At 41.2% G+C, this 62,778-nt stretch overlaps 5 protein-coding genes and 2 pseudogenes across 6 annotated transcripts; all 7 read left to right on the top strand.

Moving 5' to 3' along the window:
- The first annotated feature begins 8,368 nt into the window (after positions 1–8,368).
- Positions 8,369–12,218, top strand: LOC118893977 (gamma-crystallin A-like). The gene is made up of 3 exons (XM_036849658.1): positions 8,369–8,377; positions 9,436–9,678; positions 11,925–12,218. Exons 1-3 carry the CDS (start codon positions 8,369–8,371, stop codon positions 12,216–12,218), a joined length of 546 nt encoding a protein of 181 aa, XP_036705553.1.
- Positions 11,056–11,518, top strand: LOC118894603 (annotated as a pseudogene).
- Positions 12,219–23,205: 10,987 nt separating the features above from the next.
- LOC118894601 (gamma-crystallin B) lies at positions 23,206–25,301 on the top strand. The gene is made up of 3 exons (XM_036850952.1): positions 23,206–23,214; positions 23,312–23,554; positions 25,026–25,301. The coding sequence occupies exons 1-3, from the start codon at positions 23,206–23,208 to the stop codon at positions 25,299–25,301; spliced, it is 528 nt and encodes a 175-aa protein (XP_036706847.1).
- A 7,394-nt stretch (positions 25,302–32,695) lies between these two features.
- On the top strand, positions 32,696–34,867 carry LOC118894597 (gamma-crystallin B). The gene is made up of 3 exons (XM_036850947.1): positions 32,696–32,718; positions 32,825–33,067; positions 34,527–34,867. The coding sequence occupies exons 1-3, from the start codon at positions 32,710–32,712 to the stop codon at positions 34,800–34,802; spliced, it is 528 nt and encodes a 175-aa protein (XP_036706842.1). The 5' UTR covers positions 32,696–32,709; the 3' UTR covers positions 34,803–34,867.
- A 4,566-nt stretch (positions 34,868–39,433) lies between these two features.
- LOC118894599 (gamma-crystallin C) lies at positions 39,434–41,078 on the top strand. 2 transcript variants are annotated; one of them, XM_036850949.1, is made up of 3 exons: positions 39,434–39,456; positions 39,563–39,805; positions 40,737–41,078. In XM_036850949.1, the coding sequence occupies exons 1-3, from the start codon at positions 39,448–39,450 to the stop codon at positions 41,007–41,009; spliced, it is 525 nt and encodes a 174-aa protein (XP_036706844.1). In that variant the 5' UTR covers positions 39,434–39,447; the 3' UTR covers positions 41,010–41,078. The 2 variants fall into 2 exon arrangements, with proteins under 2 accessions (XP_036706844.1, XP_036706845.1); XM_036850950.1 differs by having other exon boundaries at positions 39,448–39,456; positions 40,734–41,009.
- Positions 41,079–47,478: 6,400 nt separating this feature from the next.
- LOC118894598 (gamma-crystallin D) lies at positions 47,479–49,273 on the top strand. The gene is made up of 3 exons (XM_036850948.1): positions 47,479–47,506; positions 47,587–47,829; positions 48,943–49,273. The coding sequence occupies exons 1-3, from the start codon at positions 47,498–47,500 to the stop codon at positions 49,213–49,215; spliced, it is 525 nt and encodes a 174-aa protein (XP_036706843.1). The 5' UTR covers positions 47,479–47,497; the 3' UTR covers positions 49,216–49,273.
- Positions 49,274–56,221: 6,948 nt separating this feature from the next.
- Positions 56,222–58,614, top strand: LOC118894602 (annotated as a pseudogene).
- The last annotated feature ends 4,164 nt before the right edge of the window (positions 58,615–62,778 follow it).

The following is a 62,778-nucleotide window of genomic DNA, read 5'->3' as shown; positions in this document are numbered from 1 at the left end:
GGTTCTCTTTCTTACACGCGGCATGTATCATCCTGCAGGGCTGTTATCACAGCCACCCTTGCTCCACACAGATACAAAGCCTCCTTTTAATTACTTTCTGTGTTTTAGGGTCATCTTTCTGAATAGATTACGTGCTCCTTGAGGTCAGAAGCCATCATTCATGCTTATGTTTAATTCTTTACAATGCTGGATATGACACAAACTCTCAGTAAATATGTTTGCCATTTGAATAAAAGGCTGAGGTCAAATCTAGACGTGCCCGGCTGAGGTGGCTATAAGCTGTCCTGTCTATAAAGACAGCACGACCTCATTTATTGTTTAATCCAAATTTTCTGTCCTTTCTGTGTGAGGTGGTGGTTGCCCAGTAACTTGCTAGCACGTTCTCTGGTTTAGTTGATTAAACTTATCACAATGTGTAGTTACCCTGGTTGTCTAATAGTTTATTGGTTTTTTCTCCTCACTCAGCCCTGGAAAGGCAGGAACCTTGTCTGTCTTACCAACCACAGCTCCTAAAACAGGGCCTGACCCACAGTAGTGCTCACTGGAAACTTGTTGAATGAATGAAAGATTGAAGAGACAGTCCTAACCTTGAGGAAGTTTCCGGTGCAATGCAACAGACAGCAGGTTATAACTACTGCACACTGGGGGTGTTCTATGTGACGACGTGTTTTGAGTTCACAGATGAGTGAGTCAATAATTTGGCCTTGGGCTTCCCTGGTGGCGCAGTGGTTGAGAATCTGCCTGCTAATGCAGGGGACACGGGTTCGAGCCCTGGTCTGGGAAGATCCCACATGCCGCGGAGCAACTGGGCCCGTGAGCCACAATTACTGAGCCTGCGCGTCTGGAGCCTGTGCTCCACAACTAGAGGGGCCGCGATAGTGAGAGGCCCGCGCACCGCGATGAAGAGTGGCCTCCGCTTGCCACAACTAGAGAAAGCCCTCGCACAGAAACGAAGACCCAACACAGCCATAAATTAATTAATTAATTAAAATAATAATAAAAATAATTTGGCCTTAGGATGGGATGGGGGGGTGGGGTGCCAGCACCGGAGAGGGGAGGTGGGAAGACATCGGGGCCAGTTTCCCAGAAAAGGTGATGAATGAGCCACATCTCAAAGGAAAAGTAGGAGCCTCTAGGCAGAAGAGGAGGAAAAAGCTATTCCAGGTAAAGGGAACCATGTGAAGAGCATCATTGTGTGAAAGAACATTCTAGGCAAAGAACGGCAACAAAAGGCAGCGTGGGAAAGTGCATGACCCATGAAACATGATCCTCAACTGTTAGTAACGTGTCAGGACGGTGGGTTGGGGAAACAGGCCGAGTCCTGAAACAAGTGCTATAACCAGCAGCTGCTGACAGCACGAAGTGGGTGCAGTTTTTAAAAGTAGAACTGTTTTTTTTTTTCAGGTTCCCAGAGCTCCACCCTTCCACCTCTCCTTGCACCCTTTTGCCATGTTAACAGCACCCAAAGCAGCAGAATATGCCCGCAAACAGAGTAAGCCTGTTTACTTCCATGGCTTAGAAAAATTTAAGTAAAACTAGGAGATGTACTTACAAAGTAAGGTCAAAGTTGTTATGGTAAAAACATCTTTCTGTCTGGTGGAATTTAAAAGAATCAGGAGCATTTATGACTTGATTTCCCTCCATCATTGAAATCAGGGAAGTCATTTCTCAGAAATTTTGGTGATGGAAGCAAAGCACCCTAGAAGGGAAGGATCTAAAACTGAGGTGGACTCATTTTTAAAAATGTTTTTATATAGACATGATTACTACATGTGTCTCTAGGTGTCAAGTTAAGAAGGGGAGCAACGAATCAAAATGCCACCAGCAGCTCTACAAAGGAAGCAAATGTCACAGAATGGAAACCATAAAATAATTTATCTTTGGACACACAGCCAAAGAACAAAGTAGGTCTAAAAATGCAAACTGAACCAAACTGATACCAGGTGTTTGGGGAGTACTTTACTTATATTGTGGCTAAAAGTCTGGCCTTTGGGAGTTAGATGCTCTGGGTTTGAAACTAAAACCCGCTATATAATATACCAGCTGTATGACTTTGGGCAAGTTGCTTAACTTCTCCTCCTCTGCAAAATGGGAAGAATAATGGTACTTACCTCTTAAGGTCGTTGAAATGATTAACTGATATTATGCATGTTAAGAGATTAGAACAAAAAAAGGAGAGAGATTAGAACAGAGTAAATCCTAAATAAATATTGACCATTATAATCTTTTTAGCATTTGAGAAATACTATCCACAGTTAATCAGCTATTATTCTGTTGATTCAAATAAGTGTGTTGAGGAGAGGATTTGTATTAATATCTATGTCAAATGTTCCTATTCTTGGTCCCTTTCTCACTAATGAAAATTTTATCTTTGCCTGCTTTGCATCTCTGCTGCTTCTGCCCTGCCCATCTAATTCATTGGGCGTTTATGCTTCAGAATTCAGAGAATGGTCAGAGATGGACAGGGCTGGAAAGTAAGGAGAAAGAAAGTAGGGTTCTTTGCCGTTCCAGCTCTGTGTTCTCAATTGCAATGTGCAAAGTGAAAAGGAAATTTTAAAAGTCAGAGAGACCAAAGCTGAGCAGGGAAAGGATCAGAAAAGTGGTACAGACTGGCTGGCTGGGATGTTTTAGGGTTTTGTTGAATGAGAGACTCTGGGTCAGCTGGAGGGTTGTAAGGCAGGAAAGGGAAAGGGGAATTTTGAAAACAGAATCACTGGGATATGAATTGGGTTTGCTTCAAGAAACACAAGTGAAGATTGAAATTCCTTTTTATGTAGTTTGCTTGCTATACTATGCATTTTTAAAATGTGAATCTCTGAATAGACTGGGTCACACAGGGCTCAGGATTTATTCAGATTTTCTGAGGCAAACTATTGACTGATTAGAAATGTAACCTTGTCATAGCAAATGCTTTAAGAACTGCCTGAAATCTTTGGTCACATCAGGGCTTTAATACGTGTTATTCTAGTAACAAAAATTCTGCTATTAGGAAATATTTATGATACTGAGTTTTCTTTTAAAGGCCTTTGTTATAATGAGATTTGAAGGTATAGCTTTTCTAGAACCATATCTTTGTTACTTAAGATCTTTTTGAGTAAGATGATGTTAATTTTTAAGATGTCAGTTTGGGGATAGCAAGCTTTAGAAAGTAAAACAGAACAACAGAAAATCAAAAAACAGTAATAACTCCAGAAATAACAACTCCAGAAATAACATACACGTACATGCACACACATACACACATATACTGATAATCTAGACCTTAAACTTAACCATGAAAAAATAGATCTCTGAGACAGGGGTTCATAGCCCCCTGAGGCTCATCTATACACCTAGGTACTGAAAATCTGGCTCTCAAGATTACTCATTGGTATGTTATTTTGAACGTATAATTTCATTCCTTGTATGTTCTTTTCCATAACCGTTGAAGACTGTTGGCTTCTTGATGGAAGCAGATCTTTTATTTCCTTATTATTTCCTACATGTATATAAAGTGCTTTGCAGGCAGTAATATTCAGTAATTATTACTGATTAGTGAATTGGCAGTAAGTGAATGGTCCTTAGGTGAGTGCTTTCAAACCGCTGTGCCCTACCCATACTGACTGAGAGGCTCATTTTAGGGACCAGCCATTTCTATAGGCTAATCGATGCTTGTGAGCCCAGGAGTGTCAAAAGAATAAGTGCCATTTTGCAGTAGGATCAGATCCTGACATGAATCCCTCTCCTAATGCCCCTTTTTGACAATCAAACAGCAGAAACCACATTCGTGAGGGTTTTTCATGCTTTATTATTTGCACTTTAGGCATCTCTTCCAACTCTTGGGTTATGTACTTTCTAAAGTAGTTTTTCTTTTTCTTTTTTTAAAATTTTTATTGTGGTATAGTTGTTTTACAATGTTGTGTTAGTTTCTATTGTACAGCGAAGTGAATCAGCCATATGTACACATATATCCCCTCTTTTTTGGATTTCCTTCCCATTTAGGTCACCAAAGGGCACTAAATAGAGTTCCCTGTGCTACACAGCAGGTTCTCATTAATTATCTATTATATACATATTAGTATGTATATGTCAATCCCAATCTCCCAGTTCATCCCATACCTCCTTTCCCCACTTGGTGTCCATACGTTTGTTCTCTATGTCTGTGTCTCTATTTCTGCCTTGCAAACCGGTTCATCTGTACCATTTTTCTAGATTCCACATATATGTGTTAATATACGATATTTGTCTTTCTCTTTCTGACTTACTTCACTCTGTATGACAGTCTCTAGGTCCATCCACATCTCTATAAATGACCCAATTTCATTCCTTTTTGTGGCTGAGTAATATGCCATTGTATATATGGACCACATCTTCTTTATCCATTCATCAGTCTATGGACACTTAGGTTGCTTGCATGAGCTGGCTATTGTAAACAGTGCTGCAATGAACATTGGGGTGCATGTGTCTTTTTGAATTATGGTTTTCTCTGGGTATATGCCCAGTAGTGGGATTGCTGGGTTATTTGGTAATTCTATTTTTAGTTTTTTTAAGGAACCTCCATACTGTTCTCCATAGTGGCTGTATCAATTTACATTCCTATCAAGAGTGCAGGAGGGTTCCCTTTTCTCTGCACCCTCTCCAGCATTTATTGTTTGTAGATTTTTTGATGATGGCCATTCTGACCGGTGTGAGGTGATACCTCGTTGTAGTTTTGATTTGCATTTCTCTAATAATTAGTCATGTTGAGCATCTTTTCATGTGCCTCTTGGCCATCTGTATGATGTCTTCTTTGGAGAAATGTCTATTTAGTTCTTCCGCCCATTTTTTGATCGAGTTGTAAAGTAGTTTTTCAACTATAATAGTAATACATGCTTACAGTAAAAATTTCAAAAGTACAAAAAATAGATAATGAAAAGTAAAAGAATCCTCACTTTCCCACATCCTTGTCCTACTCCTCAGAAATAACAACTGTTAATAATTTTCAATTCAAATATTTGCCATACATGTACATATACATATACATACACGCACACCTATCTGGTTTGTTAGAAATAACAAATAAATAAATTAAAAAAATAGTTTATTAAATGTATGAAAAATACGCTTTCACAGTTTATTGTTTGAAGAAATTTTTCATTTATATGTTTAAGCTTCTTAGTCTTTTCATTCGTGGCTTATGGATACTGTATTGTGTCTTTTAGCTGATGAACATTTTTTTAACTGCAAGATATCAATGCCTTATTCAGAATTTTTGATTCATTTCCAGTCACTGAATTTCTTCAATAAGGGAAAAAGAGAAATTATTTTTTAAAAATCCAGGTATTCTGGAAAACAGTTTTCAAGATTTCTTTTGTACTGTATTGGTATTAGTAGCTCATTTATTAGTCAAAATGGGTATGAGTAATACCATATCCTTGGAAAGGCAGAAAAAGAGTGAAAGACAAATAAGAACAAAGAACAAGGGCAACAAATGGAAAACATTAACAAATAAGATAGATATTAATTCAACTATATCAATAATCATTTTGATCATCAAAGGTCTAAATACAAAAATTAAAAGACAGAACTCAATAGCCACAGACTACTGTATCTGGACAGCACAGAGCATTCCCCTCACTGCAGATGTGTTAAAGATGTATGTTAAGGAAAATATAGCAAATACGGCAAACTCTTTTTTTTTTTTAATTGAAGTGCAGCTGATTTACAATGTTGCGTTAGTTTTAGGTGTACAGCAAAGAGATTCAGTTACACATATATGTAGCAAACTCTTAACTGCAGAATCCAGGTGGTGGGCATATGTATCTTCATTGTACAATTCTTTCACGTTTCTGTATGAAAATCTTCATAATACAATTATGAAGAAGAAAAAAAAGACAGAAATTGTCAGAGTGGATCAAAAAACAAGACCCAATTATATGGTGCCTATAAGACACCCTCTTAACATAAAGACAAATATAGATTAAAAGTAAATGGATGTAGGGAATTCCCTGGCAGTCCAGTGGTTAGGATTTGGTGCTTTGACTGCGGTGGCCTGGGTTCAATCCCTGGTCAGGGAACTAAGATCTTGCAAGCTGCACAGCACAGCCAAAAAAAAAAAAAAAAAAAGTAAATGGATGGAGAACAATAAATCATGCTAGAACTAATAAAAAAAAAAAAGAAAAGTAGCTATATTAATTTCAGACAAAGCTGACTTAGAAGCAAGGAAAGTTATTAGGGATAAAGAAGGGCATTACATAATGATAAAGGGGTCAATTCTCCAAGAATACATAACAATCCTTAACATGTGTGCATCAAACAACAGAACATCCAACTATGTGAGGTAAAAACTATTAGAATTGCAGAGAGAAATCAATGATTCCATTTTCATAGTTGGAGACTAACACTTCTCTATCAGAAATGGAAAGAGGGCAATATAAGTTTAAATTCAAAGCAATATATAAGAAATTCAAAATAGTATGGTGCAGGCACAATACACAACTGCTAAGGGGCAAAGAAATGATTTGCTTTGGTCATGGTTAGTGAAAAGAAGTATTATTTTTATTATTTTTTTAAATTTGGAAATAATTTTGAGCTTAGAGAAAAGTTGCAAAAATAGTACAAAGAGCTCTCATATACATTTTACTCAGATTTGCTCATTGTTAACATAACATTTTGCTTCATTATCTTTACCATTTTTCTCTCTCTGTCTCTGTCCCACTCTTTTATTCTCTTCTTCTCTGTTTCTCTTTCTCTCAGTATATAGATATATAACTTTTTCTAAGCCATCTGAAGTTATATACACCATATCACTTTACCCCTATATACTTCAGAGTGTATTTCCTAAGAATAAAGTTACTCTCTTAAATAACCACAGGATGGTTATCAACTTCAGAAAGTTTAACATTGATACTTTACCATCTATGTATCAATTTTGTCAATTGATTCAGCGTCAATTGTTTTGTCAATTTTGTCAATTGACCAATACTGTCCTTTTTTATATATTTTTCCCGTGTGGGATCATATATTGTATTTAATTGAGAAATATAACTCAATTTCCAAATGTCTAAGAAAAATTCCATGTAAATTATTTTGCACCCACTTTTATTTTAATTCATCTTTGTCAGTAATTTGGTATCTGATATTTGACCTTAACTCCCTATAGATTGAAAGCTAATATCTGTGTCCATGTTAAATTGATGTGCTTGATACAAAAATTATCTTTTTATTCTACAGGTCACTTAGAAACTTGGAATTGCACCATGGGAGTTCATAATAAAGTCTCTGGGAGAAGAAAAGTCTCTGCATCATCTTAAAATTTCAACTCTTGCTGGCATACTTTTCTTTGCATTTAGCTTTTGATACAAAGTGCATTGAAGTGTTATTTCGGGTGTTGAGCTTTCTTAGAATCACATTGTTTGGCCATATTGTGGTTAAAAAAACAAGTATGTATCTTATGCTACTTCATTATGACTAGAAGATTGTTGGTTGGAGGATTTGGAGAATATATACTATTTCTGTGTCAGAGCAGACTGGCTTTGTAGGACATTTTACAAATGTTTAGCACTGAACATTTCAGAATGGTGGAGTAGGAGGCAGTTTTCCAAGTTTCAATCCAAAGTAAAATTAAGCTGTCATCGATTGCCCTTACTATGTTCTCACATGGAAATATTTAAACTCATTTCAATAAAGCCTTAAAAGAAAAACAGGTCCAGGCTTTCTTTCAGTAAAATATAAGGACTACTAGGAAATGAAAATGGTCTGGTCTTTCAACACATTTCCAAAATTCTGATTAGGCGCATAGTTGAGCTTATAAATACATGTAGTAACAATTTGACCAAATGAATGTAAGTATAAATTATACCACCTTAAGGTTTTGATGTGTCACCTTTCTGCAGAACAGTTTTCTTTAACATGTGCCAAAACTGGTGTGTGATTTGTTGACTTTTGCTGAAAATGGTGGTGTATTCCGATGTGGTTTTGTAGCTGGGGAGACCAATGCAGCCTTTTCCACACTGGTTCAATTACAGCTGTAACTGAAGTTTACCAGTACACCCGCCACATTAGGTATATCCTCTGGTCTCCGGGTATACTGTCTAACTTCATAGGACTCTGCCCAGTTTTCTTTTGTCTAGCTCTGCTACTTGCAAGGGAACACTTTTTCTTTGTGGCTATTAATGTCTCTCCTCTTAGCATCTGCACATTTTCTTTACATGCTGCCTGAGGACTTTCACAAATGCATCGTGGACATATTGCCAGCTGTAGGTGGCTGTCCCTCCATGGGTCGTGAACCGTGAAGGTGTTTGATTTCAGCTTTCTACATACACACGGGACGACAGAAGAGCTGGGGATTGGGGTCATCCTCTACCCCTGAATATCTGAAGAGCGCTTCTAAACCAATAGGTTGGCAGCGATGGGAAAAGCTTTCAAGCAGTCACCTGGGTCCTATGAAACCGTGTTGCTTCAGGGAGGGAAAACTCAGGCAAATCACCATGCTAGTTTTTGGGTTTTTTTAACATCTTTATTGAAGCATAATTGCTTTACAATGGTGTGTTAGTTTCTGCTGTATAACAAAGTGAATCAGCTATACATATACATATATCCCCATATCCCCTCCCTCTTGTGTCTCCCTCCCACCCTCCCTACCCCACCCCTCTAGGTGGTCACAAAGCACCGAGCTGATCTCCCTGTGCTATGAGGCTGCTTCCCACTAGCTATCTGTTTTACATTTGGTAGTGTATATATGTCCATGCCACTCTCTCACTTTGTCCCAGCTTCCCCTTCCCCCTCCCCGTGTCCTCAAGTCCATTCTCTACGTCTGCGTCTTTATTCCTGTCCTGTCCCTAGGTTCTTCAGAACCATTTTTTTCTTTTCTTTTTTTTTTTTTAGATTCCATATATATGTATTAGCATATGGTATTTGTTTTTCTCTTTCTGACTTACTTCACTCTGTATGACAGACTCTAGGTCCACATGATGCTAGTTTTGAAAACAAAAAGCAACCCTAGAAGCTGGGTTGAGGGGAGAGGGGAATGGGAGGATTCTGTATATTCTCCTACTCCTGGAGCATCTCAGAGAGTCTTGGGAGACCTCTTTCTTTTTAGCCCAAGGAGAAGTGTTTAATCTCAAGACAAAATGTGGCTATTTACAAAATTTGCTGCTTTTCACCAGTAACTCAAAGTTATACATTTACAAATTGATTTTATTTTTTCATCTCATGAAAGTAATATATATTTATATAACAAAAAATTAAAGCAATTGAAAACAACAAAAAGGAGAAATAAAGACATAAAATTAAGACCTATAATCTTGCCATTCATTGATAACCATGATTGACATTTGGGCTTATACATTCACTGTTATAATCTTTTTTTTCCTGCATAAACATACGCCACAGCGTGCCTGCTGAGTGTCTACTGTGGGTGGGGGGGGATGTACCTCCCAGCTGACTCCCTGCTGTCACCTTGCTTTCCACCTGCAGATCACCATCTACGAGGACCGGGGCTTCCAGGGCCGCCGCTACGAGTGCAGCAGCGACTGCCCCAACCTGCAGCCCTGCTTCAGCCGCTGCAACTCCATCCGGGTGGACAGCGGCTGCTGGATGCTCTACGAGTGCCCCAACTACCAGGGCCACCAGTACTTCCTGCGGCGCGGCGACTACCCCGACTACCAGCACTGGATGGGCCTCAACGACTCTGTCCGCCCCTGCCACACAATTCCTTACGTGATTCTTAGTTCAACACAACTCATGTGAAAGCATCACTGATCCATGGCCATAAATTCCTGTTTATAAAAGTCAGTTTGTTTCAACTCAGGACTAGTGTTCACAGTGAAATAGCAAAGCCCAACTCTCAAGCATTTAAAAAAAAAATTGATTGCCTTTACTATGCTCTCATATGGAAACATTTAAACTCATTTCAATAAAGCATTAAAAATGGGCAGATTGTTTTTAGGCACAAGAAATCACAACAATATAGCTTCTAAAGTTGAATTTGGAAGTATCTAGCTGATCCCTAATTTCTAAATAAAAACTACCTTGTTCAGTAAAGAAAAAAATCTATCTAGATCATTATTTCTTAATGAACACTGACAGACTATGGGAGAACAACATAAGTATAATGTATTCTGACTGTATTGGCGATTATTTTCAATACCTTCTTTACGACCTACGGATCTAGAAGCTAGAACAATATGTTTCTGCTTGCAAGTGGCTCCTTGTATTCAGCAGTCATTATCAACTAGTTTTTTACAAGGGTCAGAAAAAGATTATTAATTTTTTAGGATTTCATGGGACATGGTCCTCACCAAAATGCTGTTTAATGTTTTTTAATCACATGGAATTTGTATTTCTACTTTCTGATGACACCAAATTATGTGTCGTGACAAGCAGATTCAAGAAGTGAAACCAAAATTCGGTTACAGAAATTTGCAGATGCAAAAAGAGGTACAAGTAAGATAGAAACTTCTTTGAGGCGAGAAACTCAACTTACAAGTGACTTGGCAAAATGTTGGACATGTGGACTCAGAGTAAATATGAATTGTTGTAAGTGATGGGTGCAAAAGTGACTTAAAAACAAGCTTGAGGGGCTTCCCTGGTGGAGCAGTGTTTGCGAATCTGCCTGCCAATGCAGGGGACACGGGTTCGAGCCCTGGTCCGGGAAGATCCCACATGCCGCAGAGCAACTAAGCCCGTGCGCCACAACTACTGAGCCCGTGTGCCTAGAGCCCATGCTCCGCAACAAGAGAAGCCACTGCAATGAGAAGTCTGCGCACCAAAACGAAGAGTAGCCCCTGCTCACCACAACTAGAGAAAGCCCTCGTGCAGCAATGAAGACCCAACACAGCCAAAAATAAATAAATTAAATAAATAAATTCCAAAATAAAAATATTTAAAAACAAGCTTGAGGAGCTCAGCTCAGTGCTTTGTGATGACCTAGAGGGGTGGGATGGTAGGGGGAGAGAGGCTCAAGAGGGAGGGGATATATGTATATGTATAGCTGATTCACTTTTTTCTACAGCAGAAACTAACACAACGTTGTAAAGCAATTATACTCCAATTAAAAAAAAAATACATCTTTCGCTTAGGCCCGTGGCGCTGGCAGGATGGGCAAGTGTCGCGGTCTTCGTACTGCCAGGAAGCTCCGTAGCCACCGACGAGACCAGAGTGGCATGATAAACAGTACAAGAAAGCCCATTTGGGCACAGCCCTGAAGGCCAACCCTTTTGGAGGTGCTTCTCATGCTAAGGGAATTGTGCTTGAAAAAGTAGGGGTTGAAGCCAAACAGCCAAATTCTGCCATCAGGAAGTGTGTCAGGGTTCAACTAATCAAGAATGGCAAAAAAAATCACCGCCTTTGTACCCAGTGATGGTTGTTTGAATTTTATTGAGGAAAATGATGAAGTTCTGGTTGCTGGATTTGGTCGCAAAGGTCATGCTGTTGGTGACATTCCTGGAGTCCGCTTTAAGGTTGTCAAAATAGCCAATGTCTCTCTTTTGGCCTTATACAAAGGCAAGAAGGAAAGACCAAGATCATAAGTTTTGATAATGAAAGCAGGATAGTAATAAATTTCCATATGCCAAAAAAAAAAAAAACAAAAAAACGAAAACCAAGCTTGATAGGATTCAGTGATACACAGTCATAATGGTAAAGGGAGTTAAAATCCTCTCGGCAGACTCAACTAAATACGGTTGTGACAGTTGTTTTTTTTTTTTTTTACAAAGGAATCCCTTTTATTGACTTTATTTCAATTTCAATTATTGTTTCTTCCACAGGATAGACCACTGGTCAGGTCAGATTTATTTTAAATACTCTCCTTAATTTGTTAGACCAACCATGTAAGGAAAGGATACATATATGACAGGATAGTTTGAAAACCATGCTTCATGAAGCTGCAGGCTGATTGAGTCACTTTTACTGACATCAAGGATGCCCACAACTTATTTTTCATCTTTGGTTTATTGTCACAACAGACTAGCTCTCACAGGATAAAGCTGTATGAGAGACATGGCTATGGAGGCCTGGTGTCCAAGCTCATGGGGGACTGCTCCTGCCTGCAGGACCGCTTCCAGCTCAATGAGCTCCACTCCCTCCACATGCTGGAGGGCTGGTGGGTCCTCTACGAGATGCCCAACTACCAGGGGTGGCAGTACCTGCTGAGGCCAGTGGACTACAGGAGCTACCACGACCGGGGAGGCCTGGATGTCAAAGTCGGCTCTCTGAGATGCGTCATCGATTTGTACTGGGCTGTGTTTTTCTTATTATAATCTACATAGAGTTGCACTAAATATACAGATTGTGTTCCTGGCATTAAGTGATTCTTGTTCATCTTAAATGATAACTGAATTTTAATAAATGGTGACCCTTGGCAACTTATCTGACCCTGAAGGTCAAGTGTCTTGAATGTCTACTTACTTCCTGCTGGTCAGGCAGCAGTAATTATGAAGTCCCCACTCATGTCACGGGAAGGAGGGAGAAACACTGTCTGCCTCTATGACCCACGATCTGAGGGAGAGAGGAAAGAAACATAATGAAAAACTATGAAACCCATATACAGGAGAAAATATAGAACCAATTGTGGCTGGGACACCAAAGACAAAGGATTGCTGGAGAGGTTAGGGCAGCTGAAGTTTCAGGTAAGATTAGTCAAGAAAAGTTGAGTGAAAAGAGAAGTTTTAAGCAGAATTCCCAAAGTAGAGAAGGTCAAGTACGCATGATGAGGTCATCTGGGAGGAGAAGTGTTAAAAAGAGTTAAAGGGCCTGGGGCTCACCGCTACCAGAGAAAGCCCACACGCAGCAACGAAGACCCAACTCAGCCAAAAATTAATTAATTAATTAATTTTTTAAAAAAAGAGTTAAAGGGCCTGAGTTGTTATCCTGCCTCTGCTACTTACTAATAAAATGCCCCTCAGTCTCAGGTAAACTAGGATGGTTGGTTACTCCACTGCCTAGCTTATCTCTTCGAGCAAGTCATTTCTTATTCTCTCTGTGCCTAAATTGCCTTATTGAAAACTACAGGTGATAATAAATTCCTGTCTCACTAATTTCCAGGATAATTATGATGAAAAGCTGGGGAAAGATTGTGAACATACTTTGTTATCTTTAAATGTTTGTACAAATATAAATGTAAGAAATTAATGTATTCTCAGGGTTTCCTCAAATTCAACAGTACAGTATAGTCATCTTTATCTTGGACTCCAATATGAACTTTTATCAAGATTCAATTATGGAAGACTCAACTCTGCAGAGTGAAGTAAGAATATTTGTTATCCTGCATACGTCTGGAATTTCTTTCCACTAGAGTAGAGCTGCTCTCTCAGAATGCTAATTCTTTTTACAAATTTACATAAGCAAAAATAGTGCTCTGTCCCAGTTAACTTCTTCATAGAAATTGAGAAGCTAATTTTAAAATTCATATGAAATTGCAAGGGACCCAGAATAGCCAAAACATTCTTGAGAAAAGAACAGAGTAGGAGTACTCACACTTCTTAATTTCAAAACTTACCACAAAGCAACAGTAATCAAGACAGCAGTGTACTGGCACAGGGTAGACATAGAGATGAATGGAATAGACTTGAGAGTCTAGAAATAAACCCATATGTCTATGCTCAACTGATTTTTTTTTTAAATTTTTATTTATTTATTTATTTTTTATTTATTTATGGCTGTGTTGGGTCTTCGTTTCTGTGCGAGGGCTTTCTCTAGTTGTGGCAAGTGGGGACCACTCTTCATCGCGGTGCGCAGGCCTCTCACTATCGCGGCCTCTCTTGTTGCGGAGCACAGGCTCCAGATGCGCAGGCTCAGTAATTGTGGCTCACGGGCCTAGTTGCTCTGCGGCATGTGGGATGTTCCCAGACCAGGGCTCGAACCCGTGTCCCCTGCATTGGCAGGCAGATTCTCAACCACTGCGCCACCAGGGAAGCCCTCAACTGATTTTTGACAAGGGTGCTAAGACCATTCAATGGGGAAAGAATAGCTTTTCAACAAATGGTGCTGGGACTACTGGATATCCAAATGCAAAAGAATAAAGTTAGACCCCATTTCATACCACATATAAAAATTAACTCAAAATAAATCAAAGAACTCAAACTATAAAACTCTTAGAAGAAAAGAGAGACATACATCTTTGTGATCTTTTATTAGGCAATGATATCTTAAATATGACCAAAAGCACAAGCAACAACAATAAAAATAATAAATTGGACTTCATCAAAATTAAAACCTTTTATGAATCAAAGGGTATTATCAAGAAAGTGAAAAGACAGCCCACTGAATGGGAGAAAATATTTACAAACTTTTTATCTGGTAAGAGTCTAGTATCCAGAATATATAAAAACTCTTAAAACAACAACAGAAAGATAAACAACACAATTAAAATATGGGCAAAGGATTTGAATATCATCTTTATGAAGAAGATATACAAATAGCCAAGAAGCTACTGAAAAGATGCTCAGCATTATTAGTCATTAGGGAAATTCAAATCAAACCACAGTGGGGTAGCACTCAATAGCCACTCAGATGGTTATAATAATTTTAGGAAAAAAAAACAGAAAATAACAGATGTTAGTAAGGATGTGGAGAGATTGGAACTCTCATAAATAGCTGGTGGGAATGGAAAATGTTGCAGCCACTGTGGAAAACGGTTTGGTATTTCCTCAAATAGTTAAATAAAGTTATATGACTCAGCAATTCCACTCTGATGTTTATACTCCAAAGAATTGAAAATGAGTGTTCAAACAAAAATGTATACTTGGGGACTTCCCTGGTGGTGCAATGGTTAAAAATCTGCCTGCCAATGCAGGGGACATGGGTTCAAGCCCTGATCCAGGAAGATCTCACATGCCGTGGAGCAACTAAGCCCGTGCGCCACAACTACTGAGCCTGCACTCTAGAGCCCACGAGCCACAATTACTGAGCCCGTGTGCCACAACTACTGAAGCCCATGTGCCTCGAGCTCATGCTCTGCAACAAGAGAAGCCACCACCATGAGAAGCGTGCGCACTGCAACGAAGAGTAGCCCCCACTCGCTGCAACTAGAGACAGCCCGCACCCAGCAATGAAAACCTAAAGCAGACAATAAATAAATAAATAAATAAATAAATAAATAAATAAATTTATTTTAAAAAAAAGTATACATGATTGTTCATAGCAGCACTATTCACGATAGCCAGAAGGTGAGAACAACCCAAATGTATATCAGTGGATGATTGGATAAATGAAATGTGATATATCCAAACAATGGAATATTATTTGGCCATAAAAAGGAATGATGTACTGATACATGCTACAACATGGATGAACCTTGAAAACATTATGCTAAGTGAAAGAAGCCAGTCACATAAGACCACATATTATAGGATTCATTTATATGAAATAACTAGAATAGGCAAATCTAGAGACAGTAAGTGGATTCATGGGTTGCTTAGGTGTGGGGGATGGATGGATAAAGGAATGAAAACTAAAGAGTACAGGACTTCTCACTGTGGGATGGGCATACTCTAAAATTGACTGTGGTGATGGTTGCACATAACTGTGAATATACTAAAACCATTGAATTATACACTTTAAATGGGCAAACTGTATGGTATGTGAATTATATCTCAACAAAGCTGTTTAAAAATAGTAATGCCCGGCACAGAACCTTAAGTAATAAATAATCTTTTAGAATAAGATTCCTTCTTGCTGACGGAACATATGGTATAAATTATAAATATGAAGATACACATATTATTAAACTGCTGTGGCTCTTACCAATACCAAATATACAGAAAGATTTGTTGTTTTGCCGCTAGCTTAGTTAAACCATAGTGTGTTGTCCTTTGTTGGGTGACTAATGAAATATGAGCTCTGCTTTTTTTTTAAAAAAAAGGAAAACCCAGGTGAGATGTCTCACTGAAAATAATTTTAACCTGAGGTTTTGTTTTGTTTTGCTTTAATCTAGTGAACTTAGGGGTTTAGAAAACAGCATTTTATCTAAGAAAGCTCGGTGTGCCACAAATTTTCTTCTCTATAAAATAAGGGGTGTGGACAAGAGGAGCTCCATGTTTCCTTCCAGCTCTGATTCTTTAAGACTGTATTAGGTTTCAAGGTGGAGCATCTCAATGGTTACCAATGTAGGCCTTGAGGTCCATGGACATGGTTTCTGGCTTGACCACCTAATGGCTGTGTGACCTTGAGCAGTTACTTATGCTCCCTAAGCCTCAGTTTTCCCACTTGCACGTTCTTATGAGGAATAAATGAGATGCCTCCTGTAAAGAAGCTCAATAAACAGTAGTCATCACTCCATCAGTTTTACCTTGTTATGCTATATACATGGACTTCATAAAAAAGGGAGGGGGGCAAAGTAAATTAGCTATTTTCTAAAAAAAATTCTCTAATTCAAGGAAATGTGAACATCCTCAATGTCCTTTTAATAGTCACCCATTACTGCTGTCTTAGAAGGCTACACATAAATCAGTGACTCAGGGATTAAGGAGCCCTTTGCAGTCAGTTAATGCTGAGATCCTAGAGCCAGGCTGAAGAAATCAGCCTGGCAGCAATCAGTCAATTGAAGAATCCACTAGAATTTACCAGAATTCCTGTTAAAGCCAAATATTCTCAAGGTTGGTAGGGATAACAGGCTACTTTGGTGTTAGGCCCTTTACAAATTAAAAAAAAAAAAAAGAATGACATTGAATCTACTATGAGAAGTGTATAATTAGGGAAAATATAAGCTATGCACATCTAGAAACATAACCTCTAAAACAAGTCATTGTTATATGCAGAAACAATTAGTTTAGGCCTTCAAGGCTGACACACCTGAGTTCAATTCCCAGTGCCTCTACTTACTAGCTGTGTGTACCTTTTTGAATTTGTTTCTCATAGTGATCAGTATGTAATTAGACTTGGTCAACTGGGGACCCTGGCCTGGAATGGGTGTTCAGAGAGCCTCCTCTGGCCTCCTCCAGATACCATCTTCCCCACAGGACAGGAATGTGTGGAACAACAGGGACATGCCCACACGTCTTCTAGACCACACTCCTTATACCTGGAGCTCCAGGATTTCCTCCATTTACACCTTTGCTTCCAAAATCTAAGAGAGAGTCTTCACGCACTCACCCAAGGACACTGGTACTCAAAGGGCAGCTGTTTGGGGGGCATGGTTGGCATGGGGGGGGTGGAGCATGTGGATGGAGCTTGGATATGTGAGGGAGTGAGAAGGGAGGAGGGCGGTCCATGGGGTGGTGGAGGGGGCCTCTATTTATGCTCTTGCCCTGGATCTCTCAAATATTTGGGGAAGTCCTGATAATAATTGTGCTGTGTTAGCTACATGATGCACTCTATATAAGATTCCTGGTACAATGTCTAGAACACACTAAACACTCTTCATACAGTAGGCTGTCATTATTAACTATTATTATTTCCATCATCATGAGCCAAGTGAGTGCTGTAAAGTTTGCTGCAGGTTCAATCCTACCTACTTAAGTGAGAGCAGATGTGGCTTCCTTCAGCAGGATCATGTCAATGATGTGCTGATGAACTCAAGAGGTTTCATCTGGGAGACACATAAGAGGTTACCAGAGAAAGAAGTCTGCAAACGCTTCAGGAAAACCCAGCTGACAAACTAAAACATTTGTATGGGGGAAGGGAGGCAGGGAGGGTAATGAACTATTTCCACAGAGCCTTCTAACGGGCCTCAGGTAAATTTAATGGCTCTTTTTTTTTAATTTATTTATTTCTTACTTATTTTTATTTATTTTTGGCTGTGTTGGGACTCCCCTGGTGGCGCAGTGGTTAAGAATCCGCTTGCCAATGCAGGGGACACGGGTTCGAACCCTGGCCCGGGAAGATCCCACATGCCGCAGAGCAACTAAGCCCGTGTGCCACAACTACTAAGCCTGTGTCCTAGGGTCCGAGAGCCACAACCACCAAGCCCGTGTGCCACAACTACTGAAGCCCATGCGCCTGGAGCCCGTGCTCTGCAACAAGAGAAGCCACCGCAATGAGAAGCCCACGCACCGCAATGAAGAGTAGTGCCAGCTCGCCGCAACTAGAGGAAGCCCGCGCACAGCAACGAAGACCCAATGCAGCCAAAAAATAAATAAATAAATAAAATAAACAAATTAAAAAAAAAAAATCAACACGAGGCACGAGGGCTCTTCGTTGCAGCACGCGGGCTTCTCTCTAGTTGTGGTTTTTTCTCTCTCTAGTTGTGGCACACAGGCTCCAGGGCACGTGGGCTCTGTAGCTGTGGCACACAAGCTCTCTAGTTGAGGCACACAAGCTCTGTAGTTGTGGCACGCAGGCTTTGTTGCCCCGCGGCATGTGGGATCTTAGTTCCCTGACCAGGGATCAAACCCACGTCCCCTGTATTGTAAGGCAGATTCTTTACCACTGGACCACCAGAAAGTCCCTTAATGGCTCTTAAATGAACTATTTTGTTTTTGGAAGAAACCAGGGTTATATTAGATCCATTCAAATATTTTGACATGCAAGTCTATGTATTTTGGTGCATGAGTTTGTTTAACCATGAGTTCCTAAAGAACTTTAAATGGTTTTTAAATTTTTTTTAATTTTAAAAATTTAAATAAGACCTGTCTTTTTTAAAACAAGTTTTACAGTTCTTTTTAAAGGAAAAACAAAAAACTTGTATATAACTTTAAACTTGGTATTCAAATATTTGTGCTAAAAGGCTCATTGGCTCAGTCCCTTAATCTCCCACATATTTTAGACTGGGGTGTTGGCTGACACTACAAAGAGACAGAACAAAGCATGTCTTGCAGCATCCAGGACCCAATGTCTTATTCCATTGACCCATCCATCTTCTAAAATGCAAGGAAATGGCTGGGAATCTCATTATTTTTCTTCGCAAAAATGTTGCTCATCACCTTTTCTTTCATTTTTGTTCGCTTTCTCAGGCCATCTCTCCTGTCTCTCTCCTTTAGCAGTTAAAGGTAAGTTCTGAGACCTTCACGGGAGAGCTCTGGTGGTGCTCTAACACCTCCCCTCCCCTCAGGAAGGCCTCCCTGCTGCCAGCCTACAGCAGCCTGCCCAATTTCTGGGCCATTTTTACCTCCCTTCAAGTTTTCCCAGGTCACCAAGGACCAGACAGGAGTGGAGGCTATCAGAACCAGGGGACGTGGTAGAGGACTGAGTGGGAGAGAATGATGGCTGTGTCTCTGAACATCCACACAGGTGACCTCATGTGGGCAAGTTATTGTTTTCCTAAATAAAATCAGAATCATGTGCAATAAAATGGGCATCACTTGCTTAACTGTTTTTCTTGTTTCCAGGACTCTATCCATATAATTAATTAGTAAATAATCATGGGGGATAGAGAAGTGTGACATGGCCATTACCCTTAAGTTTATTACCTTGTTGAAGACACTAAACCAGGCTGGGAAAACTGGACAGCTACATATAAAAGAATGAAATTAGAACACTCCCTAACACCATACACAAAAAATAAACTCAAAATGGATTAAAGACCTAAATGTAAGGCCAGACACTATAAAACTCTTAGAGGAAAACATAGGCAGAACACTCTATGACATAAATCACAGCAAGATCCTTTTTGACCCACCTCCTAGAGAAATGGAAATAAAAACAAAAATAAACAAATGGGACCTAATGAAACTTAAAAGCTTTTGCACAGCAAAGGAAACCATAAACAAGACCAAAAGACAACCCTCAGAATGGGAGAAAATATTTGCAAATGAAGCAACTGACAAAGGATTAATCTCCAAGATTTACAAGCAGCTCATGCAGCTCAATAACAAAAAAACAAACAACCCAATCCAAAAATGGGCAGAAGACCTAAATAGACATTTCTCCAAAGAAGATATACAGATTGCCAACAGACACATGAAAGAATGCTCAACATCATTAATCATTAGAGAAATGCAAATCAAATCTATAATGAGATATCATCTCACACCGGTCAGAATGGCCATCATCAAAAAATCTAGAAACAATATATGCTGGAGAGGGTGTGGAGAAAAGGGAACTCTCTTGCACTGTTGGTGGGAATGTAAATTGATACAGCCACTATGGAGAACAGTATGGAGGTTCCTCAAAAAACTAAAAATAGAACTACCATACGACCCAGCAATCCCACTACTGGGCATATACCCTGAGAAAACCATAATTCAAAAAGAGTCATGTACCAAAATGTTCATAGCAGCTCTATTTACAATAGCCAGGACATGGAAGCAACCTAAGTGTCCATCGACAGATGAATGGATAAAGAAGATGTGGCACATATATACAATGGAATATTACTCAGCCATAAAAAGAAATGAAATGGAGGTATTTGTAGTGAGGTGGATGGAGTTAGAGTCTGTCATACAGAGTGAAGTAAGTCAGAAAGGGAAAAACAAATACAGTATGCTAACACATATATATAGAATCTAAGGAAAAAAAAAAAAAAGGGCATGAAGAACCTAGTGGCAAGATGGGAATAAAGACACAGACCTACTAGAGAATGGACTTGAGGATATGGGGAGGGGGAGGGGTAAGATGTGACACGGTGAGAGAGTGGCATGGACATATATACACTACCAAATGTAAAATAGATAGCTAGTGGGAAGCAGCCGCATAGCACAGGGAGATCAGCTCGGTTGTTTGTGACCACCTAGAGGGGTGGGATAGGGAGGGTGGGAGGGAGACGCAAGAGGGAAGAGATATGGGAACATATGTATATGTATAGCTGATTCACTTTGTTATAAAGCAGAAACTAACACACCATTGTAAAGCAATTATACTCCAATAAAGATCTTAAAAAAAAATATGAATGATATAATGTTTTTAACCACTGGTATTACTTTGCAATTTACCAGGTGCTTTCAAGTCCATTATCTCCTTTGATTTTCATTGTCATTCCTATTTTACAAATGGGGAAACTGGGGCTTGGGGAAGATAAGTGGATTTCCAAAGATTACACAAGCAGTAACTGCAGGAGTATGGATGGATGGATGCTGCCGTTGTTCCCTGAATGTGTTCACCAGAAATAGTGCCTATTCAAGAATTTCATGGTGCTTGTAAGTACTGTGAAAGAAAAAAGAGAGAGAGAGCTTTAGAAGAAGCAGTGTGAATGCAAAGCATGGGCTAGGCAGGTAGGTGGTCACAGGTAGGGTCGTTTGCAAGCACTTGCTCCTCCACTAAGCAATGATGCAGGCCCCGAATGCACCACTCACCCCCTGCCTGACCCAGTCCAGATCCCTGACGCTCTAACATCAGAAGCTGACTATACACGTAAAAGGGCTTGTGTGTAGGCCTCTGACTCAATCTTTCCCATGACTTTGGAGTCAGCAGGTAAAGCTGTCTCTCTCACCAACCTCTTGAGCCAATACAGTCAGCCCTCTGTATCCACGAGTTCTGCATCAATGGATTCAACCAACCACAGATCTAAAATATTCGAGAAAATTTTCAGAAATTTTCAAAAAGCAAAACTTGAATTTGCCGCACACTGGCAACTATTTACATATCATTTACACTGTATTCACAACTACTTACACAGCATTTACACTGTAGTAGGTATCATAAGTAGTCTAGAGATGATTTAAAGTATATGGGAGGACTGTGTAGGTTATATGCAAATACTACTCCATTTTGTATAAGGGACTTGAGCATCTGCAGATTTTGGTATCCATGGGAGTTCTGGAGCCAACCCACGGATACCGAGGGACGGCCTGCTTTATTTCTAGTATTTTATTTGATCCCTAAAATATCTTAATATAACTGTTTGCCTCAGGGCTCTGTTAGTGCTGCCACCAGTTTTGCAAGAGGTCAGGATGAATTCTACACTGTCACATGACATAGGCTATGAAATAGACTGGAGCCAGCCTGTAAACACCTATACTCTTTATCGTCCCATGGAGGGTCATGCCAGGGCCTGGGTATCTGCTGGATACTGTGTTGGTTCTATTCCAACAGGGGGACTCCTACTCACTGTGGGTTCCCCTTTTTATAGGAAGAGCCTTAGGTAGTAAACCTATTACATGTTAACATAAATAACATATTTTATGAATAATGACCATATTTTCCAAAGCAAAAACAATGAAAAGACTGGAATTGCTTTACATTTTACCAAATCCCTTTAATGTCATATAGGCTCTGGAAAAACTCCACTGTACACTTGTGAAGGAATAAGAGTGAAAAGGGCAAATAACATCTTGGTATTGTTATGAAAACTGTTCTGACCATATGAACCCCTTGAAAGTGTCTTGGGGACCTTAGAGGTCCCCATATCACACTGTGAAATCCATACTATCAAGATACTCTGTTGTCTGGCCTGGTATCAAGATGCTCTGTTGTCTGGTACTGTCTAGCATCTCAAAAGTCTGAGGAAGTAGAGGGTGTGGTACCTTGAGGGTTTCTACATCACTCCTTACACTAACTCAAATCACCCTTATCAAGTGAGCAAGAGTTTATCATGGTGAAGAGGAAAGATAGATCTTAGGACATTTGAAGGAGCCCAGGGACCCCAAAGAGCGAGCAATCTCTGGGCAGCCACCAGCAGAAGGAAGGATGTGGGCTCCAAGGGAGATGTGAGACAGGAAAGCCACAGCAATCTGCTTTCTTTCAGGTCAAAGCCAAGGACTGAGGGCCTACTATGTGCCCAGCCCCTGCTCTAGGGCTCAGGGGCAGAAAGGAAAAAGAGAGAATTCCTGGCCTCAGGGAGCCCACAAATTTCCAGTCAAGTATCAATTTTACTCAAGATAGGCCCCCAAACAACAACATCAATGATCACAGAATCTTGAATTTGAACTACGCTTTATGCTTTTCAAAGCATTTTCACAGATTACTTGATTCCCTCTTCCTTAAGATTTCTTATTATTTAAATTCTGGTTTTCAAGAAGTATTTTTGTTTTGTTTTGTTTTGTTTTTAAACACCAGTCCCTGAGCAGAACACGTGGTTTAGTTTAATTACCTTTAAGGAGTCAATTAAGCAGACCAGGCTATAAAATAAAAGCATGGGGATAGAATTTCGCTCATCCTTCTAAACGCTAAAGACTTTTCATTTTGGTGGCAACAGCAGCTTTTGTGAATTAGAACAACCCGAACCTACCAGAAAGAATAAGAGTAAACATTCAGCTAACCACAGTGACCAGGGGGAGGGAGAGCGGAGAGCTTGCAAATCCCCTTACTCACCGAAATGGGCTCCTTTTGTGTGATTTCCTGCGGAGGCAGCAGTCAGGGCTGCTATTTATACAGCGGCCCTCCCCCTAGTCCCACACTGCATCCAGCGAACACCTCCTGCTCCCTCTCTCCAGAATGGGAAAGGTAAGTGCTGGGTACCTGATGCTCAATCTTTGCCGCGTCGCGGCATCTTCAGAGGGGATGCAAATCGCTTCATGCTTCCACATTTCCCATTTTGCAGATCACCTTCTACGAGGATCGGGGCTTCCAGGGCCGCTGCTACGAGTGCAGCAGCGACTGCCCCAACCTGCAGCCCTACTTCAGCCGCTGCAACTCCATCCGGGTGGACAGCGGCTGCTGGATGCTCTACGAGCGCCCCAACTACCAGGGCCACCAGTACTTCCTGCGGCGCGGCGACTACCCCGACTACCAGCAGTGGATGGGCCTCAACGACTCCGTCCGCTCCTGCCGCCTCATCCCCCCAGTGAGTGTGGCTCTGTCTTTGCCTTCCTCTCTTTGGAAATCAAAGCCATTAAAAACTGTCAGCCTTCAACCAAATCGTTCCACCTGGAGAGCAGAAAGGGGGAGTGACCCCAATGCATGCAGTCAGTTCTAGAAGGGTGTCCCAGATAGCAAGCTGTTCTTCATGAACTCTGTGGTGGTTTTCTTAAAATCACATATTCCCAGTGTTTCATGTTTTAAACGGAATCAAAAATGAAAAGACTCATTAACAAAAAGCAGAACATAGAAGAGACGGAAGTTATCATCTGTTCGAGACAGAATTTCTTTTTTTTGTATTGAAGTATAGTTGATTTACAATGTTCTGTTAATGTCTGCTGTACAGCAAAGTGATTCAGTTATACATACATACATTCTTTGTTTTATATTCTTTTCCATTATGGTTTTTCACCAGATACTGAATATGGTTCTCTGGGCTATACAGTAGGACCTTGTTGTTTATCCATTCTATATATAATAGTTTGCCTCTGCTAACCTCAAACTACTCCCACTCCAAGATATAATTTCTTTTCTTTTTTTTTCAAGATATAATTTCTTAAAGTGGTCATTCCAAGCCATATCAACTCAGAAATCCAATAGATCACAACTTATAAACACAAGCTGGTTCTGTTTAATTGATAAAAATACTTTTGCTTGCTTTGGCTTACTTTTCTATTTGATTATCCTGCTAGAGAAGACAGGCCCCCTGGCTTCTATTCTGATTTTGTAGGCAGTACCTATTAGCTCACCTAGAGGTAGAAATTAGAGGAAAGGCCACATCCAAAAATAAACTTTGAGATTCAGTCTTTCCTAGAGAGTGATGGCAGAGCTCTTAGAAGAATGTGTAGAAGTGTGGGAGCATGAGATATGGTGTCATCCAAACAGAGCTGCAAGAAGACCATTCCTGCTGCTGAGGGAATGAGGAAGTGGAGGGTAGGAGGCCAGAAAGGAAGCTTAAGAGTCACATAGATGGAAATTTGAACTGCAAATGAAGTTATGAAAAGAGATGTAGGGAAGATGTGTCATCTTATTTTTTTACAAGAGCTTAATAATCCATAGTATGCATGAAAACCAAAACATTAGTCTTACAGAAAATAGCTAAATGTTGATTCCTTTATAACAAGGGTAATATATCAAATGAGGCTTCACTTTCCAATGACGCTCACTTTTCTCCTTTGAGAGGGACGTTCTCTAATAACAAGCACTAAAATGATCAGTTTTATTTTAGACAAACCTAAATTCCCAAGGACAGAGACTGGTGCATAGCAGTTGAAGAGCTGCTAAGTTCTGTTCCTAGCTTAGCCCATCCACCGTGAGATTCACGGCTGGGCGATGGGGACCAGGAAGGCTCCTTAACTCCGCAACATGGTTGTGGTGAAAGCAGGCTTGGACTAAGGGAACTTTAATTTCTCTCTATTTGTGTTCACTTACTTTTTCTTTTCTGTCTGCCACCCTAGCACACCGGCACTTACAGAATGAGAATCTATGAGAGAGATGACTTCAGAGGACAAATGTCAGAGATCACAGACGATTGTCTCTCTCTTCAGGACCGCTTCCACCTCACTGAGATCCACTCCCTCAACGTGCTGGAGGGCTCCTGGGTCCTTTACGAGCTGCCCAACTACAGGGGAAGGCAGTACCTTCTGAGGCCGGGAGAGTACAGGAGATATCTTGACTGGGGGGCGATGAATGCCAAAGCTGGTTCTTTAAGACGGGTGACAGATTTTTACTGAAGTATTTTCATTCTCCATTTTTCTCCTTTAGAATCTAATAAAAGATTTAGCTTGTGTTTCTGGCACTAATAGAGTCCTGCCTTTCTTTTAATCTATTAGGACTTCAAAAGCAATAATGTCACTTGGCCAGACATGATAACATATGTTTTCAAGATGGGGAACAACCTCTTATAAGGGGAATTAAGTAGAGGATATTATTGCCAGCATTCTTTTAAAGGCTAGGCCATGTAGGCTCAAAGTTCAGTTCAACTGGGCTCAACCCATTTGTGGTTAATCTTACAAAGATATCTTTACAGTTACAATAATAAACAAGTACTTATTGAAACACCTCAAGTTATCCCTCCAGGTTATCCCCACCATCTTCCCTATAGAGTCCAAGTCTTAATTGATAAGGAAAGCCATTCTCATCTAGACTCTTACTTTAGCCCCATAAACAAACAAATAAATGAACTGGTCCTCTTACCTACTGCACTCCTTATCCTTCTAACAGCTTCCATCCCTTTTCTCCCATTTCCAATACCTCATACCTCCATGAGATTTCCCAATAGAATTCACTGTCTCTTTGCTATATGTGCTTTGTACAAAATTTTCAGGATTTTTACCAAAAACCATATGCACATAGGAAAACTCTGCCTCCTATCATTTTTTTTTTTTCTGGCCATGCTGCATGTGGGTCTTAGTTCCCCTTCCAGGGATCGAACCCACACCCCCTACAGTGGAAGCACGGAGTCTTAACCACTGGACGGCCAAAGTAGTCCCTGCCTCCCATCATTTTAATGGGAGTAAAGTACTGTGACCATATATGAAAAATAAGGGACTTCCCTGGTGATGCAGTGGTTAAGAATCCTCCTGCCAATGCAGGGGATACGGGTTCCATCCCTGGGCTGGGACGATCCCACATGCCGCAGAGCAACTAAGCCTGTGCACCACAACTACTGAGCCTGAGTTCTAGAGCCCGCATGCCACAAGTACTGAAGCTTGCACGCTCTAGGGCCTGCATGATGCAACTACTGAGCCTGCGTGCTGCAACTACTGAAGCCCATGCACCCAGAGCCTGTGCTCCGCAACAAGAGAAGCCACTGCAATGAGAATCCCGGGCACCGCAATGAGAAGTAGCCCCTGCTGGCCACAACTAGGGAAAGCCCACACGCAGCAATGAAGACCCAATGCAGCCAAACTAATAATAATAATAATAATAAAGAAAAATAATACTAAATCAAAAAAGGGCACTAAAATTTTCTGGAGAAGTTTGCTTGTTTGATTGATTTGTTTTCTTTATTTTAAAAACATAGATTAAGGTCACTAATAAAAAATTACAACATAATAAATTAAATAAATTAAAAATAGGGGAATGAAAAAATTGGGTCAGAAGAAAAGCAAGAGAGAGAGAGAGAGATGGAGCCAGGAGTGAAGCTTGAGCCCAAACTGGGGGCTATAAACGCACTTTGGTGGCTGAAGTTAGAACCAGATTTGGATCCAGCAGCCAAGACGTAGAAGGAAACATGATCAGTTCCATGACTGACAGAGTCCATAAGACAAATAAATTAATTCTTCAATTAATTCCCAGTACTGAAACCTAAAAGAAAATTTTCTTGTGGGTCCTAGTAAAGAAGATACTGAGTAAACAACGTCCTCAATAACATCCTGTGATAATTAAATACGGTTCTTAGCACTGTTTCTTATAAAGTTCCCCAATGAAGCTGACAGCTTCAGGTCAAAATTCATCTGAAGTACCCCATCCATTGAGATTCTAATAAATGGCTCAAAGCTCATCTCACAGCAGGTGGGAGACTTATGTACCCACTTCTTCCAACACACATATACCCAATGTTTCTTGGAATTCTGGAGAGGAGACGAGTTGTTTATGTTTTTCCAGTTACTCTCCACTCTGAACTCCTGCCTTGTCATTGAGTGGATCCACACTGACCCAAAGTGGAGACATAGTGCCTTTTCCTTGAACTCCTGAACCATTTCTCACATAAAGCATTAATGTGTGCAGCCAGCTTTGTTATAGAGGTTGTGAGGGGAGAGATGCAAGTTTAGATCACAATAGCACAACAGTATCAAGTTTAATATTGGATGACCCTGCTCTAGTCTGCAAGCTCCAGCCTCCTGCTGGGTGGCCTGGTCTTTCCCTTCCTTGCTCCTCTCTTCTCTGTCCTTAGATGTACCCACATGGTTGCTCATTCTCTGTAGAGTCTCCTTCCATTTCACGCATTCAAGGGCTCCATAACCACCACCCAAGTGGCTTATTACCAGAGCAAGCATATAATTTGTTGCTTATCCTGAGTCATTTTTGAGAGTGAGTGTGTTCTATTAAGGATTACACTGGAGCAAGAAGCATGAACCAGGACCGTTCCAGGCAAGCTGAGGCACATGGTAAGGCTCTTTATAAAGGTTCCGTCCCTGGAAAATAGATTCTTGTATTATTTGATATTAATTGTTCCTAAATCTCAGCTCTTTAACCTTTAAACTCCCAAAACTAGTGTTGGCTTCCTGGAGACATTAGCCAGGGTCTTCTGTCAATAATAATACAGCAAACATGAATGAGAAAGCCAAAAGCTTCTTGCAGTGCCAAGTTTTACATTATTTGCCTAGTAGGCTTAAAATCACAGACATCAGACATGGAAATTATCCTGAAACACCTGAAATGAAGGCACATAAAATTAGAGACCCTGGATCTCATTGATCAAGTTTGCAAGTTGCTTCCCTTCCTGCGGCACAGGCAAAGAGAATGCTATCCACCCTCTAATCCCAACTTAAAGAAAAGGTCAACAGTGGGGAGTGGCCAGGGAAAGACATTATGCCCAAACTAACTCCTAATCTACCCTTCCTCCTTCTCTCTATCCTCTCTCCAAACACTGGGACCTTGAAGAGATGAGTGTCTGAGGTGAAAGCAGAGAAGGGATACCCTACAGGATCCCACTAACCTTCTCCCCATGAAGATGAACCAACAATTTGAGATAACCCTGGTATCAGCCTACATACCCTACACACACTAGTATTTCCTGTATATCCTAGTTTGTTATAAGTCCAGATTTTAAAGCTTTTTCTTCCCTTTTTTTCCTCTTTTCTCCCTTTGAATCCACTGTGTCTTCTGGACTAACCTTACAAAAGTTCCACCAAGCACAGAAACTGAAGTAGCAGCTATTCCATAAAAGTGTCAAGACCCCACTCTATTGAGCTACACCCTCAAAATGTTCTCCTCACTATGGGTTCCCTCTCCAGTTTTCCTTCCCCATTGTCAAGGGGTAGGTCCTGATGTAAGCAGGTGTCTTATTCCATCCCCTCTGGACTTTTGGAGTTCAAATTTTCTTCTTTGTGGGTTTGTTAAAGCAAAACTGACAGTCACAACCACCTGTTGCTTAAACAAGAAGGCGTATTGTTTTTGTTTCTTTTTTTCAAATATTTATTTTATTTTTGTTTTTTTATTTTGGGCTGTGTGGGGTCTTAGTTACAGCACGTGGGATGTTCGTTGCAGCATGTAGACTTCTTAGTTGCAGCATGCATGTGGGATCTAGTTCCCCGACCAGGGATCGAGCTCTGGTCCCCGGCATTGGGAGCATGGGGTCTTAGCCATTGGACCACTGGGGAAGTCCCAAGACGTATTGTTCTTGTCGATGAAAAATTAATCAGTCAATTTAAGAAAGAATTGGAAACTTTTATTCGAGCCAAATTTGAGGATTATAACCTGGGAAGAGCATCTCAGGAAGCTCTGAGAACTGTTCCGCCTGTTAGAAGTCAAGACACAGTGTATATATAAGTTTTTTGAGACAGAGGGCTGTACATTAAATGACATATTATCGACAGTTTACATAATCCACATTTAAGCGCCATTGTGGTGGGTCACGTGACCCTTTACAAGCTCTAGAGGGAATGTTGGACTTATCTGGTGGCACAGTGGTTAAGAATCCACCTGCCAATTCAGGGGACACAGGTTCGAGCCCTGGTCCAGGAAGATCCCACATGGCGCAGAGTAACTAAGCCCGTGTGCCACAACTACTGAGCCTGCGCTCTAGAGCCCGTGAGCCACAACTACTGAAAAGCACGCTGCCTAGAGCCCATGCTCCACAACAAGAGAGGCCACAGCAATGAGAAGCCCGCACACCGTAACGAAGAGTAGCCCTTGCTCGCAGCAACTAGAGAAAGCCTGCGCACAGCAACGAAGACCCAACACAGCCAAAAATAAATAAATAAATATTTATTTATTTAAAAAAGAAAACCAAAAAGAAGGAATGTTATCTTTTAAGGAGTTGTCTTTTTGGTGCTAGGAGAACATTGCTGTTTATGGTTGAGCAGGTATTCTTGATGATGGAGGAGGTTTGGTTGATGTATAATGCAGATACACAATGCGGCGGGGAAAGGGGAAGCCAAAGGGCAGAAAAGAATTTTTATGTTGAAATTTTTCTTGCCTTGCCATAAAATATGAGTTTTATTTCACATTTTGAACATGAAAATTCATTTGTTCCAAGAGGAATGCCATAGGAGTTAAGCAGAGGTGGGTCAATGATTGCTTCCTGTCTTCATGTCAGTTACTGAATGGCCATCAAAGACAAGCCAAGAAAGAGAACCAGAGGCTGGTGTTATGATGGTGATCTCCGGGTCCTTACCCAGTCTCCTTGTTTGGGAGAGTTTGGTCTACATGGCCGCCAACCAAATGACCTCTTCTCATTTAACCAAGCACATATATGATACAAATGCTACATTAATTATCAATACTAGGAAGCAAACATGTGGGTAGTAAGGTCAACAGTTGACTGGACCTCAGACACTAACAAAACTCTGGAATTGGACACTGCTGTTGTAATAGTAATTTGGCGTCTCAGGAGACATAAAATTAGAATCACGAAGGAGCAGAGGGCTTAGGGGACAGCACAGTTCTGTTATCTCTCTTTTGCTTACTCATCTCACCTATTATAAATGCCCATTAAATAGATCAAATGCAGGGTGCTTGTGTCATCCTACACATTGAAAGTTGCAAATGCTGAACTTTGATGTGAGTGTGTAGGCCCGTTGCGCTGAGCATTTGAAAGAGGTCCCGTGGACTATTACAACGATGAATTTCAGACGAGGGAATAACGCTCATATCCCCCAGACATTTATTGAGTAAACTTTATGGGCCAGTTCATTTTTCCAGTTAGTGAGAATACAAAAGTAAAGATGGGTGGCAGGACGGTGGGGTGGGGATTAACATATACACATTACTATACATAAAACAGTAAACAACAAGGACCTCATATATAGCACAGGGGACTATACTCAATAACCCATAAGGGAAAATCATCTGAAAAAGAATAGATATAAATATATGTATAACTGAATCGCTACACCTGAAACTAACAGAACGCTGTATATCAGCTATACACACAGACACACACACACACAAAGAAAAGAAAGGAAAAGAAAAGAAAAGAAGAAGGAATAAATCAGAGTAGTGTTTTTCAAAGTTTGGTCCAAGAACAACCTGCTGCTGCCAGTTAAAATGCAGATTCCTAGAGTCTTTTCCAGATCTAATGATGCAGAGTCTCAGAAGAGGGTAGAGCCTGGCAATTAGCATTTTTAATAAGCACAGGTGATTCTTAATGCATCCTGGAATTTGAAAAACACTAGATGATTTCTAAAGTTCCTTCCATATCTACATTTTTACCACAAAATGGCTTTGTGGTGGAGACATTTTTCAGGCATCTTTGAGAGAGACAAATGGGCTGAAGTCATCCTTAATAATGTCTCACTATTACTAATATCAAACGTTTATTCAGTGCTCATTTGTGCCAAGTATGTGCCAAACACATTAAACACATAATCCCATTTATTCAGGTCCATGTCCTTTAGCCAAAAGCCACCAGACACACCTGTTGTGAAACAAAGGGGTTTGTTACTGGTTACAGTGACGGAGAGAACATACACCATAGGGAAGCATGGACTGTCTCCGTAAGAGGATTAGAGAGAACTATGATAGGATTTCTACATTGGTTGGGTGACTTGGGGAAGTGCCTAAAAAGTCAGAAGTTGGACTTCCCTGGTGGTCCAGTGGTTAGGACTCCACACTTTCACTGCAGGGGGCACGGGTTCAATCCCTGGTTGGGGAACTAAGATCCCACATGCTGCTCGGCGCGGCCAAAAAAACATAAAATAAATAATACAATAAAAAGCAGGAGTTCACTAAATTGGATGTTGTCAGACAGCAAGGGTAATTTTATGATTGGATATCTTAATAGATCTACTCATGGGGAAGGGAGCAAAGAACAAGGATAAAGCTGCAATTGATAAAGAAGTAGCAGTTAATCATTTTGGCTGAGAGAGGGCCTGTGTCTGGTATTTTGTGGGTGGCACATTCGCTTTGTTTTTGCCTATGCTTAGACAAAATTATGAAGTCCCTTATTTTGTCTCATTTCATCATGGTCTCAGGGTAACCTTGCCTCAGTTGGTATTTCGTGGGATTGTTTATGTCTAATAGGGAAATATGGCCTAGCTCTGAGGGCAAAGCCAGCTTCCAAATATTAGAGGCTGCTGGCCCTTTCTTTCATTCTTTCTTTTCTTTCTTTCTTTCTTTCTCTCTCTCTCTCATTCGACATACTATATCCCATGAGATAAGTATTATGAAATAACTCCTGCTCTGAGAGGTTGTGTGGCTTGCCAAGTTCATGTGGCTACAAAGTGGACATTCTGAGTCCACGAAGCTTTACTGCCTTCCCCTGGTAAAGGGAAAGCAGTCTATAAAGCAACATACTTCTCAGTCTTGAACTCAATGGTCATAAAAACCTTTCTTTTGGTTCTTATCACAAGTCGGCTACGAGGGGCTGGTTTCCAGTTATATGAAGCGTACTCACCAAAGAGGAAGTTAAAAGCTATGCCTTAAAGCATTGTCAAAACTAGCAAAAATCAGAATCCAGATTTGTGTCCTGTACTGGATTGACAAGTCCTGTGAAGAAAGCAGTTTTAAGATACAGTGGTTTCTGTGGTCCAGAAAAACTAGTGCTTGTGGCATTCTGCTTCACCCACAGCCTCTCTGGAATTCTGGGGCACTTCCATAAAGACATAGATTTTTTCCCCCATAATACACAGGGCATAAATGAATCATATGTATAGAGACATGAGTTTCAGGTCAAAAGTTCAGACTGATGTGCTGATAAATTTATAAAACACTAAGAATCCAAATAAAAGCAACTCTAGGGACTCATCCAGAACCCGAACAGGACAGCGTTAGAATATACCAGAGAATGAGGGCAGACTAGACAGGCATTTCCACTGAATGCAGCATGTAAAAGCGATCCATAAAATCCCCTTACTCACCCTCGGGGCCCCTTTTGTGTTGTTCTTGCCAACACAGCAGCCGTCCTGCTATATAGACCCGCTGCGCTGCCGGGGCCCCATCACACTGAACTTGCATCATCCGTGTCAACCAGCCATGGGGAAGGTAAACGGAACACAAGTGAAATAAAATGGAGGGGGGAAAAATGCCTCGCTACAAGATCTGTTATGGGGAGCAAATGATTTAATTTTGAATTATACTTCCTTTGTAGATCACCTTCTACGAGGACCGGGGCTTCCAGGGCCGCTGCTACGAGTGCAGCAGCGACTGCCCCAACCTGCAGCCCTACTTCAGCCGCTGCAACTCCATCCGGGTGGACAGCGGCTGCTGGATGCTCTACGAGCGCCCCAACTACCAGGGCCACCAGTACTTCCTGCGGCGCGGCGACTACCCCGACTACCAGCAGTGGATGGGCCTCAACGACTCCGTCCGCTCCTGCCGCCTCATCCCCCCAGTGAGTGTGGCTCTGTCTTTGCCTTCCTCTCTTTGGAAATCAAAGCCATTAAAAACTGTCATCCTTCAACCAAATCGTTCCACCTGGAGAGCAGAAAGGGGGAGTGACCCCAATGCATGCAGTCAGTTCTAGAAGGGTGTCCCAGATAGCAAGCCATTCTTCATGAACTCTGTGGTGGTTTTCTTAAAATCACATATTCCCAGTGTTTCATGTTTTAAACGGAATCAAAAATGAAAAGACTCATTAACAAAAAGCAGAACATAGAAGAGACTGACGTTATCATCTGTTCAAGACAGAATTTCTTTTTTTTGTATTGAAGTATAGTTGATTTACAATGTTCTGTTAATGTCTGCTGTACAGCAAAGTGATTCAGTTATACATACATACATTCTTTTTTTAATATTCTTTTCCATTATGGTTTTTCACCAGATACTGAATGGTTCTCTGGGCTATACAGTAGGACCTTGCTGTTTATCCATTCTATATATAATAGTTTGCCTCTGCTAACCCCAAACTACTCCCACTCCAAGATATAATTTCTTTTCTTTTTTTTTCAAGATATAATTTCTTAAAGTGGTCATTCCAAGCCATATCAACTCAGAAATCCAATAGATCACAACTTATAAACACAAGCTGGTTCTGTTTAATTGATAAAAATACTTTTGCTTGCTTTGGCTTACTTTTCTATTTGATTATCCTGCTAGAGAAGACAGGCCCCCTGGCTTCTATTCTGATTTTGTAGGCAGTACCTATTAGCTCACCTAGAGGTAGAAATTAGAGGAAAGGCCACATCCAAAAATAAACTTTGAGATTCAGTCTTTCCTAGAGAGTGATGGCAGAGCTCTTAGAAGAATGTGTAGAAGTGTGGGAGCATGAGATATGGTGTCATCCAAACAGAGCTGCAAGAAGACCATTCCTGCTGCTGAGGGAATGAGGAAGTGGAGGGTAGGAGGCCAGAAAGGAAGCTTAAGAGTCACATAGGTGGAAATTTGAACTGCAAATGAAGTTATGAAAAGAGATGTTGGGAAGATGTGTCATCTTATTTTTTTACAAGAGCTTAATAATCCATAGTATGCATGGGAACCAAAACATTAGTCTTACAGAAAATAGTTAAATGTTGATTCCTTTATAACAAGGGTAATATATCAAATGAGGCTTCACTTTCCAATGACGCTCACTTTTCTCCTTTGAGAGGGACGTTCTCTAATAACAAGCACTAAAATGACCAGTTTTATTTTAGACAAACCTAAATCCCCAAGGACAGAGACTGGTTGAAGAGCTGCTAAGTTCTGTTCCTAGCTTAGCCCATCCACCGTGAGATTCACGGCTGGGCGATGGGGACCAGGAAGGCTCCTTAACTCCGCAACATGGTTGTGGTGAAAGCAGACTTGGACTAAGGGAACTTTAATTTCTCTCTATTTGTGTTCACTTACTTTTTCTTTTCTGTCTGCCACCCTAGCACACCGGCACTTACAGAATGAGAATCTATGAGAGAGATGACTTCAGAGGACAAATGTCAGAGATCACAGACGATTGTCTCTCTCTTCAGGACCGCTTCCACCTCACTGAGATCCACTCCCTCAACGTGCTGGAGGGCTCCTGGGTTCTTTATGAGCTGCCCAACTACAGGGGAAGGCAGTACCTCCTGAGGCCGGGGGAGTACAGGAGATATCTTGACTGGGGGGCGATGAATGCCAAAGCTGGTTCTCTAAGGCGGGTGACAGATTTTTACTGAAGTATTTTCATTCTCCACTCTTCTCCTTTAGAATCTAATAAAAGATTTAGCTTGTGTTTCTGGCACTAATAGAGTCCTGCCTTTCTTTTAATCTATTAGGACTTCAAAAGCAATAATGTCACTTGGCCAGACATGATAACATATGTTTTCAAGATGGGGAACAACCTCTTATAAGGGGAATTAAGTAGAGGATATTATTGCCAGCATTCTTTTAAAGGCTAGGCCATGTAGGCTCAAAGTTCAGTTCAACTGGGCTCAACCCATTTGTGGTTAATCTTACAAAGATATCTTTACAGTTACAATAATAAACAAGTACTTATTGAAACACCTCAAGTTATCCCTCCAGGTTATCCCCACCATCTTCCCTATAGAGTCCAAGTCTTAATTGATAAGGAAAGCCATTCTCATCTAGACTCTTACTTTAGCCCCATAAACAAACAAATAAATGAACTGGTCCTCTTACCTACTTCACTCCTTATCCTTCTAACAGCCTCCATCCCTTTTCTCCCATTTCCAATACCTCATACCTCCATGAGATTTCCCAATAGAATTCACTGTCTCTTTGCTATATGTGCTTTGTACAAAATTTTCAGGATTTTTACCAAAAACCACATGCACATAGGAAAATTCTGCCCCCTATCATTGTTTTTTTTCTGGCCACGCTGCATGTGGGTCTTAGTTCCCCTTCCAGGGATCGAACCCACACCCCCTGCAGTGGAAGCACGGAGTCTTAACCACTGGACGGCCAGAGTAGTCCCTGCCTCCCATCATTTTAATGGGAGTAAAGTACTATGACCATATATGAAAAATAAGGGACTTTGGTGGTGGCACAGTGGTTAAGAATACTCCTGCCAATGCAGTGGATATGGGTTCGATCCCTGGGCTGTGAAGATCACACGTGCTGCGGAGCAACTAAGCCCATGCACCACAACTACTGAGCCTGAGCTCTAGAGCCTGCACGCCACAAGTACTGAAGCCCATGTGCCTAGAGCCTGTGCTCCGCAACAAGAGAGACCACCGCGATGACAAGCCCACGTACCATACGAAGAGTAGCCCCTGCTCGCCGCAACTAGAGAGGCTGGGTGCAGCAAGGAAGACCCAATGCAGCCAAAAATAAATAAATATTTAATTTAAAAAAACAAAAAGAAGGAATGTTATCTTTTAAGGAGTTGCCTTGTTGGTGCTAGGAGAATGTTGCTGTTTATCGTTGAGCAGGTATTCTTGATGATGGAGGAGGTTTGGTTGATGTATAATGCAGATAAACAATGCTGGGGCGAGAGGAGAGGCCAAAGGGCAGAAAAGAATTTTTATGTTGAAATTTTTCTTGCCTTGCCATAAAATATGAATTTTATTTCACATTTTGAACATGAAAATTCATTTGTTCCAAGAGGAATGCCATAGGAGTTAAGCAGAGGTGGGTCAATGATTGCTTCCTGTCTTCATGTCAGTTACTGAATGGCCATCAAAGACAAGCCGAGAAAGAGAACCAGAGGCTGGTGTTATGATGGTGATCTCCGGGTCCTTACCCAGTCTCCTTGTTTGGGAGAGTTTGGTCTACATGGCCGCCAACCAAATGACCTCTTCTCATTTAACCAAGCATGTATATGATACAAATGCTACGTTAATTATCAATACTAGGAAGCAAGCATGTGGGTAGTAAGGTCAACAGTTGACTGGACCTCAGACACTAGCAAAACTCTGGAATTGGACACTGCTGTTGTAACAGTAATTTGGCATCTCAGGAGACATAAAATTAGAATCACGAAGGAGCAGAGGGCTTAGGGGACAGCACAGTTCTGTTTCCTCTCTTTTGCTTACTCATCTCGCCTATTATAAATGCCCATTAAATAGATCAAGTGCAGGGTGCTTGTGTCATCCTACACATTGAAAGTTGCAAATGCTGAACTTTGATGTGAGTGTGTAGGCCCGTTGCGCTGAGCATTTGAAAGACGTCCCGTGGACTATTACAACGATGAATTTCAGACGAGGGAATAACGCTCATATCCCCCAGACATTTATTGAGTAAACTTTATGGGCCAGTTCATTTTTCCAGTTAGTGAGAATACAAAAGTAAAGATGGGTGGCAGGGCAGTGGGGTGGGGATTAACATATACACATTACTATACATAAAACAGTAAACAACAAGGACCTCATATATAGCACAGGGGACTATACTCAATAACCCATAAGGGAAAATCATCTGAAAAAGAATAGATATAAATATATGTATAACTGAATCGCTACACCTGAAACTAACAAAACACTGTAAATCAGTTACACACACACACACACACAAACACAAGGAAAAGTAAGGAAAAGAAAAGAAAAGAAGAAGGAATAAATCAGAGTAGTATTTTTCAAAGTTTGGTCCAAGAACAACCTGCTGCTGCCAGTTAAAAATGCAGATTCCTAGAGTCTTTTCCAGATCTAATGATGCAAAGTCTCAGAAGAGGGTAGAGCCTGGCAATTAGCATTTTTAATAAGCACAGGTGATTCTTAATGCATCCTGGAATTTGAAAAACACTAGATGATTTCTAAAGTTCCTTCCATATCTACATTTTTACCACAAAATGGCTTTGTGGTGGAGACATTTTTCAGGCATCTTTGAGAGAGACAAATGGGCTGAAGTCATCCTTAATAATGTCTCACTATTACTAATATCAAACGTTTATTCAGTGCTCATTTGTGCCAAGTATGTGCCAAACACATTAAACACATAATCCCATTTATTCAGGTCCATGTCCTTTAGCCAAAAGCCACCAGACACACCTGTTGTGAAACAAAGGGGTTTGTTACTGGTTACAGTGACGGAGAGAACATACACCATGGGGAAGCATGGACTGTCTCCGTAAGAGGGTTAGAAAGAACTATGATAGGATTTCTACATTGGTTGGGTGACTTGGGGAAGTGCCTAAAAAGGCAGAAGTTGGACTTCCCTGGTGGTCCAGTGGTTAGGACTCCGCACTTTCACTGCAGGGGGCACGGGTTCAATCCCTGGTCGGGGAACTAAGATCCCACATGCTGCTCGGTGCGGCCAAAAAAACATAAAATAAACAATAAAATAAAAAGCGGGCTTCCCTGGTGGCGCAGTGGTTGAGAGTCTGCCTGCCAATGCAGGGGACACGGGTTCGAGCCCTGGTCTGGGAAGATCCCACATGCCGCGGAGCAACTAGGCCCGTGAGCCACAGCTACTGAGCCTGCGCGTCTGGAGCCTGTGCTCCGCAACAAGAGAGGCCGCGACAGTGAGAGGCCCGCGCATCGCGATGAAGAGTGGCCCCCGCTTGCCGCAACGAGAGAAAGCCCTCGCACAGAAACGAAGACCCAACACAGCCAAAAATAAATAAATAAATAAATAAATTTTTAAAATAAAGTAAAAAGCAGGAGTTCACTAAATTGGATGTTGTCAGACAGCAAGGGTAATTTTATGATTGGATATCTTAATAGATCTACTCATGGGGAAGGGAGCAAAGAACAAGGATAAAGCTGCAATTGATAAAGAAGTAGCAGTTAATCATTTTGGCTGAGAGAGGGCCTGTGTCTGGTATTTTGTGGGTGGCACATTCGCTTTGTTTTTGCCTATGCTTAGACAAAATTATGAAGTGGCCTTATTTTGTCTCATTTCATCATGGTCTCAGGGTAACCTTGCCTCAGTTGGTATTTTGTGAGATTGTTTATGTCTAATAGGGAAATATGGCCTAGCTCTGAGGGCCAAGCCAGCTTCCAAATATTAGAGGCTGCCGGCTCTTTCTTTCTTTCTTTCCTTTCTCTCTTTCTTTCTTCCTTTCTTTCTTTCTTTCTCTCTCATTCAACATACTATATCCCATGAGATAAGTATTATGAAATAACTCCTGCTCTGAGAGGTTGTGTGGCTTGCCAAGTTCATGTGGTTACTAAGTGGACATTCTGAGTCCACGAAGCTTTACTGCCTTCCCCTGGTAAAGGGAAAACAATCTATAAAGCAATATACTTCTCAGTCTTAAACCCAATGGTCATAAAAACCTTTCTTTTGGTTCTTATCACAAGTCGGCTACGAGGGGCTGGTTTCCAGTTATATGAAGCGTACTCACCAAAGAGGAAGTTAAAAGCTATGCCTTAAAGCATTGTCAAAACTAGCAAAAATCAGAATCCAGATTTGTGTCCTGTACTGGATTGACAAGTCCTGTGAAGAAAGCAGTTTTAAGATACAGTGGTCTCTGTGGTCCAGAAAAACTAGTGCTTGTGGCATTCTGCTTCACCCACAGCCTCTCTGGAATTCTGGGGCACTTACATAAAGACATAGATTTTTTCCCCCATAATACACAGGGCATAAATGAATCATATGTATAGAGACGTGAGTTTCAGGTCAAAAGTTCAGAATGATGTGCTGATAAATTTATAAAACACTAAGAATCCAAATAAAAGCAACTCTAGGGACTCATCCAGAACCCGAACAGGACAGCGTTAGAATATACCAGAGAATGAGGGCAGACTAGACAGGCATTTCCACTGAATGCAGCATGTAAAAGCGATCCATAAAATCCCCTTACTCACCCCCGGGGCCCCTTTTGTGTTGTTCTTGCCAACACAGCAGCCGTCCTGCTATATAGACCCGCTGCGCTGCCGGGGCCCCATCACACTGAACTTGCATCATCTGTGTCAACCAGCCATGGGGAAGGTAAACAGAACACAAGTGAAATAAAATGGAGGGGGGAAAAATGCCTCTCTACAAGATCTATTATGGGGAGCAAATGATTTAATTTTGAATTATACTCCCTTTGTAGATCACCTTCTACGAGGACCGGGGCTTCCAGGGCCGCCACTACGAGTGCAGCAGCGACTGCCCCAACCTGCAGCCCTACTTCAGCCGCTGCAACTCCATCCGGGTGGACAGCGGCTGCTGGATGCTCTACGAGCGCCCCAACTACCAGGGCCACCAGTACTTCCTGCGGCGCGGCGACTACCCCGACTACCAGCAGTGGATGGGCCTCAACGACTCCGTCCGCTCCTGCTGTCTCATCCCCCACGTGAGTTTGATTCCAATCATGCCACCTGAGTGTCCTCACTCTGTTATTGATGGGTGTTAGGGCGAGGGAGGTTTTCCTTTAAATACACCTAAGGGTTAAGTGGGCTTTGGGTAGCTGACAAAGCCCAGGTAGATCCCGGCAGAAAAACAGCAGAGAATATAAGGAAGACTTCACTTAGGGAAAGAGTCAGTTTTGTTTTTATTCTTTGCTGCCATTAGGTCAGTCAAAGCTTGTCTGTAACAAATGTAGTATCACAATGGGATATAAAACAAACTTGCAAGTGGGAAGCTGTTTAGGCATAAGAAGGCAGTATTTCTAACAAATTAATTTTTACCTATAGTAAAGGAATTGATAATGAACAAATTAGATAGTTTCCACTGCAGACTAGTAAAAATGGAAAACTCTGTTGTTAATATAGGCTATTCAAAGCTATCTTCCAATTTTGGAAAAGGTAATTTTTCTTAATTTGGAAAATCAGTTGAATTCTGGTTTCAGACTATTTAAACAAATTTTCCACCAAAGGGTGTGATTTTTTAAAATCCTGTTTTAGTGGTAAATTTATGTGTATATGTATATAACTTTGGGGGATAATACTCTTATTAAAATACAGGCAAAATACTTATCGTTTTCCCCCAAAATGTAGGTTTATCACCTAGGAATCAAGAAATTATGGAATTAAGAATTAGGAATCAAGATATTTGAGTTCGTGATGGATTCTAACCCAGACCTTGAACTTCTTAAAAATTCCATCTCTCACATAAGAAATAGAAAATGAGCATTTGTTAAATGCTAGTAGAACACAGATCTATATGAAGCATTCACAGCAATTTCAGAGTCTCAGTTTTGACACTGACAATCTCATGCCCCAACCTGCCAAGTTCATCTCTTGTTTGGTTGCTTTTTCTGCTCTTTCTCTTTGTGGACCGAGCAGACAAGCTCCCACAGGCTGCGGTTGTATGAGAGAGAGGATCACAAAGGCCTCATGGTGGAGCTGAGCGAGGACTGCTCCTGCATCCAGGACCGCTTCCACCTGAATGAGGTCCGCTCCCTCCACGTGCTGGAGGGCTGCTGGGTCCTCTATGAGATGCCCAGCTACTGCGGCCGGCAGTACCTGCTGCGACCCCAAGAGTACAGGCGCTACCAAGACTGGGGGGCCATGGATGCTAAGGCCGGCTCTGTGCGGAGGGTGGTGGATTTATACTGAAATAGTTTCCCACTACCGTTTTCTCACTTTGGAACCTAATAAAGTATTTAGTCTGTATTGTTGGCAATCGCTGGCTTCTGTCTTTCTTTCATTGTGTGCCCATTAATTCACCTGTAAATACTCCCTCTTAAAGATTGAGGAGTGGATAAGAGGTGGCGGGGTCTGTTCTAGAAGAGCATCAAGGTAGGAAGAGTTTTGAACAAGGCTCAGAAGTGGGGGCGGAGAAAGGAGAGAGCCTGTCTGAGAAATAAAGGCAGATCAAAGGAGAGAGATGGGAGAGGGTGACTGGTGAGAAGGGAGGCATTCAGTTGAGGGCCTAAGGAACAGCATTCCAGGAGTTTCCATCTGATCCAAGAAGTAGCTGTAAGCCACAGAGTCACAGGTGAGTGGTGAGGGCAGCCCATTTGGAAAAAGCCTGATTAGACTATATAAGGAATTATACTTTTGTTTCCTTTCAAGCACAGTAATATATAACTAATGCCAGGGCTGCCATCAGCCATTGCCATACTTTTGGACTCAGCTGAAGACACTCCTTCTTATTCTAAAACAGCTCCTGACCAGGGTGCACCTCTTGGCCAGTACAGCTGCTGGACCAAACACTGAGTGAATTTTAGAAACTGCACAGCTGCTCACAGTGCCCAGCTAATGCAAATAAATTAATAAGATACACATTAATATTTTAAATAGATTTGCCTGATATAGTGTACCACAAACAATAAAAAGTTCTTTACTACAAAAAAGCAGGCTCAAATTTAAAGGCACATTGAAGAAAGCCATAATTTCTAGAGCCTTCTGATTGAAGTAAAATCTGCTTGCTCACAAGGGAAGCCCTGCATATTAAAAAAAAAAAATGAAAATTCTTTCATCAGTAGAAAATTATTTTTAACTTGAAGTTTTCCCTCCAAAGTGAAGGTCTCCCATAATCTTACTACTTTACACATCCTATAAAGAAAGAAGTGGAGGGGTCCCTCTGATCCCACACTTCATTGCTAGCCCTTCTGTACATTTGGTGGGTACCCTTCTTGAATTTTCCCTCATTTATATAGCTATCTCATGAAACACATATTTTTATTTCTTTACAAAAATGAAATCATGCTGTACATATTAGTCTGCAACTTGCTTTTATCAATAAAATGTAATGTGGTATGGACATCTATCTAGGTCAGTACCTTATTCTGTTAATGGCTGCATTGTGTTCCATTGTTGGAGGTTCCCTAGATTATTTAACCATTTATTCACTAGTGACTGGGCTTTTCCAATTTTGCTTTTCCAAACAAGGCTGCAACGAATATCGTCATACATATACCTTTATCGACACACGCCACAGTTTCTGGAGGATAGAGACCTAGAAGTGAGACTGCCCACTCATAGTGCAAGTTATTTTTTCTTTTAATGGACTGCGCAATTATTAGCCACCAAGGAGCCTACCTTCTTTGAGTTAGGGACTCACCATTTGCTGATTTCCATCACCATAGGCTTGCCGTGTACAGCACTGGGGATGAAAAAACAAACAAAACAAACAAACAGAAGGCATTGTCCCTACTGCCACAGAACTCTACACAGAAATAATACTAAATACTGACACCAAACAATAAATAAATACATAATCACTTTTTTTTGGTCAAGTACTTCCCAAGTACTAAATAACAAGTACGTAATCACTTGTTTATCAAGTGCTGTTGCTAAGAAGTTTTAAGGCATCCCATGACGCATTTCTAGGGGGAAAAATGGAGCAATATTTATTTATGTATTTCTCGTGAGATGTGTTTTTATTCCTTAACATTTGGGGAGGGAAAGTGTTTTCTTGGCATGACATACACATTTAGAACTTAATTACATACTTTTCTGTGACACTTTTTTTTCCCTGTTTTGGAATAACACCTCCAATGAAAACAGTTTCCTGTGAATAGGAAAAAAACTGTTTTTGACACAGCAGACAAAATGTTGCATCTCAGGAGTAGCCAGTTCCAGCCTTTGGCCCTTTGGCTGGGGAACGGGAGACCAGGAAGGCACAGGTCACTGTTTCCCTATCATGACCTCCTCCAGCTGACCTCCTTTTTTCTCGCCCCTCCTCCCACCTCACCCCCACCTCCATCCCCTAAATTTCTGCCCCTTTATTCCTTTCTCGAGCCCACTGGTCTTGAGGTACAAGCCTCCATTGGAATCCTCCAATGTACCTCCTGTCCGTCAGGAGAAATTTTAACAATCCAGAACTACAAAATCTGTCTTTTTCTTATGCTAAACATGCTTAAGACGCACATATAGCAATTCTAATAACAATCCAAACATTTAATAAATGTCTTATTTTCCCTCTCTTTGTTTCTCTCACACAAAATCACAGGGAGCTTGCAATCCAACAAGAAGTGGACTTTTTCTTCTTTAGAATTCCAAAAGAGAAATGTTGAGGAACCAGGTTCCAATCACTTTTACAGTCGGTTTTGTGCCTTTACTGGTGAATCATACATCTTTAGTAAAGGATTCTGAGAAGAATAAAGATTCATTATAGTTAATGAGAGTGGTAGTAGACAGGGATGAAAATGCTTGAGTAATTCTACTTTATTTAAAATGAAAATGTCATGTGACACAAGAAGAGTATGATAGTTTTCTAGTATAAGCCCCATTTGACGAACATTATCTTGAAGGTGAAAAAAATTAGCTCAATCACATACACTGAAAATCTGTTGGTTAGTGTAGCCACCTACGTTAATTATATGAGCTAGATCTTCTGGATGACTGGCTGCAATTTTTACCTCAGCACTTGCTGCTTCACCTTGTACTTTTATGTTATGGAGACAGCTTCTTTCCTTAAGCCTCATGAACAACCTCTGCTAACTTCAAACTTTTCTTCTTCAGTTTCCTCGCCTCTCTCAATCTTCATAGCATTGAAGAGAGTTAGGTTCTCCTTGCTCTGGTTTAGGCTTTGGCTTAAGGGAATGTAGTGGTTGGTTTGATCTTCTATCCAGACCACTCAAACTTTATCCATATAGGCAATAAGGCTGTTTCAGTTTCTTCATTAGTGTGTTCACTGGAGTAGCACTTTTAATTGCCTTCAGTAATTTTCCCGCTACATTCACAACTTGGCTAACTGTTTGGAGCAAGAGGCCTAGCTTTCAGCCTATCTTGACTTTCAACAAGCATATGCCTTCCTCACTAAGCATAATCATTTCTAGCTTTTGACTAAAAGTGAGATACACGTGACTCTTCCTTTCACTTGAACACTTAGAGGCTATTGTAGGGTTATTAACTGACCTAATTTCAATATTGTTGTGTCTCAGGGAATAAGGAGGCCCCAGGCGGGGAAGAGAGATGGGGAATAGTCTGTCGCTGGAGCAGTCAGGACACACAACATTTGTGGATTAAGTTCGCTGTCTTATATAGGTGCAGTTCACGGCGCCCCAAAGCAATTACAATAATAACATCAAAGATCACTGATTGGGCTTCCCTGGTGGCGCAGTGGTTGAGAATCTGCCTGCCAATGCAGGGGACACGGGTTCAAGCCCTGGTCTGGGAAGATCCCACATGCCGCGGAGCAACTAAGCCCGTGAGCCACAGCTACTGAGCCTGCGCGTCTGGAGCCTGTGCTCCGCAACAAGAGAGGCCGCGACAGTGAGAGGCCCGCGCACCGCGATGAAGAGTGGCCCCCGCTCGCCACAACTAGAGAAAGCCCTCGCACAGAAACGAAGACCCAACGAAGCCATAAATAAATAAATAAATAAATAAATAAAATTCAAAAAAAAATTTCCCTCTCAAATTTAAAAAAAAAAAAAGATCACTGATCACAGATCACCATAACAAATATCATTATGATGAAAAAGTTTGAAATATTGTGAGAATTACCAAAATGTGATACAGAGACTCTAAATGAGCAAATGCTGTTGGAAAAATGACCCTGCTAGACTTGCTCGATGCAGGGCTGCCACAAGTGTTCAATTTGTAAAAAACACAGTATCTGCAAAACTCAATAAAGCAAAGCACAGTAAAATGAGGTATACCTGTAAGTGAAACAACCTTTTTTAAGATGACAAGGAGTAATGGGTAGTATGGTGAACTGTGGAAAGAATGAACCAACCTAAAGCATCACCAAAAACATCTAAACACTGTGTCAGCCAAGCGAAATACATCTCCAAGTCCACAGCCCTCAAGGCTGTTCTTATTTCCACATTGGTGTGAAAGCTGGGGAGAGTCACCAACAATGGACATCACAGTAGTTTCCAGTGAATCCTCCCCCACCATGAAACTCCTTGGTACCATGTAAGCCCTCAAAACCCAACCATAGAGCCTGGGTAAGTGAGGAGAGGAAATCCCAACAATGACTAAAGTTAAATTTTCTCTCCATCCCAGTGGAATGAGACTTAGATTCATAAAATAATCTGAGTTACAGAAAATAAACAAAGTGGTATTTCTTATATCCTTCATTTTGTAGACTATTTACACTAGCTACACAAATCATTAACCCTGCATGCAGCAAAATCTGAACCTGAACTAGCCTCTTTTTTCTTCACTTTTGTTTGAAACCATGTGAATATTTATAGAGTGACAAAGGGTTACTTCCTGGACCAGAGCTCGGGACAACAGGGTGTTTCTTCTCTCTTGTTCTCCCTCCAAAGACAATTGCCATCATTCATTCCAGGCAACTGGTGTAGAGCTCTGCTTCTGTGCCACAGGTGCAAGGAGTCTCAGGTCTTAACCTATGCTCACTTAGCACACTAAATACAATTTGGGACTTAGGTTTTATACACATTTGTCACTCCCAGAATTTTCTGTAGAGCATTGAAATTAAGCCACCTTTTGGCCCACAGCATTCACATTTCAATTCTATGAGAAGTGTAGGGGGTTTTCCCTATTTCTTCCCCCACGCAGAAATAAAGCCTTCCCTCTTCCCATTTAATGAAAAAGCCAAGCCCAAAGTGCCCTTGTTTTGGTCCTCCAGTTGGATCCTAAATTTCAGCTGTAGCTGCAGGTCATCTGAAGTGGTGGTCGCCACTGACATCCCCATGCTGCTCCTCTAGACGCTCTCTGGGACTCTGCATTAGGGTTCTCATGCTTTACTGTTTTCACCTATCAACACTCTCCCCACAGAAAGAGCTCTGAGCAAAATGATGGTTTTTTTTAAATTTATTATTATTTTTCCTTCTTATTTTTTTCATTTTTAATTAAAATGATTTTTATTCTTTAGATTCTGGCTGCATATATTCCACTAGGCTAACATAAGTAACTCTGCAAATACATGCCTTTACATACTGGATAACAAGAACTGAAACATCATATTATACAGAGTTGGTGTCTAATTGATAAATATCAACTTACAAATATTTATGACCCAAAGTAAAGACAAAGTATTTCAATGAGTCAACATAGGACTGGGACTAATTCTTTGAACATCAAAGAGGCTAAAGGCGTAGGTCATCTTCCCCTCCAGTGCTCTTTCAGTCCTACAGACTATCCTCTTCCAGGCTGATAAATACTGTCTAAAGCCTTCCTAGAGTCCAAGCTTCTAGACATTTATTCCTCCCTCTCCCTACACCATTCCAGCTAAAGCTCCTCTTTGTGTTCATGCAATTAATTTCCTCTAAGTCAAAAGCTCTGTGTACTCTTGTTCTCCGTAGAACAAAGGTGTATCCAGATCCTACCAGAAATGGGTTTCTTAGGAATTTGGTTTTCTTTTATAATAACCTAAGAGGTAATCTGGTTTTGTATTTTAAAAGTATTACTTTTTCTTATTTCCTTAAGCTTTTAGAAATTTCCCTTTTAGTTCTTCTTTCTGAGATGAATCATCTTAAAACTATTCTCCGTTTTGAATTACGAGTAGCCAAGATAAAACATCCAATCTTCAGTCTACTTCCACGTATGACTGCAACAAAATCAGACCAAATACTAAAGATCTGCGTTTGCTGTTTTTGTTTTTGTTTGTTTACCACACTGAAAGTTTGAAGTTTTGTGAACCTTCTTGGTAAAACATTCCAATTTCTTACACCCTTTAATGAGGAAGCTCTCTTAAAAGACTAATTTGAAATTTTCAGTGTTCAGTACAGGTCATTTCCTTATTAACCATTAGTATTCAATATTATGGTGCATACTTCTTACAGATTAATTTATATTTGCCATATTAAGACTCTGACTTTTTTGCTCCACCGCTTATATTTTTTTGTTTTTCCCCAACCCGTACAAATAAAAGAGTGGACTATATATATGAAATGGCTGAAGCTCTACTTCTATTATTAAATAGACAATGTCCCAAATTACTTTTTTTTTTTTTTTCCAAACTGTCTCAATAGCATCAGCTAGTGATAGAAACTCCAGAGAGAAAGGGACCAAAACCCACAATGAGCCCCACGGACTCTGACAGCAAAGAGAAAAAAGAGAACACGAAAATCCCCTCACCCGGGGGCCCCTTTTGTGTCGTTCCTGCCAACGCAGCAGCCCTCCTGCTATATAGACCCGCGCGCCCGCCCCTCCGCACTGGACTCGCGTCCCCGCATCCAGCAGCCATGGGGAAGGTGAGCCCCGCGCCGGCGGGAGGGGCCCGCAGCCGGGCTGGAGGCCAGGCCTCTGAGCCCTGTCCTTCCCTTCCCTGCAGATCACCTTCTACGAGGACCGGGGCTTCCAGGGCCGCCACTATGAGTGCAGCGGCGACCACTCCAACCTGCAGCCCTGCTTCAGCCGCTGCAACTCAGTGCGCGTGGACAGCGGCTGCTGGATGCTCTACGAGCAGCCCAACTACCTGGGCAGCCAGTACTTCCTGCGGCGCGGCGACTACCCCGACTACCAGCACTGGATGGGCCTCAACGACTCCGTCCGCTCCTGCCGCCTCATCCCCCACGTGAGTTCAGTTCCATATCATTCTGGTTCACCTTGGACCCAGAATGGATAGTTTCAAGCAAAGGTTAAACATTTGCAGTAGTGATCGTTTAGAATAATTGAGAGTTTGGGGAAAAGGTAAGCTATGGTATATTAGTTCAATATAATTTGCCTTGAACAAAAGTAAAGTGTTGCCCAGGTACCAGTTAATCAACAAATATTTATTGAGTAAGAATGTATCGGCTGCCCCGGGCACGTATAAAATAGAGGTCCTGACCTGGAATCATTTACAATGGAGTTGTAGAAAAACCACTAATATCCAACAGAAAAATAATTAGGTGCTAGTTAGTTTCTGAGCAGACAGGAGTCGAAAAGGAAAATTTTACAAGGGTTAATTCTTGTAGGACTCTTTCCCATTTTTGCCTCTCAATTGCATGTTTTGGTTTTCCCCACCTGTACAAATAAAAGTACTTTTTCTCAGTAGAGAGCAATGCAGAGATTTTACACACAGGCTACATATAATTCATACGTGTCTTAAAACACTAAGGTTTTTTAAAAGTTAGTCCTTGGGCTTACTCATTTTTCTTTCCCATTTTTCCTCATTCTATTCATAAATTACTAAATGAAAATCAAGTATGTAACTGAGAGACTTCAGATGTTTCACTTTGCTTTCCACAGAAACAAAAGCATCTAAGCCCTTGGTGATTTTTCCAAGATTTATTTTAAACTCAATGTAGAGTAATTCATTTCATAAACTGACTTTACTGTTCAAAGACACATGCTTGAAAATTTAAAATAATTCTTCAAAATGGCAAAAACAGTAATAAGCTGTTAAAGATTTGGGTTTCTCTATGGTACAGTGTCCTGAGCGTGGTTAACAGTCCATCCTGGGAAATATCTGAATATATTAAAGAGTGAGATATCCTTCTTAATTTTTAGTCATACTTTATGATCTTGGAAAGGTACTGAATCTCCACCTTTAAAAATGAAGAGTATACAAAGATTCAGAAATAATGCATTTTTACCATATATTTGAAAATGGCTTGAGCTGGTCCTCACCAAACTGAATGGCATGAATGTGTTGGAATCATTTCATGGTTTGCTTTTCTCCTCTTTCCACCTCCGGATGGGCCAGGCTGGCTCTCACAGGATCAGACTTTATGAGAGGGAAGATTACAGAGGCCAGATGATAGAGATCACTGAGGACTGCTCCTCTCTTCAGGACCGCTTCCACTTCAATGAGATTTACTCTCTCAATGTGCTGGAGGGCTCCTGGGTCCTCTATGAGTTGCCCAACTACCGGGGAAGGCAGTATCTGCTGAGGCCGGGGGAGTACAGGCGCTACCATGACTGGGGGGCCATGAATGCTAAAGTGGGCTCCTTGAGGAGAGTCATAGATTTCTACTGAAATAAGTGCATCATTTCTCAATCTGGAAAGTAATAAAATATTTTCTGTTTTCCTGGCAATGGTTTGCTTGTGTTTTTCCTTTTTGTCCTACATTTATTATTTTATTTATACACTCACACACACACACACACACACACACAAGATGCACGTGGAAATCAAGGTGTATGATCTACGGGTAACAAAGAAAATTCTCACAATAGAACTATGCCTTCAAATGAAGCAGAGCTTTACAGTTTACAAAACACTTCATAATACATTATCTTATTTGATTCTCTGGCCTTTAAACACATTGCTGCTTCAAACCAGATAGTGAGATATCTCTTCAGTTTTTCTTTGAGGAGTGAGGATCTGAAAGCTGAGGCTCAGAGATAGTGTGACCCACTTGTTAAATCAGGGATTCTGAAGCTGGCTACAGTGGGCTTCAGAAGATTTTAAAATTCCCTAAATTGTATGCAAAATTGAGTTCACAAATCTCTGGCAGGCAGACTCTCTCTCTTTTTTTTTTTTTTTTCCTCTCCTTTCATTATTTTGCCTTTTTTTTTTTTTTTTTTTTTTCTTTCATGTTTGATTTTGTTGCTGAACTGGTCTCATGACACTCTCTGGACTAAGTGGAGGAATGCTGATGGGGAGAGAGAGGAGACGGTTCTGGAAAAATTTTTACCTTCCTAATGAAAGGGAGCAGCTGCCCTGGTGCCACAATTCCCTCTTATTTCAGACATTTTACACTCAAGGGGTGACAAGTACGAGGGAAATGTCACAGTTTCAGAAATGCTGGCCTTGATGTGGTCAATCCCCTGAACCAATGTTTATTAGTCAGGGCTCTCCAGAGAAACAGAACCCACAGGATCTATATAGATATAGATGAGGAGATTTATTATAGGAATTGGCTCATGTGATTATAGAAATTGAGAAGTCCCATTATCTGCAAGCTAGAGAATCCGGAAAGCTGGTGGCATAATTCAGTCTGGGTCCAGAGGCCTGAGAACCAGGAGTGCTGATGTCTGAGGGCAGAAGGAAGAGGGAGTTCATCCTTCCTTCTCCTTTTTGTTCTATTCAGGCCCTCAACAGATTGGATAGTCTTCTCTACTCAGTATATTGATTCAAATCCTAATCTCTCCTGGAAACACCCTCACAGACACACCTAGAAATAATGTTTTACCAGCTATCTGGGCATCCCTTAGCCCAGTGAAGTTGACATAAAATTAACCATCACACAATGCCAGCAACCCTTTACCTTGAGACTTCTTGTAATGGGAGTAAAATAAACCCACATTTGATTATGGCACCACCATTGGGTGTTCTTTTATTTGTAGTTCAATATACATTTCTAGCTGACACAGAGTATATGTGACTTTTTCCGAGGTGACTGTTTAGAACTTTATTCAGAGTCTCAAAGAAATTCCTAATGGAAAATCCCCCCCGCCAAGAAGAAGAAGAAGGGAAGGAGGGAGGAAAGCAAGTCACTATAGCACAATGAACTAATATGGTGTTTAACATATTTCAGGCCTGGAGATCATCTAACCTAGATCACTCATTTTATGTAAGGTAAACTAAGGTTCAATTCTAATTTCAAACAGTTAATAATAGAAGTGGCATCAGAATTCAGAACTCACAGCTCAGAAAATCAGTGATTTTCGATTGTGGAATCAGGAAGATGCTTGTCAAAATAACGACAGCACCAGCTTACAGATTCTTACCATGAGGTAAGCAACCAACCAACCAGGAACTGAATTAAATATATAGGATAATCCAAAGCTGCATTCTCTGTCTATATAAATGCTCACATGATACACACACAGTTATATATATTTATATAACTGTATACATATACTCTCCATATGTGTGTATATCTGTGTGTGTTTGTATATTGCCTGTGTAAGGTTATAGGGAAGTATAACACTATATTCACTTACCTTAGTTCTTCTACTGCTTGTTTTCTTACTTGCACTCTCATTGCTAGAATCTTAGAAAGGAGGAGTGGTGACTACGTTTGTACTCAAAGACAGATCTGATCAAGTCATTTCCCTGATTAAAAACCTTTGATATTAAAAAAAAAAAAAAAAACCTTTGATATTGCTCCACTGCCCACAGGGAAAAATTCTACCTTTTTCAAGAAACTGGCCCCAGCCTATCTACTTCCTCTCTTATTACCTGACCCCAGTTGTCCTTTACTCCATCTCATCTAAGTCATCCAATCATTTTAAGCATTTTCACACCTCTCTGAGTTTGCTCACATCTTTTCCTCACCCAGATTACTCTTCCCCACCTTCTACCCAGTGAGCTACTCATCCTCCAAAGCTTGATCAGAATTCACCCCAATCCTTTGGCCAAAAATGGATCTGAATCAGTTAGCATACATTAGACTGAAAGTAGCCAAAACACCATAGCAATGGATAAACAATGTGGAAATCTATTAGCTCACATGATAGGAAGTCCTAGGGTAGCACGGAATTTAGGAATGGTTAGTTCAGCAGCTCAACAATATTGTCAGGGCCCCAAGTTTTGTCCATCTCCCACCATATCATCAACCTGAAGCTGGGGTCCCTGGAAACCATAGCTGCTAGCTGCAAGCAGGGCAATACACAAGGAAGGTTGGGTGAAGGAAATCAACCAACAAGCTTTGCCTACAGCACAACTGTGCCCAGAGCACTAATTCCCAGGATTAAAGAGGACCTTGAAATATTATCAGTTCTTGAATGTAAGCTTTGGTGGTGTAAGATAGTCAGAATGGAATGAATAAAGGGAGAAAGAGGAAGAAAGCCCAAGAAGGGAAATGTAAAAAAAATTTTTAAGACATTAATTATATTAATTATTCCCTTCTTATAAAGTAAGAGGACTATAAGTAAGTTAAAATAAACTCTGTTTTAAATGCTTTTTAATTCCCTTTCAACCACTAGGAGTTTTCCCATTTTAATGTTTTCTTACAACCACAGTAGATTTTTTGTGTGTGTGTGCTGCACTGCGCGGCTTGTGAGATCTTAGTTCCCCAACCAGGGATTGAACCTGGGCTCTCGGCAGTGAGAGCGTGGAGTCCTAACCCACAGTAGCATTATTGAAATCAAGAAATTAATATTGAAAAAATTCATATTGATTCCCTTTTTTCTTGTTGCTCATGGAAGATGCTTTAAATTGTAATAAAATATACATAACATAAAATTTACCATTATAACCATTTTAAGTGTACAATTCAGCAGCATAAAGCACATTCACATCATTGTGCAACCACCAGCACTATTCATCTTCAGAAATTTTTCATCATCCCGAACTGAAACTCTGTACTCATTAAACAATAACTCCCCATTCCCACCTTCCCCCAACCCCTGGTAACCACCCTTCTACTTTCTTTCTTTATAAATCTGACTATTCCAGGTATCTCAAATGCATTGAATCATATAATATTCGTCCTGTGTCTGACTCATTTCACTTAGCATAGTGTTTTCAAGGTTTGTTCACGTTGTGGCATTTATCAAAATTTCACTCCTTTTTAATGCTGATTAATATTCCATTCTATGCATATACCACATTTTGTGTACCCATCCATTCCTAAATGGGCATTTGAATTGTTTCTTCCTTTTGGCTATAATAAAGAATGCTGTTATGATCATTGGGGTACAAATAGCTGTTCAAGTCCCTGCTTCCAATTCTTTCGGGTATATGCCTAGAAGTGGAATTGCTAAATCATATAGTAATTTGATGTTTAATTTTTAAGGAACTACCATACAGTCTTCCACAGTGGCTGTACCATTTTACATGCCCACCAGCAATGCACAAGCTTTCCAATTTCTCCACATCCTTTCTAAAACTTGTTGTTTTCTGTTTTGATTTTGCTTTTTATACTAGCCATCCAAATGGGTGTGGAGTAGTATCTCATTGTAGTTTTGATTGCATATCCCTAATGATTCGTGATGTTGAGCATCTTTCCATGTGCTTATTGGCCATTGTATTATTTTCTTTGGAAAGTGTCTATTCAAGCCTTGTTTTTCAATTGGGTTTTTTTTGGGGGGGGGTTTATTGTTGTTGCTGAGTTACAGCAGTTCTTTATATATTTTGAATATCAATCCTTTATCACATATGATTTGCAAATACTTTCTCACATCCCATTGGTGTCCTCTTCACTCTGTTGATAGTCTCCTTTGATGCACAAAAGTTTTTATTTTGATGAACTCCAATTTATCTATTGCCTATGCTTTGGTGTTATATCCAAGGAATCATTGCCAATTCTAATCCCGTGAAGATTTTCCTCTATGTTTTCTTCTAAGAGTTTTATAGTTTTAGTCCTTATATTTAGGTCTTTTTAATCCATTTTGAGTTAGTTTTTGTACGTGGTGTAAGGTAAGGGTCCAACATCATTCTTTTGCATGTGGATATCCAGTTTTCCCAGTACCATTGTTGAAAAGACTTGTCTTTTCTCCATTGAATGGTCTTGACAACCTTCTCAAATATCATTTGACCATATGTGTAAGGGTTTGTGTCTGTGTTCTCTATTCTATTCCATTTGTCTGTATGTTTATTTTTATGCCAGTACCACACTGTTTTGATTACTGTAAATTTTGTAGTAAGTTTTGAAATCAGAAAGTGTGAGTTCTCCAGCTTTGTTCTTCTTTTTCAAGATTGTTTTGGGGGAGTCCACTGGTGGTCTAGTGGTTAGGATTCAGCACTTTCACTGTGGTGGTCCGGGTTCAATCCCTGATCCAGGAAATGAGATCCTGCAAACCTCTCAGTGAGGCCAAAATTAAATAAATAAATAAAAATTTAAAATGGCTTCACACACACACAAAAAAAGTTGTTTGAGGTATTTGGGATCCTTTGAGATTCTATATAAATTTTAGAATGGGTTTTTCTACTGCCACAGAAAATATCATTAGAATTTTATAGGGATTGCATTATATCTGTAGACCACTTTGGGAAGTATTCATATCTGAATAATATTAAATCTTCCAATCCATGAACACAAGATGTTTTTCCATTTATTTATATCTTATTTTCTTCAGCAATGTTTTGTAGTTTTCAGTGTATAATATACTCATGTTAAAATTTTAACATATGGTGAGTATTTTCCATATCCTTAAATAAATTCTTTGAAAACATGATTTTTGGTAGCTGTGTAGCATCTCATCAAAGAGATGTTCTATAACTTACGTAATTAATGCCCTATTTTGGACATTTTATTTGTATCTAATTTTTTATATTATAAACAGTGGTCTGATAAAATGCCACTGTGCATAATATTTTCATGTACCTTTAGCGATTTCCTTTGGACAAATTCTTAGAAATGAAAGTATGAGATCAAAGAAGTGAAAATTAAGAGGGTTTTTTTGCAGGGGAGGAATGAGGTGTCTTTTTTATTGTGATAAAAAACACATAACATTAAATTTACCATCTTAACCATTTTTTAACCACATAGTACAGTAGTGTTAACTATATGGATGTCCTTGTGCAAAGATCTCTAGAACTTTTTCATCTTGCAGAACTGAAAGGAGGTCTTAAAATATTCATCCACAGTGATCTTTAAAATACGGTACTATGGTTTTAATTTTTTCCTCCTTTCTACTTCTCTATACTTTCCAATTTTCTATAAAATTAGAATTTTTAAAAGAAAGACTGTGAATAAGGCTTATTAAATTTATGTGTTTCAAATAAAATTGTTCAGGGCAAACAATTTATTAGCATTAGACTTAAGTAGCAAGAATCCAAACTAAGGAATGAGACACGTGTATCACGGTTATATCTGTTTGAGGACTAGCTCCTTCTAAAGCAGTGGTTTGCAACCAGGGTTGATTTCACTCCCCCAGGGGACATTAGGCAATGTCTGGAAATATTTTTTGGTTGTCACAACCTTGAGAGGAATGCAAATAGTATCTAGAGTGTTGAGACCAGGGGTGCTGCTCAACATCCTCAAATACACAGGACACACCCTCACAACTGAGAATTTTTTGACCCAAGATGTCAAAATACTATGAGGTTGTGAAATCCTGTTCTAAAGAGTGGAGCACCGGAAGCTGCTGGGGGGATGGACGTGGCGGGGGTTGCGGGGGGGGGGGGGGGAGGAAGGAAGCCTGCAGCCCCTGGAACCAGAGCATTAACTAGAGAGCAACCAGGCTTGCCCAGGGCTGGGGAAGGTAGAGAAGGCAGAAGCTTCCCAAGATTGTAGGATTTTAAATCTGTTACATTTGCATGTTAACTTGAATTTGTCAGCAGCTAGAACTAATTAACCTTAGCACCAGGTTTGCAAAATTATTGGTTAAATGAAAAGTCACGGTGTGAGTAATAACCACCCGTTAGTCCCCTCGTGAACTCCAAAGTTGCGGGCTTCCTGCCGGTGGGCTAGAGGTAGCGGCTGAGTCGGGAGGTGGCCCTGGTCCAGTCTCCAGGGAGCAGAGCCGAGCCAGGTGCTTAAACAGGGCTTCCTGGGGTCCAACCCCCATCACCTTTCCTCCGGTGTGTTGTCTGCTGCACCCGCTCAGCAGCGCGGAGGCTGGTAGGAGGTCCTCTTAGAGGAGAATCCCATCCTCCTTCAGACGTCCTGCGGAGAAGGCAGGTGCATCCCACGTCCCACATCCTCACACCAGGGAAATGCTCTCTCATCTAAACGCCTCCCGCTGGAGCCCATCCTGACCTCTGACCCGGTCACTACCCGGTGCTGTTCCTCAAAAAGAGATCATTTCGAAATTCAAAAAGGTTAAAAAATATTTCATTGCAAGTATTAACCCGGTTAGGCGCTTTTGCTCGCTTCCAATCTCCTGAATAGGCTTCATTTAAAGGCCCCAGAGGCACCAAGTGACAGTTTTACGCGGGTCATCAGTTCGAAAGCTCTGGAGAGTCTAAGAGAAAACATACAATAAGTCCCCCGCCCGCCCCCGCCGTCATTATATAGAAGGGAGAGAGGAAATCCTCCTCACCCGGGGGCCCCTTTTGCGTCGTTCCTGCCAACGCAGCAGCCCTCCTGCTATATAGACCCGCGCGCCCGCCCCTCCGCACTGAACTCGCGTCCCCGCATCCAGCAGCCATGGGGAAGGTGAGCCCCGCGCCGGCGGGAGGGGCCCGCAGCCGGGCTGGAGGCCAGGCCTCTGAGCCCTGTCCTTCCCTTCCCTGCAGATCACCTTCTACGAGGACCGGGGCTTCCAGGGCCGCCACTACGAGTGCAGCGGCGACCACTCCAACCTGCAGCCCTGCTTCAGCCGCTGCAACTCCATCCGGGTGGACAGCGGCTGCTGGATGCTCTATGAGCGCCCCAACTACCAGGGCCACCAGTACTTCCTGCGGCGCGGCGACTACCCCGACTACCAGCAGTGGATGGGCCTCAACGACTCCGTCCGCTCCTGCCGCCTCATCCCCCACGTGAGTCCGGTTCCCCTGGGCCTGCCGTGCCCTCCGGTCACACCAGTGCTCCAGACGCAGTGGTCAGGCTGCAGGACAGTGGCCTTCTTTTGCTGGCTCTAACCGGGTTCTCTTTCCCTTTATTAATATCTTTAAGGTTTCTTTCCACTAAAATATTGAGTGATGCAATGCTCTTAATTGGAATTGTATTCGCCTTTGCTAAAATTAAACTCACCTCTACTGGGCAAAAGTGGTGCACGGTATTAGAGTGTCTGTGCCACCGCTGAGGAATAAGCAACAGGTGAACTCCTCACACTCAGGTGGCCTTAGGCTAGTTACTGGGCTACTTCTCTCCTTCCTCATCTGTAAAGTGGGGTTAATAAGGGCAGTTGGTTCATTGAGCTGTGATGAGGTCAAAAGGAGATTGCCCAGCACCTGGCAAACTACCCCCTCCTCCAAATATTAACCATTATGAACATCAAGGGTCCCTCAAGTTCTGCTTTTTGATTAGGCAAAACAAATAACCAACAATGTGATTCCAGTAGCACCTGCAAAGCCCACTGCTACCCAAGTAAAGCCCAAGTAGCCTGGAATTCCACAGTTAGGGATGCTTTAATTTGCCTATGACAGAGTCCTGTGGAAAATGTACCACTCTGGGGAAGTTTGAAACCCCCTCAGAGGGCTGAAAGCCTTGATAGGACCCAGACTGGCATTAGGAGCCTGGAAATCTGGGCTTCCACTTTCCAGCCCTGACTCTTTGATTACAGCTGGAAAGCTCTAGTCATTAGTTTCTCATAAAAGAAGAAAAGACTTAGAATGGTTGCTCTACGTGTGTCAGGCTGTTGTGAAGCTCAAATTAGATAACGCACATGTGAGTCCTCTGCAAACCATGGAAGATAACTTATTAGCAGTTTTTTATACCTCAGAATGAATTGCTTATGAGAACCTTTCCTAACGAGGATTTAATGGTGGAAGAAGGAAGAAGGACTTGAGTGGATACCTGCTGGGAAGGAACAAGCAGATAAAAGAACAAGTGCTCTGGAAGAGACAGACAGGATTTGCCCAGGACTGACAGCCTGCCCTTACATTTTTCTAAAGGTTTTATAAACTATTGATCTAGACAAGCCTCCTTCATGATCTTGAGCTTCTATTTTTATTAATTACCTAAAAGTGTTTTGCCAGACCATATATTAGAGGTGAGAACTGAAACCTAATCGTTACGATGGCTCCTGCTTTTCAGGATTTTAGAATAGCAGGACTCAAAGCAGAAAGGAAGGGATTAAGGAGTTGCCTGGGCTGGACTGCCACCATCTGTGCTTCACTTTGGGGAAAGCAATTCCACTTCCTCTCTCCCCAGCCTCTTCTAATGCTATCGAGATTGAAAATAATGCCTTTTGCCAGGGATAGATTTGTCTTTTTATTTTAATATCTAATTATTTTCATATCCTCCAAGGAGAGCTCCAGACCACCGTTTAAGTCTATAAAGGAGAGAGCACAAATTATATATAAAAATTGTCACTTAAGAATGGTACTAAGTAGGTACTAAATATGATTCATGTAGGTTGTGGCCCTAGAAAACTATGGAGCACCATGCATATCTTGATCTATGTGAATGGCCCCCTCTTCAGTTTGGCAGTGTGCAATCTACCCAACTATACCCAGTGGCCCTGTTATTGGCTGTCTTTTTAATTTGTCATCTTTGATATAGAAAAGATAAAAAAAAAATGCCCATTCCCCCAGCGGTGTGAGTGACTGGTTGCTAAAGGCTAGGTTTTCCGACTCTTCCCATCTGCTGATTGCTGAACCCAGACCAGCTCCCACCAGCTGAGGATCTACGAGTGAGAGGACTACCGAGGCCAGATGGTGGAGCTCACGGAAGACTGCTCCTCGCTCCGTGACCGCTTCCACTTCAGTGAGATCCACTCCCTCCACGTGCTGGAGGGCTGGTGGGTCCTCTACGAGATGCCCAACTACCGGGGGCGGCAGTACCTACTGAGGCCGGGAGACTACAGGCACTACCACGACTGGGGGGCCCTGGATGCCAGAGTGGGCTCCTTGAGGAGGGCCGTGGATTTCTATTGAAATATTTTTACTCTACCGTTTTCTCCATCTGGAAGCGAATAAAATATTTCCTGTGTGTCTCCTGCAGTTATGTAGCTTTCTTTTCCTTTCAGATTCCTTGGAAAGAAAGGCTCAGCAAAAATAAAGCTGGGAGTAATATGGATTTTCTTACATGTATCAGTGGAAAGGGTGGTGTGGGGTAGCAATTAAGAGGACAGGCTCTGGAGCCAGAGTGCCTGGGTCCACATCCACTTACTAGCTATAGGCTATGGAGCAAGTTAGCACTTTTAACATTTTTTGTGTCTCAGTTTTCTAATTTGTAAAACAGGGGGTAATAATACTTTTCTCTTTATAGGAATTAAATGTGGCTTAATTAAGTTAATAGCCATAATTCTCTTACAACGATGCCAGGCACAAAGCAACTGATATATAATAAGAACTTACAACATAAGTGTTCCTTAGTTATTACTGAGTATCTGGACCTTGTACGTTAGTGTTTTCAAAGTATCAGTCATGAGTTGAGGATCACCTGCAACAGAATCACCTGGGACACCAGTTAAAAGACAGAATCCTAAACCCCACCCCACAGGTGATTCATATGCACATGAAATTTAAGAACTGCAGTTCTAAATCTAGTCTCTTGTACTACAGAATTACATCCGAAAAGATTGAACACCTCCATTTTTAGACACTGGGCTCTGTACCAGGAAACAACAATGAAGGGAGCAGAATATCCAACAGAATTTTAAAAATAATTGTCCCAGCAGCATGGTTGTGGCATGTATGTCTACATGGCCGTGGGAGCGTTGAGGAGGAAGCCCAAGATACTGTCAGAGTGTCTGAGACGCTCCTGCTGCAACTTCATCCATCCCTAGGAACGACTTTGAATTCCCACCACCACACTGAGAATTATCAAAGATCTGGCTTATTATCAAGTATCAAAGATCCGGCTCCAAAATTCTTCTGGTAAAATTTCTAACAGAATGCTAGGAAAAAGAGATTGAAACAGATTATCATACCGACATAACAGGCAAAATAACAAAGGGATTAGAACTCTGAAATATGACTGCAGTGAGACTGCTTTAGTTTGAATCTCAACTATACCTTGTATGAGCCAGGCAAGAGTCTCAGATCGGGTTCCCCCAGACACAGATCATGAACCAAGGATTCAGGAAAAGTGACTCATGGGGAAGTGGTCCCACAAGGAAAGGTGAGGGAGTTGGAGACGCAAGATGGGGAAGAAAATGCCAACTTCGCCGGATCCCTTGGAGAGCCTCAGAGCATGGATCATACCTCCGAGTTTCTCCCGCCTGGAGGCAAAGGATCTGGGGGCTGGTTATCCGCCAACCGTCCCCTTTGCCATTGATCACAGGGCAAGGGAGACACAAAACTCCCAGAGTCCTCACTGGCTGGTGAGGGGCAATCGTCAGAAGGTTGCAGGGCAAGCGTTAGCAGCAAAGCCTGCAGAAGCTGGGGGTGAGCACTCGGAGCTGGAAAGAAGGCCTGAAAGGATCTGGGCAGAGTGTACCTCGTCAGTATAATAGGAATAGTAAAAGTAGCTCCCTTGCATGGTGTGAGGTTAAAATGATATAAAGCCTGTAAACACTAAGTACAGTGCCTGGCACATGGTAAGTGCTCACCAACTGTCTACAATTATTATTATCAACATCATCATTATCATTATTATTATTAAGTTCTATGCATTTGGGAGAAATGGCTATAAATGTTGTGGAAACACCATGAACTAATCTTGTCCCACAGGGAAGAAAGCATGGCATATACGAGGGAAACAATGAGTAATTTGATTTGACCGAAGTATGAAGGGCCCAGAGAAGTAAGAGAGAAGGTGGTCTGATAGTTAAGGCCAGATCTGTGAGGGAAACAGCATTAGTCATCAGACCTTGGCTGAGACAGAAGTGATATTGTCAGTAGGCTCAGAACCAGCATCTAGAGCCTAAGCTCTAAAGCCAAAAGCATTTTAAAAAATAAAAGGAGAGCAATGGAACAAGCAAAATTATTTCAAATCCACATAAGCAAAAACCAGTAAAGGAGAAGCGTTAGTACAAAACACTAACACTGCCGCTTCCTCCACAAGTAATGTGACCCCGTTCTCCTCCAAGAGGCCGAAGCTAGCTGCCTACTCAGACCTGTGAACTGGAAAAGGTGATTGTGTAGGGGCTTCCCAGGTGGAACAGGGAACACGGGTTCGAGCCCTGGTCTGGGAAGATCCCACATGCCGCAGAGCAACTAAGCCCGTGCGCCACAACTACTGAGCCTGCGCTCTAGAGCCCGTGAGCCACAACTACTGAGCCCGTGTGCTACAACTACTGAAGCCCACTCGCCTAGACCCTGTGCTCCACAGCAAGAGAAGCCACCGCAATGAGGAGCCCGCACCGCACAACGAAGGGTAGCCTCCACTCCCCGCAACTAGAGAAAGCCCGCACACAGCAACGAAGACCCAACGCAGCCAAAAATAAATAAAATAAATAAATTCTTTTAAAAAAAGAAAAGTTGGTTGTGTAATAATCAACACAAGCTATTTAAAACCTTTACATTTTCACTGGCACTCCTTCTCACATTACCTTTCATTAAAACTATTCCAATAGCTTCTTAACTTAGTTACTTTCTCCTCGGCCCTTCCAGCTCTCGTTAAAAAACAACTTTTTTTCTCTAAGAACAAAACTAGAATATTGAATACATTATTTGGGGATATGGGTTGCTTCTGTTAGGATTAATTGCTAAGGTTATTTGAAGAAACTTGAAAATAAAAAGAAAGAGGAAGGGGAGAGGGAGAAAACAGAGAGATACTAGCGATGAGAGAATGGTGGCTCAGGACAGGGTGTGGCATTTATGGAGGTGAAAAGTGGTGAGATTCTGAACATATTCTGAAGGTGCAGCCAACAAAAACTCTTGCTGGATTCAATGTGGAGGTGAGAGAGAGGTTTGGTCTGAGCAACTGGAAGGAAGGAGTTGCCTTCAACCCAAACAGGGAGAGCGGCAGAGGAGCAGGTTTGTGGAGGAAAACCAGGAGGTCCCATTTTGGACAAGATGAGTTTGAGGTGTCCGTGAACATCTAAGTGGAATCGTTAACCAGGCAACTGTTTATACTAGCCTGGAGTTCAGGAGAGAGGCTGGGCTGGAGATCTACTTTTGTAAGTCATTGGTGGGTAGATGGTATTGAAAGTTATAAGTCTGAACAGGATGCCCAAGGGAGTGTGTGTAGGTGGAGAAGCCTGGGGTGCACTCCAGCTTTAAGAGCACAAGACAAAGAAGAATGTATGGGTCAGGGAAAGCTAAATGCTGTAACAAAGAGCACCAACAGTTCAGTGACTTACACAATAAAAGTTTTATCTTTCATTTAAAAAAATAATAAAATTTTAAACAATAAACAGAGGTTTTTTGTTTTTGTTTTTAACATAATGACTTTTTAGCTAGTTCTTCAGACCAGATACATCCAGAAACATTGACGTCAGCACGAACGATGCCAATATAATTAGAGAAGTGGAATCTAATTGTTTTATATCACTTTTAATTTTTTGCCCATTATACTAAAAAGTACTACATACAGATTCATCAAGGAAATTTGGAAAATTGTAATGAATACTTAAAAATACCAGGATGCCCTGTATACATCTATAAATCTCCTTCAGTTTGAACATAAATGTGATTATGAATAAAGCTGTTATAAACAAACAAACAAAAAATACCAGGGTGCCTATGCACCCACATTTAGAATTACTAAGAGAGAGAGAGATTAAGGACTTCGAAGCTGTGGTAAGTAGAGCGACAGAGGCCTGGTGCACAACTGCCTAGATTTCCTTCCTCTTAGATGAGAGCTCCACCCAGTGCTCACCAGAAGGAAGGCAGGTATGGTTTAAAAGTTTGTCCCAACATCACAATTGGTAAGAGATTATTTTGCACCTTTTAAATATACTGTTATGCCGTGTAGCCAAGGTAAACTTATTACTTAGCCGAAGAGCTTATTAAGTGTAAATTGTACTCAAATAGCAGTGTTTGAGAGCTTTGTGACACAGCATAGGCATTTCCTAAGAGAAGGTGAAGAAAGGCATGATGGTTGGTCTGTGTTCACCTGAGCAGCTGTGGCCCTTCGGAGAAGGGAATCCAGCATTTGTTTGTGCCTTTTCACAGAGCCTATGTCTTCTCCATCTCTCACCATCTGACAGC

Source organism: Balaenoptera musculus, chromosome 4 (genome assembly GCF_009873245.2).
Source record: "Balaenoptera musculus isolate JJ_BM4_2016_0621 chromosome 4, mBalMus1.pri.v3, whole genome shotgun sequence".
Taxonomy (NCBI): Eukaryota; Metazoa; Chordata; class Mammalia; order Artiodactyla; family Balaenopteridae; genus Balaenoptera; species Balaenoptera musculus.
Note: the sequence above shows the minus strand (reverse complement) of the source record. Positions and strands in the feature narration are given on the sequence as shown.

Bases quoted from the DNA above. Each gene is read 5' to 3' on its own strand.
- LOC118894597 (XM_036850947.1), top strand. The intron at 33,068-34,526 runs GTGAGTGTGGCT...CTGCCACCCTAG, and splicing joins CCTGCCGCCTCATCCCCCCA to CACACCGGCACTTACAGAAT.
- LOC118894599 (XM_036850950.1), top strand. The intron at 39,806-40,733 runs GTGAGTTTGATT...TTGTGGACCGAG, and splicing joins CCTGCTGTCTCATCCCCCAC to CAGACAAGCTCCCACAGGCT.
- LOC118893977 (XM_036849658.1), top strand. The intron at 9,679-11,924 runs GTGATTCTTAGT...TTGTCACAACAG, and splicing joins CCTGCCACACAATTCCTTAC to ACTAGCTCTCACAGGATAAA.
- LOC118894601 (XM_036850952.1), top strand. The intron at 23,555-25,025 runs GTGAGTGTGGCT...CTGCCACCCTAG, and splicing joins CCTGCCGCCTCATCCCCCCA to CACACCGGCACTTACAGAAT.
- LOC118894598 (XM_036850948.1), top strand. The intron at 47,830-48,942 runs GTGAGTTCAGTT...CGGATGGGCCAG, and splicing joins CCTGCCGCCTCATCCCCCAC to GCTGGCTCTCACAGGATCAG.